The 62,279-nt window shown below is 38.1% G+C and overlaps 3 protein-coding genes and 2 pseudogenes across 6 annotated transcripts in view; 3 read left to right on the top strand and 2 right to left on the bottom strand.

Annotated features, from left to right (window-relative positions):
- Positions 1–5,505, bottom strand: part of LOC137717636 (uncharacterized) — an 8,215-nt gene extending 2,710 nt beyond the window's left edge. Inside the window, exons 1-7 of one of the 2 annotated variants that reach the window (XM_068457057.2) lie at positions 3,983–5,505; positions 2,974–3,447; positions 2,579–2,880; positions 994–1,716; positions 636–914; positions 292–453; positions 1–177 (exon numbers count right to left, since the gene is read on the bottom strand). The exon at positions 1–177 is cut by the window's left edge and continues 762 nt beyond it. In XM_068457057.2, the coding sequence (XP_068313158.2) occupies positions 1–177; positions 292–453; positions 636–914; positions 994–1,716; positions 2,579–2,880; positions 2,974–3,447; positions 3,983–5,369 (3,504 nt within the window). In that variant the 5' untranslated portion in view covers positions 5,370–5,505. Of the gene's footprint in view, positions 178–291; positions 454–635; positions 915–993; positions 1,717–2,578; positions 3,448–3,982 lie in introns of both variants that reach the window. The other variant, XM_068457056.2, reaches the window with a different exon arrangement.
- Positions 5,506–19,875: 14,370 nt separating this feature from the next.
- Positions 19,876–21,720, top strand: LOC137718538 (large ribosomal subunit protein uL14x/uL14z/uL14y-like). Its single transcript, XM_088698181.1, has 4 exons — positions 19,876–20,090; positions 20,270–20,553; positions 21,196–21,237; positions 21,530–21,720. Exons 2-4 carry the CDS (start codon positions 20,433–20,435, stop codon positions 21,610–21,612), a joined length of 246 nt encoding a protein of 81 aa, XP_088554307.1. The 5' UTR covers positions 19,876–20,090; positions 20,270–20,432; the 3' UTR covers positions 21,613–21,720.
- Positions 21,721–29,728: 8,008 nt separating this feature from the next.
- Positions 29,729–32,058, top strand: LOC137718285 (protein FAR1-RELATED SEQUENCE 6 pseudogene; annotated as a pseudogene). Its single transcript, XR_015964974.1, has 2 exons — positions 29,729–29,791; positions 29,891–32,058. The product of XR_015964974.1 is annotated as a protein FAR1-RELATED SEQUENCE 6 pseudogene (transcript).
- On the bottom strand, positions 31,813–33,749 carry LOC137718284 (vesicle-associated membrane protein 711). Its single transcript, XM_068457804.2, has 4 exons — positions 33,339–33,749; positions 33,059–33,249; positions 32,772–32,935; positions 31,813–32,186 (listed from the first exon to the last, which is right to left on the bottom strand). The coding sequence occupies exons 1-4, from the start codon at positions 33,553–33,555 to the stop codon at positions 32,096–32,098; spliced, it is 663 nt and encodes a 220-aa protein (XP_068313905.2). The 5' UTR covers positions 33,556–33,749; the 3' UTR covers positions 31,813–32,095.
- Positions 33,750–35,865: 2,116 nt separating this feature from the next.
- Positions 35,866–36,560, top strand: LOC137717063 (putative lipid-binding protein AIR1 pseudogene; annotated as a pseudogene). The gene has a single exon (XR_015965643.1). The product of XR_015965643.1 is annotated as a putative lipid-binding protein AIR1 pseudogene (transcript).
- The last annotated feature ends 25,719 nt before the right edge of the window (positions 36,561–62,279 follow it).

Raw genomic sequence — 62,279 nt, forward strand, 5'->3', positions numbered from 1 at the left:
GAAAAGACCAGAATGCAATGTCGAGCAAGTGTCACCAAAATCATCATCACAATCAATATCTCTAAGTATAGTTTCAGCAACATCTCCCCAGCTATTTACAGTTCTACTCAAAAATTCAAGAACACAAGGAGAAACTTCGGCACCCAAATTCTTTAGCCTAACACGAACCGATCTGACCTATAATAGAGAACAATGATGGTTACAAATGTGAAGAGAAAGGAATGCCAAAAGTAATACAATAATATAAGTGGCCTTTTTAATTTTGAATTAAGAATTACATCATACGCATACCGCTTCAGGGAGGTGTTGGCACTGAGATGCAGCTTTAAATATAAAATCTATGGTTGCAGCAAGAGGTTCATCATTTGAATCTGGCAAAAACTCAAAAGATTGAGATAAAACTCGTTCCCACACTTCACTGCCACAGTCCAGTTGACTAAGAGCATCAAAAACCTGAGAAACAAGATAAAGATACCTTAACAGAAGAACAATGTAGCAATAGGCTAAGCTGTGCAAAGTTGCACATGCTAGCTAGATTCCATAGTATATGTAAGATGCTCTGTATTAAAGAGATATAAATACACATCTGGAGAAAGCAAATTATCTTTGAACAACAAAAAGTAAATAAATCTTACAGGTGTCCGCAAAGCAGGTTCTGCATCTGGTTTTTGAAGTCGTTCTATAAGTGCAAAAGCAGCAAGTGGATGCTCTGAGTGCTCAACCAACTTGGGCACCAAAGCAACAAGATCGGGCTGCAAATGCTTCGGCGCTTTATCCAGTACAAGAGCGATCTTTTGTGCAGACTGAGGCCGACGTCTTGGTTCAGGGCATCCTTGTGGAACAGCTCCATCTAGAGCTCTCAATGAGTTTACAATCAATCCTAAGAGCTCCTCTGATTGCTCAGGCCACTTAGTCTAAAATTCAATTTGTTAAAACAGGTCAGTACTATCACTTAAGCTACATATTAAATACTAGAGCAACAATGTACTGTACCTTTGAGCGAAGGGTGACATTTTCTGACACCCTGGCAGATGTTTCTGGTAGACAAATTGGTTTCCCAGGAAGAGTTTTTCCAGGTACACCAATCCCATTCACGTCAGAGCTCTGAACAGCCGAAGTGCTGCTGCTAGTTTCATCAGCGCTAGTATCCAATCTTTCACACACAGGACAATCCGAAGATTCTGTAGCTCCATTTTCTCTATCGGATTGCAGCAGACTAGCAGCTCCACTTCCATCTGGAGACTTTGAGTTTGCATCAGACAAGTCACCATTAGAAGTCCCTTCTGTAGGTTGGCAACACTCAACCATAATGTCCAGAAGTAAATCCATGATAGCCTGCTGCAGAACTTTGACTCCCATTAGCAAATTCATCAAACTAGGGGAAGATTCATCATTCTTTACGACCTTCATTCCATCGCCGCTACTAGAAAGCTTGGTTGGGAGAAGCAGGCGTTTTACTTTAGCAGGGTCATCAAGATAAACACGGAGCCCAGTCAGAAAACCAGCAATAGCACCAGCATCCATCAGAAGCTTTTCTCGTAAAGTGACCTGTGGCTGTGAAGGATTATCTCCGTATGTGAGGTGAAATCCAGCTCTAGAAAGTAGGTTTCTAAAGATATCTTCTTCATCACCACCAACTCCTTCACTATCTTCAGAATCAACTAGCTCATCAGGATCTGTTGTTAATGCATCCTGATCATCATCCGAAGCAAAAACCTGACAGGCAAAATGCATATCAATAGGCAACCACTATAAAAGAGTAGAAGGGAAAACCACTCCTAGTCAAATTCAGTGTTCTGAAAAATGAGCCTTGAGACACGCCTAGGCAGCCTTTGACGCAGGGTGGTGAGGAAAACACCTCTGTGCAGGGTGAGTATGCGCAGGCATGGTCAAGGCGCGCGTCAGCTGGGGCTTTTTTATTTTTTTATTTTTTTTTTAAGGTTAGGTTTTCCCACCTACAGAGAAGAAATTTTTTACTTGATTGTTGATTATTCTTCTATAATGTTTGATTTCGACTCTATTGTCGATTATATTATATATATAACATATATTAATAATTTAACGTCCCGTAAGGCTTCACTTCACACCTCAAGGTTTTCGCTTAGCCGGGGCAATCCACAAAATGCCTTGGCCTAACCTTTGCATTTTAAAACATTGGACAAACTGCTTTGCTACAGTGGCAAGCTAAAAGATATTGAAACGTATAGACTGCTTGAAGTTAAACAGAAATTTTATTGCTCAAGGCAGAGGCAATAACAGTTAAAAATAAATAATGTACCCTTGTTCTAAATTAAATGTTACACATTTCTATTATTTATTGTTTTTCTTCAAAAAAAATTAAATGTTACAGAGACAGATGAAGTAGGCAAACTGACATCATATATCTCAAACCATGTTAGAGAAGAAGAGTAAAAATTAAAGAACCACATAAAACTTCCCAGAAAATTATAAATTCCTTATCATAAGCTCAAGATGGGTGAGCATTAAGAATCAAGAAACTTGAACATCAGACAGACAATATAAATACAACCATGATTAGCAGGCAGAGTGTAACTGAAACAGGCATGTAAACACTAACCTCTAGATCTGAAAACTCAAACCAAGGACAGCAGTCCAATATTTCGCAGACAAAAACAACAGTATCACGAACAAGAAACCCTGCATCTGCTTCCAACATATCTGACACCTTCATGAATTGCAAAACAGAATTGTTCCAAGTCTTTGTACATATAGATGATTCCTTCCACACAGTTTTAGCAGGGTTCTTTTGATTCACAACAGCCATCCTGTATCTAACCCAAAAGTTTTTATCCAGATCAGTACCAACTGACTGGTCACTCTCCAAATAAATACATATGGTGTCAAAGGACTCATATATACCTGCATCAAGGAAAACACATGTCAGTAAGATTATGATATGCAAACAAATGCGACCACCCTTTTTAGTGGAGAAAGTGTGTGACTGCTGCTTACCAATTCGAAGTTCACATCCACCAGCTTGGAAGAATTTGCTAAAGATTTTTCGAGTCTCCATTATTTCCTTAAAAGACAGGAAGTTCTCCACCTTCCATGTGAAGGAACTTCTTTTCCCGTTCTTATCAATCTGCAAACCAGCATTGCTTGACTCAGTATCCTGATCAGTAAACTCCTGCATTATTGATGTCTCTTTCAATATAAGGACCTCCGCGGAGAATACAACAGTGTCCTGAACTAGAAACCCTGAATCTTGATCAAATAAACTAGTAAGCGTCACAAATTCACGCCAGCCCCAGTCCTTTGCAGCTTTGGAGTAGCGGTTCTGAGACTCCTTTGTGACAGACTTCTCCTCCATCCTCTGGTTAACAACCGACAAACGATGGTTCACAAAACAACTCCAGTCACTGGAAGTATTCCGTGAATCAGTAACTTCAAGAAACACTGAAAGGTGGCATGGTGGCTGAGACTGCCCTGATACCACCAAAGATATGGAAATTTTTCATCAGTTCACTCTCTAAAACACAAGCTGAATAGTTGTCATGTTGTCTAACACATTTATAAAACTGTATCATTCCACCATATGGAATTTCAAACTGTTTATGACATACACAATCCTAAGAAAAAATGAGCACGCCTAAGCATAGATCAAGTAACATCGAGCACAAAGAGAAGATTATAAACAATATATGCAAATCATGGTGGCTTACGGTATCTTGGCTAGCATTAATACATACCACATTTGCAGTGGCCCATGATGCCAAGTAACTACAGATGCAGCTCCCCTACGTTCAAGTGGTGGGATTGTAGGGAAGGACAAGTAAAACCATTTTCAAATAGGATGATAAAGGTACAACTAGTCCTCAAATATCTGTATGAGAATGGTGTATCGCAAGGTTTCATAGCCTTGTAACACATTAAATTCACAAAAGAAAGAGTTATTAATGGTTACAACCGATTATTGAGAATAAAACAACAGAGAATCCTCTTGTGCAATAACAAAGCATACCTCGGGGATAAACTATGAGCCGACAGTCTCGATTTCCAATCTGAAACCTCCTGCTCTTGATGCAAAGACCTGTTATCTTCCTCTTCTTTAAAAGATCCTTCAACCTAGTGAAGTTTTCAATCCTCCAATTGAATTTCCCAATGTGACCATCCAACTTCCTTGCCCCACTACCACTCCTCCCAGTAATTAATCCTCCATTCTTCGAAAAGCTACTAAATTCCTTTATCACATGAAATGATGTACTAAACACTGCAGTATCATCCAATAAAAACCCCGACTCAGTCCCAACAAAATCCGACATCTTCATATAATCATTCCACCCCAAACTAGTGTTATCCCCACTCTTATTATCGGCAGCAAACCTCCCATACGAGTCCCTATGCATGTGATTCGTCGCAGGCTTCTGGTTCAACACCGACATTCGAAACAAACACCAACAACTCCTATCAGACAACACAACCGTCTTGTCCGTGTCCTTGCTCTCCAAACACATTGACAAATACTCCACGCCATTCACCGAGCTCTGGTACACACTAATCCTCAAATTACACTCTCCAGCAGGAAACACCGGGCTCATTATCTTCTGAGTCTTAATCATCTCCTTAAACAAACTAAAGTTATGAACTTTCCACGTGAACTTGCCACTCAACACATCCGAAACCGGTCCGGCCACGGCGGAACCAGACATCACCGAGCCGGCGGACGATTGGAGCTCATTGTTATTGTTATTACTATCTCGCGTAAAATTAACGGACTCATTCAATATCAAGATATCGGCGGTAATCAAAACGGAGTCGGTATTGAACAAATAACCTAATTTCGAATCAAAGACAGTTGAAGAAGGCGTAAAATCGCACCAACCGTGAGATTTCTTCTTGCTCGAGAACCGATGCCAAGAATCGCGATGAATGGTCTTGGAATCGTCGGCGAGGTTAACGATGGCGAGCCGGTAACTCGCGAAGCAGTCCCATTTGGACGACGACGTGCCCCGCGGGTCCATGATTTGGAGGTATATCGAGATGTACCCCGGCAGCGCCTGTGAGTCACCCTTAGGGTATATTAGCAACCGGCAATCGTATCCCCCTACCTCAAAGTAATTGCTCCACAGTGCCCTAGCCTTGATTCTCGGAAAATTCGAGACCGTCCATCGGCAGACCGCCGAGTACTCGACCCGCCGATCGACGGTCACGCTCTCCTGTGCCCCGCTGCCGTCCCTGGACCCCACAGCGAGGTCCTCCGGTGCCGCCGCCGGTATCGACGAAAACTTTTCGGAGGCTCCCGAATTCGGCGATGACGGCAGCGAATGGTCAGCTGAAGTGGATACGGCGGAGGAGGAGGACGACAACGACGACACCGCCTCAGACGATGATGAGGTCTGCTGCTTCATTAGGGGTTTCGTTTCGTTTCGTTCGCGTTTCTCTTCTCCTCTCTCTCTCTATCTTTCTCTCTCCTCACTCTCTGGTTTTTATATTCAATTCTTTTTTCTTTTTTTTTTTTTTTTTTGATCAATTTTTTGGGAGAACAAAGAAGAAGATGAAGGGAGGGCTTTTTGGACAATAAGCGACGCATCGTAGTTAACCTGCGCTGTCGCTCTGCCTTCCCTTTCCTTTTTTTTTTTTGTCTTTTTTCCTAATTTTGCGTCTCTAAAGGTTTGGCTAGTTCTGATCGTCTACATTCAGGTGTCATTTCGTTACGTGTAAGGCCGTTGATCTGATGACGTATTTGCACGTGCGATGGGGCCCACGCGGGCAGTAGGTCCAATCAGGGGTTATTACAGCACGTGCTGCGGAAGATCCGATACGGCCAGTGCTGTTTTCTTCCTGCTGCTATAGGGCAGTTCTAAAAGCTTCTTTTTTTTTTTTTGAGAGAAAAGTAATTTCATTACAAACGGGAAAGGGATATTTCCGAATCTCTTCCACTAAATCTTAGCAATCAATAAATTTGGGTTTTGAAATTTGATCCAACGATTAAAAATAAAGAGCTTTTTCAAAAGTTATAATAATTTTAACCGTTTGATCAAATTTCAAAGACCTGAATTTGTTGATTAGTAAGAATTGGTGGAAGGGATCCAGAGAGGATTCTTCCCCTACCAACACATCAAATATATAAGGAGGATGGCAAAAATCATGATAAGCATAAAAGAAAAAAGAAAAGGAAAACTAACAAAAAATGACAAATAAAGCTATAATGAATAATATCAGGAAAAAATAAAAATGTGATTTTTTTATTAAAAATGAATAATACGAGAAGTATTTCGTTAAAATTCTTTGAAAAAAAAAAATGGACCTCCAGCAAAACAAAGTAAAAGCCTAAAACAGACATTTGAGCCCAACAGAACAACCAAAACAAACCCTAACAGTCTGCACATAGCACCACGGTCAATGCACTGTAGTCTCTTTTGAATGAGATTAAAATTTCAAGGCATATTAAAAGTACCAAAACCATAACACATTATAACTCTATGGTAATGAACAAGTGTGAAAAATGTTAAAAAAAAATTATGTAAACGCTCGTAATTGCATCCTTTAAGCTTTGAATAGGTGTTTGGATTTTTAAAACCCAATAAACCTCATGAACAGTTTTTTTTTTTTTGGAGTTCAAAATAAAGAAAATTTCATAATAATTAATGTATAGGTGTGAAAAATGTGAAAAGAAATGCAAACCCACATAATTGCATTCTCTACGCTTAGACAATAGTTATATAATCGTTTAGATTTTTAAAACCCTCCAAACCCTCATGAATGGTGTTATTTGTTTTAGTACAAAATTAATAAAAATTCAAAGTAATTAATGTAAAAGTATGAAAAATGTAAAAAAAAAAAAAATTCAATTATTCGTAATGACACGCTTTACAAATTTGTGAACAAGTCAACCCTAAAATTCAACACCATAATCCATAAACTCTAGATTTTTATTTAACCCCTACGCTCTATTTTTCTCATCGGATTTTGTTTTTCAGATTTTGTTTTTTGAAAATGAGATCTTTTAGCAGATGCATAAAAATAAAGGGTTCATATTGTTGATATCACATTTCAATGTTTACAATTAAGTGAAATATGAGTCAATGTTATATAGTTTCTAAAGACTTATAAACTCCAAGGAATATTTTCAATAACTGTAAAAATCTGAACGTGATATTAATGATCCAAACAATTCTTCTTTTTGCATTTGCTAAAAAAATCATGTTTTCAAAACGAAAATTTGAAAAAAAAAAAAAAAAAAAACGAAATTCAATGAGTGATCACGCAAAGCTCCATAAACTCTATTTACATGCATGTCACTTAATTGGATGATCCATATGCTTGCAATCTTCCTCTTCATGATTGATCACATGAAACTCCCCAAATGTTCACCCTAAAACGTAGCCACTCACCCAGGAATAATTCCTGCTCAGATCTCAATCCTAGACTTTTTCTCTTCTACGCCGTCCTTAGGCAAGCTTGGTTGTAAAGGGAAAGGCTCCAGGATTACAAGCCACCAACAGGCACTGAAAGTGTGCAACTCATCCAATAATTTCTTTCTCCAATCATTAGGCACATATAATCTATCTTTGTAAAGTGTATCTATACTAATAAATCTGGCAACGAATGATGGAGTGATAAAGTTGATGTGCTAGCCCCTTGGATCAATATAGAATGCTTAAAGTTTTTCTCTCTTTTCTCTAGTGGATAAAACTGAACAACCTTTGTATTCTCTTTTTGAGAGGAAACACACGAAGTATTTAAAGACTCCTTGCTGCACCCCATTTAGCCGCACCTCCCTAGGGTTAGGTGACATGGACTTATCATATAAACAGTGTCTGCATTATACGTCAGTCCCACTTTTCTTGTATTCCACGTAGAGCTACCTAGAGAACTGATTGATATACTTCAAAAACAACCACCTGAACAATAAGCACAAATGGATCCAAATCAAAAGAAACAACAATGCACGAAACACCGTGAACAGCTTGTAGCTTGGTGTTGTTTTTTTTTTTTTTTGAAAAAAAGCTTGTAGCTTAGTTAGTCAAGAGAAAATCATTGCTCTAAATATGAAATCCAAATTCGAAAGAAACCCATCATAAAAAACCAATAAATTTCAAGAACTTTCATTCGCAAATTTCAGAAATAATGACTTGCCTGATAAAAGAATAGCTTTAGGCTGTTGTGGAAACGCAACAAAGTTGATGTGAGTTATAGGAGAGAGTAATCTGAAATCTTACTTTGTCAAATGCTTAGAGAATTACACATTCAACAGACCATAAAAAATTTAAAACTCTAACCTATAAATAAATAAAACAATCTATAACCAAAATATGGGATAAAGTGTAGATGGCTCTTCGAGTTTTTACAATATTTTTTACGGTTGAATCAGAATATTCAAAAGAGAAAAAACAATACAATTAGTTTTACATTAGTTTAAGCTAGCTTAGATACAATTGTAAGATTTGAATTGAAAAAAATAAGAGACAAATCAAGAATAGGTTTTGCAATTAAAAGTTGAAATAATATCAAGGGTAATTCTCTATTTGCTACCCTGCTACCCCGAAATATAGTGATTTTCAAACTTTCATACATTAAGTTTTTTTTATCCCAATTTTATACCTACAGTGAGAATGTGGAACACTTTCATACTTTTGTTAAGACTTTCCGTAAAAAAACTCCGTTAATGTGTAACGTTGCATCTATATGAACAAAAATGAGTGCCACGTCTCCCCTCCCGTCTCCCCCACTATCACATCTCTCTCACCCACCGCAAACTGCAAACCACATCAGTCACACCATTTTCAACCCCAATTCAGCCCCACCCTCATTCCCAAACAAATTTCTCTATAACAAACAACCAAACCCATAGAACTCCACCTCAGAACTTCAAAAATTCAAAACTCAGAACGAAAAACTTCCAAACCCTAGTAGAGCGTCATCGAACGTCGTCGCCTACGCACCTCTAACACAACAAGAAGCGGGAGGAGCTCCAGCACTACAAAGAATTGAAGAAATGAGGCTTCGCGGCTGACCCCTCCGAAGATTCAGACTCAGAATCAGATTTTGAATCCGATGACGACTACGTCAATGTGGCGAATTCCCAGAAGAAAGAATTGGAGTTTTTGGATGGTTTGCTCATGGTAAAGAAGCAAGACCGTTTTTATTTTTTTGGAGATTGTGTCTGAGGACAAGATGGAGATCGAAAGGTAAGAGGGGTATGAGCACAGGTTTCAGGAGAATGCAGGTGATTTTAATTTTCAACACAGGTTCCAGGGTGAGATATTGTTCCTATTTATTTATTTTTTTCTTTGTTTGATTTATAAATTTTTTTTTGTTTTTTAATTTTTAATTTTTTAATGTCCACATGGAGCAACAGTGACACGTGGTGACCAGTCATTTTTAAAGTGGATGCCACGTCACGTATTAAAGGAGCATCTAACAAAAGCGTAACAAAAGTATGAAAGTGTCCCACAATCCTCACTTTAAGTATAAAGTTGTAAGAAAAAATTTGATGTATTTAAAGTTTAAAAATCACGATATTTCAAAATAGTGAAGTAAAAATTACCTTAAATTCAAATCCATGCAAAAAAGAAAAGAAAGCAAGTGAAAAAAATATTAGAAAATATTGTTTCGTTTAGATTGATAAAAGATGACAAAAATTATTCACTGGAACTGACACACCCCGACCGAGATCAGGGCGTGCTGGCCGTCACACGAAGGTGACGTAGCCATGTGCGCGTGCGGAAGCGATTAATAAGGTAATATAAAAGTACGAATAATTAAAAACCTACTAGCATACAAAGTACTAAAACAAGTGCTAGCGTATGTGAGACACAATTTCAGAGCAAGTCTACAACAGTCGGAAAGGAAAGATACGACATATATACACCCGAAGGTGACCCTACAATGGTGAGTGTCTGTCAGAAATGCTGGGACGCCCTCTGGGATAAACCACCGAACTTGCTAGACCACTAGAACCTGGAGGGGCGCAAAAACAAAAGCGTGAGTGGGCAAAAACAAAGTTCTTTGAAAACTCTTTAGCAAAATACATTCTAACCCCTCGCCGTAAAACCTGTATACTTCCCAGAAAATGAACATATATACGTATGTATAGATATGTCAATCATGCTCCATGATATGCCATTCATGCTCGAGAATATGCCACAACAGAATCTCATAATAAATGTAAGTGCTCAAGCGTAAATCACATCAATAACACATAATCTAGCAGCCGGGAGTCACCTAACGTGACCTGTACGGCTGCATATAGAGCTCCACTCTCAACTCAATATCTGAATCTGCACACGAGTCGGAACCACCTAACGTGGTCTGTACGACAGGCTGGGTGTAATATATATATATATATGCTCTAGTGCTACGATCACGTGAAGCTGGGCGATAAATCGCGGGTCACCTACAAGTCGGAACCACCTAATGTGGTCTGTACGACAGGCTTGCACCTAACTTGGATCCAAGGCGAGCATGCGGTACTGGTGAACATACACGTGAAGGCTGTGCCCTGGCCTCGGGCGGGAGCACTAACACCGGGGGTGCAAATTATGAGCTCTCTAAACATCTCAAACTACTGTTGCATAACAACATGAATACCACTTACCTGGCACTTACCTGTGCGTCCACAGCACCAAATACACATATATATATATGTATGCCACTACTAATACATGCGATGATGTGTAAACAACATTCATATGATGCATGGCATAAAACAAATAACCTTTTCTATTTAATTTCTGGGAATTAATATGTATATAGGTATATACGGAAAACAAAAGCCCACTCACGGATAATTGGAAGGGTCGTAGCCCCCCTGCCTCGAGTGTGTACGCTCGTCCTAGGAAAATGAATCACCTATACACGCAAAAGCTACAAAAACGTTAATTTAAAAGCACCTAAGCAACTTCTTGTAATAACTTCTCATACATTGCTCAAATTGGACAATTGAATATACCAACGGGCTCTACACAACCTCAGGATCACACCCATATTTTTAAAATAATTTTTGGACCCCGCACGCGCCCCCACGCGCCTGAATAGGCACGGACCTACGCGCCCCCCACGCGCGGCCACGTGCCATGCACACTGACGGCGTCAACTGACGCCGTCAGGAATCTTCCGTTAAACTGACAGAATATTCCGTTAAATCTAACTGACGTCGTCACTGCCGTTAGGAATATTCCGTTAGACTTAACGGAATATTCCCCTTTCTTCTCCGGCGAGACTCCGGCGCCGGCGACGGCGCCGGAAAACTGGGAAAAATTCAAACTTAGTTTTCTCCTTCGTTTTTCAACCATTTTTCATGATTTTTGAACCAAAATGAAGCTTAGAACTAGTAGAACAACGTTAGACTAGTTTTAAGGCCTAAAAATTACGGAATCTCACCTGCAACAACAATCCAAGTTCGGCCAACTTCGAACCTAGCCTTCCCGACGTCCAATTTCACCCAACGAACCACTCCGAGGCTCCTTGGGACCTCACAAACACAACTACAAGCTTCAAAATTGCAAAAACAAGCTAGTTTAAGGGTTGCATGAACAGTACATAATTCGGCCATTGTTGAAACGACGTGAAAACGTTCGAATTCTTACCTGGAATTGGTATGGTTGTGCTCCTCACAACCTCACGAGTTCAATGGTGTAATTGGTTTCTTGATTGGTGAAAGTTTGGGTATGTTTGTGTGTGGTCCGTATGTTGAGAAGAGAAGAAGAAGAGAGGAACTCGGGGAGAGAGAGAGAGAGAGACAGAGTGACAGAAAGTGAGGGAAAGAGGGAGGGAATCCCGGGAGAGTGAGGGTGATGTGTGAGTGTGTGTGGTCCTACAACACCACACTACACAAAACTAAGCGTACACGAATAGATTAGGGGTAAAATTGTAATTTTAAATGTACGTCTCGTTAGTTTCGGGACAAGATGTTACAACCTACCCTCTTTAATAGAATTTCGTCCCGAAATTCAAAATAACTAATTACACCCCTAACGGTCAAAGAATAATCTAGGATACAAATCCCTCATCCTATTTTCTGTCTCCCATGTCGCTTCTTCAACCGAGTGATTCCTCCACAAGACTTTCACCAAATTCACCGTTTTGTTCCTCAGAACCTTCTCTTTCCAATCTAAGATCGTTAACGGTTCCTCGTCATACGTCAAATCTGGATTTATCTCTAACGGTTGAGGAGGTATCACATGCGACGAATCAGCAACATAATGTCGGAGCATAGATACGTGAAAAACGTTATGCACTTTAGCCAACTCCGGAGGCAACTCCAACCTGTAAGCTACCTCACCAACTCTTTCTGTGACTATGTACGGTCCGATGTACCTGGGACTCAACTTCCCTTTCTTTCCAAACCGCACAACACCTCTCCACGGTGAAAGCTTCAAAAATACCCAATCTCCGACCTCATACGTTCTGTCCGTAGCATGCCGATCTGCTAAACTTTTCTGTCTGTCCTGAGCTGCTTTCAGGTTAGACCTAATTACCTGAACATTTTGAGTAGTCTCCTCGACAATCTCCGGACCTACTAAGACTCTTTCGCCAACCTCTGACCAACATAACGGAGTGCGACAAGATCTACCATACAAGGCTTCAAATGGCGCCATGCCAATACTCGAATGGAAACTGTTGTTGTAAGCAAATTCCATCAAATCTAATTGCTGGTGCCAAGCATCACTGAACTGTAACACTGATGCTCGCAGCATATCTTCCAAGGTCTGAATAGTTCTCTCTGACTGTCCGTCCGTCTGTGGATGATACGCCGTACTGTAAAGTAGTCTCGTACCCAAAGCTTCCTGAAAAGCTACCCAAAACTTCGATGTGAATCGTGGATCACGATCCGAGACAATACTTACAGGGACACCATGGTACTTCACAACCTTTGAGATAAACAACTCCGCTAACCGGCTCAAAGAATACTTCTCTCTTACTGGAATAAAATGTGCCGACTTAGTGAGCCGATCAACGATCACCCAAATGCCATCAAAGCCATTATGTGTACGCGGCAACTTGTACACAAAATCCATAGTGATATTTTCCCATTTCCACTCTGGAACGGGAAGCGGCTGCAACAATCCAAACGGCTTCTTTCTTTCTGCTTTAACCTGCTGACAAACAGCACAACTGCTCACATACTCGGCTATCTCCCTTTTTATACCCGGCCAATAGTAAAATGGTCGAATGGTATGATACATTTTAGTTGCCCCTGGGTGCATGGCATAAGCCGAGATATGTGCTTCATCGAGAATTTCTTTCTTCAAATCCGCATTACTAGGCACGAAAATTCTACCTTCTAACATCAACATGCCATCAGAATCACGAACTCTGAGATCTCGCCTCCTTCCTTGATCTCGAGCTCGAATTAGTTCTTGAATCTGTTCATCAGCTACCTGAGCTTCAAGCACCCGATCAACCAAGATTGGCCTAACTTGAAAATTAGCAAGTAACGCCACTTCTCGATCTTCTGCTTCTAACCTTACTCCCGTAGTACGTAGGTCCACCAAAAGAGGAATACGACTAGCGTACAACGCATTGATACGGCCCTGTGACTTCCTGCTAAGTGCATCGGCTACCACGTTCGCACGACCAGGGTGATAATCAATCGTGCAATCGTAATCGCTGAGCAACTCCAACCACCTCCGTTGACGAAGATTAAGTTCCTTTTGGGTGAAGAGATACTGAAGACTCTTGTGATCTGTGAAGATCCTACACTTCTCTCCGTAAAGATAATGTCTCCACAACTTCAACGCAAAGATGATAGCAGCCAACTCCAAATCATGTGTAGGGTAATTCATCTCATGGGGTTTCAACTGCCGCGAAGCATAAGCAATCACCCTACCATGCTGCATCAATACACATCCCAGACCATTCAAGGAAGCATCGTTATAAACCTCGAAATCACCACTATCGTCCGGGAGTGCCAAAACAGGTGCATGAGTGAGACAATGCTTCAATTGCTGGAAACTCTGCTCACACTTATCATTCCACTCAAACTTAACATCTTTCCTTGTTAACCTCGTCAGTGGCAAGGCAATTACCGAAAAATCCTTAACGAATCTTCGATAATATCCCGCCAAACCAATGAAACTTCTCACCTCAGTGACGGTTCGTGGTTGCTCCCAACTCTCCACAGCTGCAACCTTCTGAGGATCAACCAGAATACCTTGAGCAGAAATGATGTGCCCCAAAAACGCAACTTGATCTAACCAGAACTGGCACTTGCTAAACTTAGCATACAATTGGTGTTCCCTCAACCTCTTCAACACCAAAGTAAGATGTCGAACATGCTCCGCTTTGGACTTAGAGTACACCAGAATATCGTCAATGAAGACAATAACAAATCTATCCAAGTAAGGCTGGAATACTCGGTTCATTAAATCCATAAAAGCTGCTGGTGCATTCGTCAACCCAAACGGCATAACCAGAAACTCGTAATGACCGTAACGAGTCCTGAACGCCGTCTTAGGAACATCATCCCTACTAATCTTCAGCTGATAGTACCCAGACCTCAAGTCTATCTTAGAAAATACATAAGCACCTCTCAGCTGATCAAACAAATCGTCGATACGAGGCAATGGATAACGGTTTTTAATCGTCACCCGATTCAATTGTCTGTAGTCGATACACAGCCTCAAAGTCCTATCTTTCTTTTTCACAAACAACACTGGAGCGCCCCAAGGTGAAGTACTAGGCTGAATAAATCCCTTATCCACTAATTCCTGTAACTGCACTTTCAATTCCCTTAACTCAGCGGGAGCCATACGATAAGGAGTTAAAGAAATAGGATTAGTACCTGGAAGTAACTCAATAGTGAACTCCACGTCTCGATCTGGGGGTAAACCAGGTAAATCCTCAGGAAAAACATCAGGGAAGTGTCTGACCACTCTCACATCCTCAATTCTGCTAGGAACGGCCTCCTCTAGCACCACATGAGCTAGATACCCCTGACAACCTTTAGACAACAACTTCTTCGCTCGCAAAGCCGAAATAACACCATGTCTTACCCTACTCTGCTCACCCACAAAAGTAACCTCAGGTAATCCAGGACGGTGAAACGTAACTACTTTCCCGTAACAATCAATGTTGGCACGATATAAGTGCAACCAATCGTTGCCCAAAATCACATCAAAATCGATAATATCTAACGGGATAAGATCAGCGGGCATAACAACACCCTCTACTATCACTGGACATCCTGGGTACATACAATCTACAACACATCTCTCTCCTCTAGGCATAGCGAACTCTAAATCGTACCCTAGAGGTGTGGGGCGAGGTTGCGTTACTTGAGCAAATGTATGAGAAATAACGGAATGTGTAGCTCCACAATCAATTAAGACTCTAGCAAAATAACCAAGAATGTTTAATGTACCCATAATCAAGTCCGGGTTGTTCTGAGCATCCTGCAGGGAAATATTGTGAATACGCCCCTGGCCCTGCTGTCGTCCGCCGCGACCTCTGCTCGCTTGAACACCGCGACCTTGAGCTCCACGCCCCTGACTGGGCTGACCCAACTGTCTCGAAGACCCTGCACTACTAGTGGCAATCTCACCCTGCTGATACTGTCATCCTTGGTACCACTGAGAACCACCCGTTGGAGCTGGAGGATACGGCATGTAATTGCTGGGATACGGGGGATAACCACCTTGTGAATACGGGTCCTGGGGGTACTGATATTGTCCCGGAGCATAGGGAACAGCATCACCCTGATAGTGGTAAGCACCACCTCTACCTGCTTGACCATAATTACTCGGACCCTGGATTTGCCGAATCGGTGCAGGTGGCGGCATAAAGGTCTGCTGCGGCTTCTGCTGCTGACCCTGGGGACAATTCACCGCTCTATGTCCCACCTGTCCACATGTGAAACAACTACCGCTAATCTGCCTGCACTCGCCGAAGTGTCGGTTATTACACCTACGGCAAAATGGAACTCGGCTTCGGCCACCATCACCTTGTCTCTGGCCTCGAGCACTTCCATAAAACCTACCTCCACGTCCTTGTCCAGAGGCATTGAAACCACCACTAGACGAACTCGAACTAGTACCACCCCTTTTAAAGTTCTGAGTTTGGCGAGGCCCAAGCGACACTTGACTTTTCCCTTTGTCATCTTTCTTTTCATCACTGTCACTAGACATATTCTCAGAGTCCTCTATCCTCAACAATATTTCATAGAACTCCTAGTAGGACTCACAGTGAGTAGTAGTCGCCATAGAACGCCATCTCTTCCTAGTGCCTAAGCGGAAACGACGAAGCATCTCCGCCGGATTACCAGCGACATCAGGATAGTAACGAGACAAATCAGTGAACTTACGATAATACTCGTTAGCCGTCATCTTTCGCTGTTTCAACTCGGTGAATTCCTGTTTCTTACGATCAATATACTCAGGGGGTACAAATCTCCTTTGAAACACATCCTTGAAAACATTCCAATCAGTCCTCTGAGCTGGAGTCAACCTACGAAGTTCTTGCTCCCACCAAGCTGCGGACTCCATCTCCAGAAACCAAGAGGTTGTCTCGACCCACTTTTCCATAGGAAGGTTCCCCTGGTTATGCAACACACGGAAAGTCTTCTCTATGTGTTCCAACCAACGTTCTGCGCCTTCGTGACCCTCGTTACCTTTAAACTTCTCCAACTTCAGATTATACATAGTCTCCAGAGGAGTCCTCTGGGGAGGGCGCATCACGGTTTGAAGGGCTGTAGCAATAACTTCCCCCAACTGAGTAAGATCAGGGAAACTAGGCTCATCAGAGCGACGTGGTTCCCGACGAGGCGGCATGATTCTGACAGAAGACACCAACTATTAGAATACTCACAAAGACACATGACTGCCAAACCTAGGCTCTGATACCAAGCTGACACACCCCGACCGAGATCAGGGCGTGCTGGCCGTCACACGAAGGTGACGTAGCCATGTGCGCGTGCGGAAGCGATTAATAAGGTAATATAAAAGTACGAATAATTAAAAACCTACTAGCATACAAAGTACTAAAACAAGTGCTAGCGTATGTGAGACACAATTTCAGAGCAAGTCTACAGCAGTCGGAAAGGAAATATACGACATATATACACCCGAAGGTGACCCTACAATGGTGAGTGTCTGTCAGAAATGCCGGGACGCCCTCTGGGATAAACCACCGAACTTGCTAGACCACTAGAACCTGAAGGGGCGCAAAAACAAAAGCGTGAGTGGGCAAAAACAAAGTTCTTTGAAAACTCTTTAGCAAAATACATTCTAACCCCTCGCCGTAAAACCTGTATACTTCCCAGAAAATGAACATATATACGTATGTATAGATATGTCAATCATGCTCCATGATATGCCATTCATGCTCGAGAATATGCCACAACAAAATCTCATAATAAATGTAAGTGCTCAAGCGTAAATCACATCAATAACACATAATCTAGCAGCCGGGAGTCACCTAACGTGACCTGTACGGCTGCATATAGAGCTCCACTCTCAACTCAATATCTGAATCTGCACACAAGTCGGAACCACCTAACGTGGTCTGTACGACAGGCTGGGTGTAATATATATATATATATATGCTCTAGTGCTACGATCACGTGAAGCTGGGCGATAAATCGCGGGTCACCAACAAGTCGGAACCACCTAATGTGGTTTGTACGACAGGCTTGCACCTAACTTGGATCCAAGGCGAGCATGCGGTGCTGGTGAACATACACGTGAAGGTTGTGCCCTGGCCTCGGGCGGGAGCACTAACACCGGGGGTGCAGATTATGAGCTCTCTAAACATCTCAAACTACTGTTGCATAACAACATGAATACCACTTACCTGGCACTTACCTGTGCGTCCACAGCACCAAATACACATATATATATATATGTATGCCACTACTAATACATGCGATGATGTGTAAACAACATTCATATGATGCATGGCATAAAACAAATAACCTTTTCTATTTAATTTCTGGGAATTAATATGTATATAGGTATATACGGAAAACAAAAGCCCACTCACGGATAATTGGAAGGGTCGTAGCCCCCCTGCCTCGAGTGTGTACGCTCGTCCTCTGAAAATGAATCACCTATACGCGCAAAAGCTACAAAAACGTTAATTTAAAAGCACCTAAGCAACTTCTTGTAATAACTTCTCATACATTGCTCAAATTGGACAATTGAATATACCAACGGGCTCTACACAACCTCAGGATCACACCCATATTTTTAAAATAATTTTTGGACCCCGCACGCGCCCCCACGCGCCTGAATAGGCACGGACCTACGCGCCCCCCACGCGCGGCCACGTGCCATGCACACTGACGGCGTCAACTGACGCCGTCAGGAATATTCCGTTAAATCTAATTGACGCCGTCACTGCCGTTAGGAATATTCCGTTAGACTTAACGGAATATTCCCCTTTCTTCTCCGGCGAGACTCCGGCGCCGGCGACGGCGCCGGAAAACTGGGAAAAATTCAAACTTAGTTTTCTCCTTCGTTTTTCAACCATTTTTCATGATTTTTGAACCAAAATGAAGCTTAGAACTAGTAGAACAACGTTAGACTAGTTTTAAGGCCTAAAAATTACGGAATCTCACCTGCAACAACAATCCAAGTTCGGCCAACTTCGAACCTAGCCTTCCCGACGTCCAATTTCACCCAACGAACCACTCCGAGGCTCCTTGGGACCTCACAAACACAACTACAAGCTTCAAAATTGCAAAAACAAGCTAGTTTAAGGGTTGCATGAACAGTACATAATTCGGCCATTGTTGAAACGACGTGAAAACGTTCGAATTCTTACCTGGAATTGGTATGGTTGTGCTCCTCACAACCTCACGAGTTCAATGGTGTAATTGGTTTCTTGATTGGTGAAAGTTTGGGTATGTTTGTGTGTGGTCCGTATGTTGAGAAGAGAAGAAGAAGAGAGGAACTCGGGGAGAGAGAGAGAGAGACAGAGTGACAGAAAGTGAGGGAAAGAGGGAGGGAATCCCGGGAGAGTGAGGGTGATGTGTGAGTGTGTGTGGTCCTACAACACCACACTACACAAAACTAAGCGTACACGAATAGATTAGGGGTAAAATTGTAATTTTAAATGTACGTCTCGTTAGTTTCGGGACAGGATGTTACAGGAACACCAAAAGAAGAAAAAAAAGAAAAAGGTGTCATCCATCTACTTGGACAACAAATAAAAGAATGAAAAAAAGAGATTAAGAAAAGATGATAACTAATCACGTGGGATTAATGTTTTGACTTTACCTCACTTCATTCTTCTTCGTCCTGGTTTGGTATTTAGGGGAAAAAGCTAAAAAAGGAAAGTCGCCAAAGTCTCAATGTGCAGCCAATTGCCTTGGTTTCAACCTGATGATGAGGCTATCCAAATCTGTGCAGTGGTCTCTATCAGCAGTGGCGCATCCTTCCATCAGAAGGTGCTGCCTTGTGTGACTTCCTTCTCGGAATATTTTGTTTACTACTGAGTCGCCATTGTGCACCGTGGTGGCGCTGTTTGTTTTGGTCAAATTGGTCTTCGCCTTTGTGCGTTGCAGTTTGTTAGTCTTGTCAGCTAAGTTGCTATCGATGACTTGATGTGATCTCACTTTTTAGCGATGATTTTTTGTAACCTTGCATTTCAACGATGTCCATTGTGGCTATTTGTATTTTTCTGTTGCTGATATGGTTTATTGTAATAGATCTATATTGGTAGCTCTTGTGCACCTGACGTTTGTATGTTTGATCTTCAGGGGTTTATTTGTCTATTTGTGTAATTTACTCCAGATCAATTTATTAATCATTAGAATTATGTACACAATGATATCCTTGTAATGATTCGTGTTGATTAATGAAATTCACCATCATTTCTTGTCTCAAAAAAAAAAAAAAAAAAAAAAAAAAGCAGCTTAATATGAAAAATACGGAGCTACAGTAATTTTATTAATGAAATTTTCAATTTGCCAACGTTGCCCTCCTTTCTCCTCCCTTCCTCACACTCTCAGACTGTCTCTCGCACGCCCTCTTCAAGCTTCCACCAGAAACCCTAGCGATTCTCGTTCCTTTTCGACGAACCCGAATCGAAATCAGGATCTGTTAAGCCCTAATCGCAGCAATCTCACGGCACACTTCTCACTCTTGAGATCTGAAGCCTATCTGGTGCAGCTATGTCGAAACGAGGTCTCTCTCTCTCTCTCTCTCTCTCTCACGTTTTAGTATTTCTGGGTCTTTCAAGGATTCAAACTTTCCTCCTTTCTGATCCAAAATTTTCTCAGCAACCAATCAGAACTTGATGGGTTTTTCTGTTCGATGTTAAAAGTTAATTAATTTGTTTAATTTTCGATTCGTTTAAATTGCAGGGCGTGGAGGGTCCGCCGGAAACAAGTTCCGGATGTCGCTGGGTCTGCCTGTGGCCGCCACCGTGAACTGCGCTGAAACACCGGTGTCAAGAACCTTTACATCATCTCGGTGAAGGGAATCAAGGGTCGCCTCAACCGCCTTCCTTCTGCGTGTGTTGGCGACATGGTCATGGCTACTGTCAAGAAGGGCAAGCCCGACCTCCGAAAGAAGGTCTTGTCGGCCGTCATTGTCCTCCAGTGCAAGCCGTGGTGCCGAAAGGACGGTGTTTTCATGTACTTTGAAGGTAATTAATTGTGTTTATATTGGATAAATTATGTTCTTGATATGAATATGTTTGGAGGAAACAAAAAACCCGAAAGGATGGTGCTTTCGTGTAATTTGAAGGTTGTTAATTGTGTTTAATATATTATGTTCCTCTGTGATGATATGAACATGTTTAGAGGAAGCAAAATTGTTTGATTGGTTTTGAGTTAGATTGAAACCAATGCTTGTAGCAAATGTGGAAGTTTTCGGGATGTCGGGTTCTAGAGTTAATTTGATTTTGGTAGTTGGACTTTGTAGTTCCAGGTTCTCCTGCATCACCTTGTTTTTGTTAATATTGTTTGGGGACTAGTTGTGGGCAATTGGGGATTTTGGAATTTGAATGGTTGTTTAGGATGGCTACTCTGATTGATTATATACTTTTTGTTAACATACGGTGCGTTTTATTTCCGTATGAATTTGACATTATGTTGACCATTTTTGGTTCGGACAGTGTAGAGAATTTAGGAAGAAGGTTGTAAATATTATGCGTTGCAGTATTAGTTTAGCTCATTTTTTGAAAATTGAAGTATCTCGGAGTGCTTTTAGGTTAAGATCTGCTCTTATGGTGATAAAATGGTTCTGCTTCTCAAGGTTTCTGACCATGATTGTTCTTGTTATGCAGATAATGCTGGTGTTATTGTGAATCCGAAGGGAGAAATGAAAGGTGTGTAGCGATTCTATAACATCTTCGCCTATTAATAACTTCAATATGATAATATACTATTCTGTGGTTTCAGAGCTTTATAGAGCCTTGAAAATACTGTCATAAGTCCAAAGTAAGGTTGTCTTAGTTTCACAGCTGATTTGAAATTACTTGTCTGCCTGAAATGCAATTACGTCATCCGACATTACTTTTGTTAATTTTTAACGGTGTAGGACCATCATCTTAATAATGTTCTTCATTTCACTTGCACTTGTACTGAATACTAACTCATATTTTCTTGGTATTGTTGTAGGGTCTGCAATCACCGGACCTATCGGAAAGGAATGTGCAGATCTGTGGCCTAGAATTGCGAGTGCTACCAATGGCATCGTCTAAGTTCTCCACTTTCCTGTCTTTAGGATGTTTTTGCTGGTTTTCTGGATATTAGATTCACTATCATGTAGACTCTGTTATGATTATGAAATGGATCCTCTTTCGTTTAAATGTCTGCGGGTTTTCGGGATATTAAATTTTCACTATCTTGTCTGCGTCCATTTCTTTCTCCTCTTTCTTCCCGACCCTTTTTTATCTGTCATAGATCTTTTTCGGTTGCGCCATTTTTGCGTGATTGCGTTGCCAAATCGAACTATTGCATTAAGGTATGATAGACTGGTTTGAGTTGATTATGGTATGCTTTATCTCGACCCTAAACCCCCTGCACATGTTCTTCTCAGAGCAATATGATGACGCCACAAAAAACTTTCGCGTCCTTTATTTCATTGTCATTGCTACAATGACTCTTCATAACTACATACAAAGGTATTTTGAACGTGATCGTCATTTTGATGACCCCAGGGATTTTTGTGAAGAGAGCGATAGTAGTGATGATGATGAAGAAGAATATCAAAATTATTAAGTTAAAGGGTAACATGAGATAGAAGCATTAAGAAATATATTAGCGGCAAGTTTGATAAATGCATCTAATTAGACTATTTTCAAGTACATTAACAATGTTGTATTAATGAATCCTAGATATTCAGTCTAAAATATTTCAATTGAAGTAGTTTATCATACTAATTAATATTTAAGATAAAGTTTATAAATAATTTTCTTTTAGAAATAAAGTATATTTAGTAATTCACATTTATTTGTTAAGAAAATTAAATTAATAGCATATCTAGTATTATACCATTTTTTATCATTCCACATAATCATAGCTGTTTTACATAAAAATTTACCAAGCACTATAATGCTACTTTTTCTTCCAAAAGCACTTTTACCAAACACTATGTTGTTTTATTTCACAGCTGCTTATTCTCATAGCACAGCAAAAATATTTTTTTTCAAAGCACAGCAATACCAAACCAGCCATTCGTCTCGTTTGATAATTGATAGAAAAACATAGAGCTGTCATTCTCTCATCCATACTGGAAATAAGAGAAAATTTGAAATTCTCTCCATACTCAACTGAATTTGGTCTACAAATTCATGGGGAAGAGTAGTATACACGAAGGTAAATTAATCTTGGTTTTGGTCCAGTTTCAAATTATGCTCAATTTCGAATTAAGACGGCCCAGTTTCGAAAAAGAAAGATGCTTTAGCCTTTAGAAATCTGAAAGCCTCCAACTAATTGGGGGTCTACTGCACCGACACTTCTCGATTTGCACATAAATTTGAATTTCGAATCATTTAGGATTCAAAATAATTGCACAGAAATCCGAAAAAAAAAAAGGATGAACAAATTGAAGCAAAATTGGGGGTCTACTAAGTAATTGCCTCTGATTATCCTCGAAAAACCGCACAAAATCAAAATATTTTAATCATAACCCACAACCAACTAACCTAAAAATGCACAAAATCAAAATAATAATCCAAGAAAAAAAAAAAAAGGAACAAATCGCAAAGAAAACCCAGTAAGAAACAAAACAATCTAACAAATCCCACACAAAAAATCCAAATTAAAAACCTAAAACAACAAATAATTCACTAATTATTCATACAAAGTTGGACAAAGCTATTTAACATAGCTCGAATGTTGAAAGAAATGTCGAGGATCGTGGTTGTTTTAGAAAGAAGAACGGCGGCGATGGCTTAGTTTTGTGAGAGAAGAAGTTGGAGGAGCAGCTTTGTGAATGCACTGTTGGTGAATAGTGTTTTTCAACTGAGTTTTAGTATAGGTATAACTAGGAAGTGGTGCCCGCGCGTTGCTGCGGAATGAGAAAGTTCGTAGGTTATAACAACTAAAAAATTATTAAAAATAAATTGAGCATAATTTGTAAGTTGTTTAGTTTTGACTAATGTAGTATTAATTTATAATAACAAATGCATTGAAAAATAAAGAGTAAATGAGATTGGATAAATAGCTGGGTTGAGAATTTGAATAACGTCTCAGAAAAGATAAGTTTTAGGCAGTTTAGTACAACAAAGATGAAAATTGATGTCTTATGCAATAAAATATAAAATAAAACTTGACGCACGGTAAAGACCGAAACAACTCAATTAAACCCAAAAATTAACCGATTCTGAACAATTCAATCTACCTCCCTCACTTGTCAAACAAACTAATAACCGATTCTGAACTTATCAAATCTAATAAGTGCAGAAAATTATAATCAAAACCAAATAAAAATCTAAACCCAAGCTCTGATTTCAATATAATCGACAACAAAAAAGCAAATTCAAGTCCAATATAACCAAAAACCAAACAAAACTCTAAATCAGAACCCTAAAATCTTGAAATCGCTCACCTCAAATACACAGGGCTCCGAAGGCTGCAAACAAAAGTCCCAAATCCAAAAAACCACGATATCCTAAAGCCAAAAACAAAACAAAATCATGATACCCGAAATCACAATAACAAAAGCCCCAAATTTTAACAAAAGAAAATAGATGCACAACCCGATGAGCTCACCAAGAAACCCTAGCTCTTCTGCACAAGAAATTCCGTCAAATCAAACTGAAAAACTGAACATGGCTACCTGAATTCAATAAAAATAAAAATACAACCAATTTACTGCTAACCATCTTTTTTCACCAATGAAAAAAAATCCAAATCAGTCATATTGTCTCCTCAATATGATACACAGTTTTTGTCATGATCTATTATTAGTCATGTTGTCTCCTCAAATTTTAACCTATAACATGTAATCCTCTGGATAACCTTTCTAGCTCTTAAGAGATAATGGTTAAGCTAGTCTATGCCGCAATGAAACTGTGAAAGGAATTTTATGTGAACTCACATAGACTACATTTTTTAACTCTCTCTCTCTCTCTCTCTCTCTCTCTCTCTCTCTCTCTCTCTCTCTCTCTCTTCTAGACCTGGCATTTGCGTTGTGTTTCTCATATTCGTGTCGGTTTCGTGTCATACCTGATAGCTTAACGGGTCATCTTGTGTAATACCCGTTAAAGTAAACGGGTAATACAACCTGATCCAAAATCAACCCGTTAATATTATCAGATAATATAACCCGACCAGTTACCCATTATGAAAAATATATTTTAAATCAATAAAAATGAAAATAAAAAACATAATTGGACCCAAAAAAAATGTAAAATATAATACTAAATTAGTATATACATACTAAATTTCGGAGTTGACCCCTTCATGAAAGTTGTAAAACTTTTCATTATGAGTGATTACATTTTTCACACTTCTACAATAATTATTATTAATTTTGCACTCAAATAAAAAACACTGTTCATGAGATTTGGAGGGTTTTAAAAATCTAAACGACTATGTAACCATGGTCTAAGCGTTGAAAATGCAATTATGAATGTTTATTATGCTTTCACATCTTTCAAACTTATACATTAATGATTATGAATTTTGTTTATTTTGAACTCCCTTAAAAATACTATTCATGAGAATTTGTATGGTTTTAAAAATTCAAACGATCATATACTCATCCTTAAAGTGTAGAGGATGCGACTATGACTACGAGCGTTTGCATATTTTTTTCATATTTTTTGCACATGTGAATTAATTATTATAATTTTTTTAATGTGTTTGGTATTTTTAAATTACTTGATATTTTTATTTTTAATGTGTTTTATGATTTTTAATCTCAATCTTTGCCTATAATATACTATAAAAATAAATAAATAAATAAATAAAACTTAAATTTTAAAATTTATATGGAATAATAATTAATAAACAATATATACATATTCATTATATCTATTGTATTTTATAGTAAGTTATTTTTAGTAGTTTAAAAAAATTAAAATCATCAAAATAACTTTTTTCTTATCGTGTCAAAATAGGTTATCCGCGTGTCACTCTCGTGTGAACATGTTAAGAATCCGTTATTGACGGGTTATTATCGTGTGACCCAATAATGACTCGATTAGTTATCATGTTGATAACGAATGCGATGGTGACCTAAGTTTAAACCACCTATTATTATGTTAAAACCGGAATCACTACACATATGATTATGTCTTATTTCCTTAAAGAAATTTCTGAACTAATTAAGCACTATTATGGCCTTGTGCTTCATCCTGGTTTCATAAACATTTACAAGAGAAAACCCAATTCTTGGCAGTAGCGGTACCACTTCTTATGTTCATATAGGTAAGGTTCCTTCCTATGTCCCTGCTACTATAGACATAACTACAAATAACCTCATTAAGAGATAAAACTCATCCTCCTAAACGCAGCAGTCTTGCACCGATCATCTTGGAATGAGCTATTTATTAATTTTCAGTGCTTTCACAACCACTTAACAATAACTTGTTATTACCCATTAAACTTTTAAACTAGTGATGTTCTAGACAAAGTCGAGTTACCATTATTGGTGGCTAATTGACAGTAAAGGGTTTTAGGCCCATTCCACTAGATGTATTAACTACCAAAGCTCTTGAAAGTGCTTTCGTTAATGGATCCGCCAAGTTATTAAGTAGCCTCACTATCACAGTATAAAGAAATGAATGGCATTGGTTGTGGCCACAACTCTATTTCCAATAACAAATTTCTAATCCATTCCGCTTCTTTACCTGCTGCCACTAATGCTATAAATTCAGATTCCATAGTTGAATGTGCTATACATGTTTGCTTATTCGAAGCCCAAGATATTGCTCATCCGGCAATTGTAAAAATTCACCCCGATGTAGACTTATTATCATTAGCACTTGCTATCCAACTTGCATCTGAATATCCTTCAAGTACTGCTGGAAACTCAAAGTAAGTTAAACTCAGGTTAATAGTTCTTATAAGATAACCAAAAATTCTATTTATTGCTTTCTAATGAGCAATACATGGATGACTGGTGTATCTAGAAAGTTGCTTACTGCAAATGCGATATCTGGCCTGGTACAATGCGTGGCATACATTAAACTTCTGATTACACTAGCATACTCAAGCTGTGCAACGGACCTACCAGAATTATTAGGCAAAGTTTCACTAGGGTCATAAGGGGTATTTGCTTCTTTTATTTGTAGGTGCTTAAACTTAAGGAGCAATTTTTCTATATAATGTGACTGACACAAAGCGTAACCTCTACTATACTTCTTTACTTTAATTCCTAAGATAGTATCTACTTCATTCAAGTCCTTCATCTTAAATTTTGAATTTAGATACTCTTTATTTCAGATATACCTTTCATGTTTGTACTAAAAATTAGCAAGTCATCGACATATAAACATATAACAACACCATAATCATTTGTGAATTTAGAGTATATGCATTTATCAGCATTGTTATGTCTAAATCCATATGATAAAATGACAAAATCAAACTTTTCATGCCATTGTTTTGGTGCTTGCTTCAATTCTTATAACGACTTTACTAATTTACAAACCTTCTTTTCATTCTCAGGGAGAACAAACCCTTCTGGTTGTTTCATATGGACTTCTTCATCTAAATCACCATTTAAAAAAAAGCCATGTTCACATTCATTTGATGCACATGCAAATTATATAAAGATGCAAATGCAAACAATATTCTAATTGATGTGTGTCTAGCTACTGATGCATATGTATCGAAATAGTCTATTCCCTTTTTTTGCTTAAAACCTTTGGTAACCAGCCTGGCTTTAAATGTCTGAATAGACCCATCTGTATTGTATTTTCTTCTAAATATCCACTTACAACCTATTGTTTTTGATCCTTGAGGCAAGTCTACTAAAACCCATGTCTGATTAGATATCAATTATTCAAATTCATCATCTATAGCCTTTTTCCAAAAGGCTGCATCTCTTGAAGTCATTGCTTTGCTTAGACTTTTAGGATCATCCTCAACATTCAACAATATGGGTATTTTTTTAAGAACCTTTGTTTTATTTCCTTCGACTAAAAATACAATAGATTGAGATGAAATAAAATCAGAGCCTAAAGTCTTTTCTTTTCTTACTCTTTGGCTTTTCCTTGCTTCATTAACAGTTTCAGACCGTTTTCTTTTCTCAGCTTGAGAATGACTACAAGTTGGATTAGAGAAAAGTGTTTGATCATTCTCTTTTCCAGATATTGAGTAGCAAATGTGAGTATCATATAGAAATTGCAAGTAGGAGTAAGTCTCACCAAAACATGCTATAATACAACCAAATGGGACAAAACCTATAGTCTAAGTAGGAAAATGTGCGTTAATGCAACATGTCGATGCTTAACATCTTTAGGACATAAGTACTAGAAAAAGCATACAAGGGTATGACCATCCTAGAATGGTGTCTCGCCAAAACCTCTTTGGGTTAGCAAAAACCCAGTGGTAAAAGCTCATGATCTAAGGGAAAAAAATGTATTAAGTTCAAGTAAGTATACTTCCGGATACTCCCCTTGAGAACTATAAGTATTGAAAATGAGATAGTTACGCATGCCAATTCCTCGAACAAGCTTCTGAAAGGTTGATTCCAGCAGTGACTTCATGAAGAGGTCAACAATATTGTCTCCGTTACAAATCTGCTTGACTTCAATCTTCTGATGGTTTGTTGATGTGATGTAGATGCAATAAGCTAGGTGTTAACTTTGCTGATGCATCATTTCTTGATCTTGTTGATACATGTGACATTGTCTTCATGAATTGTAGTTAGGACTTAAAGATGGATGAAAATACGTAAGTGCTTCGAATATGCTGAATGACGGCTAATATCCACTCATGTGTGGCGTTGTGAGGAAACCTATTTCGTCAACAGCGGAATAATTTGGACGTCGTGATCGGGGAGCCATGTACTACACCTGCATGTGTAATGATGGTGGTGCTCGAGGTCTATACCTATCTTGAAGCCTCGAATTCGGTTGAGGGAGATGGCAACGAACGAAAAAAAAAAAAAAAAGCACAGATGAAACATTGATTCAAAGCATTGCAACTAAGGTCTATTTCATGGACCTCCAAAATATTGCTACGTTCGTAATAGTAAATACATAAACCAGTTGGGAACGTGCCTTGTGCTGGTTAGACAAGTAACTGGCGTCAACAAACTAACAAGACAAACATCATTTTGAAGACCAAGAGGGTGTGGTATATTGTGAGATGCAGAGGGATAGAATAAGCCTAAATCTGTAGTAAAGGAAGAACATCTTTAACACCAATTCAATGGTTTCATATGGAACTTCGGGCCTCATAACCTCTTCAAAAGTTTCATTTACATCTAGCGTACGAACATCAATGGATGTACTCGAAGACGACACCTATTAGGTGTAGTTCACAAATGTTAGACAAAAAGGACAAACTTCAAGTGGAAAAATGAAAACATACCCAAAGCAAACAAACTTTGAAATGAATAACTGAAGATCAATGGACAAAAATTAACAAGATGTGTGAATAGCACTGCCCACAGAAGCTATCACCATTGGAAGAGAGAATATAATGAGGTTTTAGCCCACGTGTCAGCGCACAGGGTTGATAGATTTGTGGAAGCTCTGTAATCCCTAGTGTGATTCGCACTTTTCCTTCACCAGCAGCTAACTCGGAGCGCCCCGACTCAGCCCCAATCCTCCGAGTCTCTGACAGTTGGTTTCCCGCCCCGGCGACTTCGACCCGGTAAATCGCGGTAAGATCGCCTAAATTCTCACTCTATTACCCTAATTTTCCGTGTTTAAGCATTTAGTTATGAGATTTAGTGGATCGTTTTGACCTTGGACTTGGATTATTAGCAACTGTTTGGATGCCGAGAAAAGGTGGGAAAGTGAAAGAAAGTTAAATTGTGTGTTTAATCTGTATTTTAGGTTTAGAATAAGCAAATTCAACGGTAAATAACGGCATTCAAGTTCTTTAATCCTTAATTATGGGGTTATCGATTGTGCATTTGTCTGTGAAATTGTAAATATTTTTAAAATTTTTTGGTTGTATATGTTACTGTAATGTTTTTACTGCTGCTGTGGATTGAAAGAATTGTTTGAGTGGATAAAAACTTTTACCCTTTGTTACTTTGGAGTTTTCTGACAAATGCATGCTCAAAGTGATGAGATTTTCACCCTTTTACTACTGATGTACAAAAATGGATGTTTTGTATAGGGTTACTTTTATTGATACCGTCGTGCCTTAGCCTGAAAAGGGAGGAGGGTTCGTTAGGCACGGCGGAATCACATTCCTGTTCCGTCGTGCCATGTGCAGCTGGGCGCTCAACTGTCTTTGCAATTCATTGTAAATCGTGAAACTTTGAAATTCAAGGTTGCATTTGTCATTCAAACTTTTGGTTTAATGGTGTCCGAAAAGATTTTTCTTGTATGATTGTTACTTCAGATGGAACAAGTTTCTCTCAACACCGAGCCTGTATTTGACGAAGGGGATGACTATGAATTGGAGGGAGATTGTACCGAGCATGATAATGGAACTGGGGAAACACACAGAAAAAAGGACCCCCGAGAACCTACGGTGGGTTTGGAGTTCGATTCATTTGATGAAGCCTATGATTTTTACAATATCTATGGGAAAGAGCAAGGATTTGGCATCAGAGTAAGCAATTCATGGTTCAGATCAAAGAGAAAAGAGCGGTATCGAGCAAAGTTAAGTTGCAGCAGTGCAGGTTTCAAGAAAAAGAGCGAAGCCAATAATCCAAGACCCGAAACAAGAACTGGTTGTCCTGCAATGGTAGTTATCAGGCTGGTGGCTCCAAACGGTGGAGAATAGTCGAATTAGAGCTTGAACACAATCATCAGGTGAGTCCCCAAATCAAAAGGTTTTACAAGTCACATAAGAAAATGATCTTTGCTGCCAAGAGTGCACAACCGCAACCGGAGCCTGTTACAGAAGTTCACACTATCAAGCTGTATCGAACACCTGTTATGGACGTTGGGTGCAGTGGATACTCAAAGTTTAGCGAAACTGAAGGTTTGAATTCGACTGATCTCTCTAAACACTTGGAACTTAAAGAAGGAGACGCTCATGCAGTTTACAAGTACTTCTGTCGCAAGAAATTGACGAACCCTAATTTCTATTATCTAATGGATCTTGATGACGGCAGATGCCTGAGGAATGTGTTTTGGGCTGATGCTAGGTCCAGGGCTTCATTTGGCTACTTTTGTGACGCAGTTGCAATCGACACAACATGCTTGGCAAACAAATTTGAAATCCCCCTGCTTTCATTTGTTGGCATAAATCACCATGGAAAATCAGTTTTGTTGGGCTGCGGCTTCCTTGGGCAAGAGTTAGTGGAAAATTTTGTTTGGATGCTCAGGGCGTGGCTCAAATGCATGCTTGGGGGCCCTCCAAAAGTCTTCATTACCGATCAATGTAAGCCCCTGCAAAATGCAGTGTCTGAGGTTATCCCGAATGCTCGCCATTGCTAATGTACGTAAAAGACACATTTTTCGCAGGAATGATCGCTATCCGAGAAAACGAGAGCTTGACTCCATTTTTTGATGGTTATGTACATAAGTATACGTCGTTTAGGGAATTTGTTGATAAGTACGATCTAGCGCTGCATAGGAAGCGCATCAAAGAGGTGGCAACGGATGTGGAGTCGAGAAGTTCAATCATTGAACTAAAAACGAGATGTAATTTTGAAGAACAGCTACGGAAGGTGTATACGAAGGAAATTTTCCGGAGGTTCCAGTTGGAGGTTGAGGGCATGAACTCCTGTTTCAACACAACGCGGGTGAATGTGAACGGGCCTATACTGACCCACATAGTCAAGGAACGGGTTGAAGTTGAAGGAAACGAGAAGGAAGTCAGATGCTATAAGGTTTTGTACGAAACAACACAGGTCGATATCCGATGCATCTGCAGTTTGTTCAACTACAAAGGTTATCTATGCAGGCATACGTTGAACGTTCTTAATTATAACGGCGTGGAAGAAGTCCCATCGTGCTACATTCTGCCGCGTTGGAGTAAAGATTTCCAAGTGCAGGTATCTTCTCCATCACGGCTCCAGTAATATCGATATGTATAACCCAGTGTACTGGTATAATCATCTCTATAAACTTGCCCTTCCCGTTGCAGAAGAAGGGGCACAATCGGAAGAACATTATAAGACTACCTTACAAGCATTGGTGGAGTTATTAAACGAGCTTCATCTTGTAGAGGATAACCAAGTGTAACATACAACGGTATGTAGAAATATCCTCTTTAAAGATGACTGCTGTTTCTTTTGAATTGCATTCATGCACTCACTCACGAACAAAGCTCTTCGGTCTATTAATCGAATTCATAATGCACGAAAGAACTAGATAAATAAGACCAGCCATAAATATAATAAGCTCATCAAGCTATGGTTTTCAAGAAACATACAACCTTGCGGCCAAAAGATAAAAAAGAAAATACAAGCCCAACCAGCTCAAAACTCCCATGGACTACACACGCAAATGAGCGATTTGAAATCACATAAACACAAGAATCTGACAACTTACGTCAGTGGAAGTTTAAATAGAAGAATCTCATATACCCAGAAGAGGAAGAAAACGAAGAGAAAGCACATTCCAATCTCAATTGTTTGTTGTTTGTCATTCACTACTTCAAGCAGAAGGGTAGTGCGAGGCCATGGCAAACGAAAGCCAGCACAACATAAATTACTACTAGCACAAGGAATATCAATGCAACCCTGCAAAATTCAAAGCACTTGGTAACCGGGGGGGGCAGACAACTAATGCAATTACATGAATTTAAAATTCTCTTGCCAGAAAATTTACGATAAACTGAAGTTTGAATACGTAGTTGAATTGACTTGACAGTCAAGCAATCTAATATGCCAGAGTGTCAGATATAAAACAATACCCATTACACAAAAGTATAAAACGCTCTTGCCAGACAATCTAACACAAGCTGTGGTTTGTATACATAGCCGAATTCATAACATTCCATACCGGCTGACATAAAAGCATCACGGTTGCATAAAACACTCGTGCCAGACAATAGCACAAACTGTGGGTTGAATACATAGTTGAATTGACAGTCTAGCAACGTAACAATTACATAAAACACTCTTGCATGATAATCAAACACAAACTGTGGTTTGAATATGTAGATGAATTGACAGTATAGTAATGTGACCGTCTCACATGAAAATGTAACCATTGCACAAAGTACACACAACTCTTTCAAAGCATAAGATGAAAAGACACAAAAAAATTGATAATTTCGAAGTTTCTGTAGCTATTGAATTGAGCTTTAAGCTTAGAAAACATACGTGAGCTTAACATTTCTCCACCACACAGTGCTTCTGAAACGGCGAGCTTGCTTTCTGAACCGGAAGGTATTGCCTTGCATATTAGCAGTTTTATCAACCAGCAACTCCAAGCGATCCCCTCTTTCCAAAACTTTGTCAATGTTCTCAATCATCACATTTCGCACCTACAAATCCGAAAACTCAATAAGAAATCAAACCGCAATCAATACGAAAAAGAGCAAACAAATTGGAACCAAAGTCCACAATTGAACTTGATCAGTTGGTGACAAAATTGACATTTTTTTTACCTGGCTCATTTCGCCTTTGAATCGATTGATCCTATCGGCATTAGGATCATTGGAGTAATACTCCATCTGCTGGCTCAAAACCCTAGAAAACTCATCGTTCATGCCGTAAGCCTGAGCTGAATGAACAGCGCGGCCGTAGGTCCTCACGAACCTCTGATGAATGTCTTCAAGAAAAGCGAATGGCATTCTCCCTGCATAAAAACATCGAACAAAATAAAAAAAAAAAATAGAAATTTGGGGAGGGGAATTGAGAATTGGGTCAAACAAAACGACGACGTACGGGCGGCGGTCTCGTCGGCCATACAGAGGACGGTGAGGCCATCGGTGCGCTTGACGTGGAAGATGTAGCGATCTTGAGAGTAGGAGACGTGGGTGTCGCTGTCGCCGGGGATTTTCTCGAGAATTTGCCTGGAGATTGTGCTCGCGTTCGTCGACGTGCCGCTGAACTCCGCCAGCACCACCGATCCTCGTGCTACCAGCGCGTACAGTATCGCCATCTCCCCACCACCACAACCACCGCCAAGATCAGCTCAAATCTCTCTCCAAGGAATTATGGTGAGCTCGCGACGTCGGCCGATTTTCTCTTAACTGAATCAGCGATCTTTGAGAACGAAAGTCGAGAGCTTTCACGCACACGCACTCTCTGTAAACTCTGTTTTATTTTATTTATTTTTATTTTTCAGCGGAAATCGGTGAAATTGTGGTTGTTTGTAGGGTCGGTATCAAATCCCTTGTACCAATTACTCTATTAAATTTTTGGTTTGGCAAAATCTATTATCATTACTATACCAAATTTTCGGTATATTGAAGTTTAGTATTGTCAAATAATTCGGTTGACATGATATGTTAATAGTAATTGCCACTTTATTTTGAGACAAAATCTGTTTTTGTTTTTTTAACCCAATTCAAGGGCAAAACTTTTTTTTGTTTGTACCTTTATCTCATACATTGTAACCTAAATTCATCTATTATTCATCATTCACAATTCACACACACAATAATTCAAATGATGCATCAAGATTGATGATGAAAATTAAGCTTACAATCCAAATAGAAGTTACGAACCAAAACAAATAGAAGTTGACAATCCAAATAGAAGTTAAAGTTTCAAACCAAATGAAATTGAAACTAAACTTCAAAAAGTAAAATTCATTAATCAATTCTTCAAGCTTGAGATGTTGAAGTTTTTGGAGGAGGCATTGAACTTGTAGAAGATTGAGCTTGTGTCAAGCCTACATTACAAACAAAGAAAACATATTAGTAGCAAGAAGAAGTAAAGTTGAAAACCATTTAATAAATAATTTACTAAAAAAATAAAAGCATATCTTACTTGTTTTCACTTCTTTCATTTCCTTGTAAAATTGAAGCATATCTTCCGTTGGTTCTCTGTAGAAGTTTACTTCATCCGCCCTAAGTCAATAACTAGTACACATTGCCTCACCATTTTAGGAGTCAAGGATGCCCTAAAAGGGTCCACAACACTCCTCTCTAAGCTAAATGCATTTTCACTAACCACGGTAGAAGTGGGGATTCCAAAGATATCCTTGGCTATTTGTGAAAGAATTGGGAACTCTTTTGTATTTAATTTCCACCAACTCAAAAGATCAAAGTCACCAACAACAATGCTAATATAAGTAGAGTTTCATTTTCTAATTACAGAAAGTTTGGAGTGCAAAATGAGATTTTTGGAATGCCAATAATAATTTCTTATTATAAATATGTGTTATATAATTATATATTATATTATATTTTTGGTACGGTATGGTAATACTATGGTAATGGTATCCATTACTAATATCGTACCATGAAATTTTGGTACGGTACAATACCGTACCATTACCGATTAGCACAAAATCGGTATGGCACGATTGACAATTCGGTTGGCACGACAATTTGGTAAAAAAATCCACCCCTAGTTGTTTGTAATGTTTGGCTAATAATTGGAATAATAAAATAGAAGATGCAACGAATGATATGTGGACTATTAACACATTTTTTTTTTAACAAACGATATTATCTACACTAAAAGAGTGAAGAATGAACTAAGCTTCATAACGGGCTAGGAATAATGTGGTTCAATTCTCCTTTGACGAGAATCGACTTACCTACGTACAAAGAAAAATATCACTAGATTGTAGTATTAGGTGATGACTATCAAAGATTTAAATTAATGAATTTGATACTTGCTGTATCTTAGTATCTGAAGCCTAAGCACAAGGACATTTGGGTCCTTAGCTTGTGTGAGAAAAATTAGAGCTCTTGGTTTGTATGAGGTGGACCAGCAGAAGTTAATGAAATATGTGAATTCAATTTGAGTGATCTAAATTGCACGATCCTTAAGCTCCGAACAGTGAGATTTATGATGAATCTTTGTCCTCAAATCATCTTAAAAGACTTGCTAAACATAGCGGTTGTCCAACATTATGCGGATGAATGTGTACTGTTGATTGAGCGAGTCAATACAAATGCCTAGAAATTTCCATCGGCCATGCCTTTTGGAGGTTTGGTCCTACCTCACAATGAGTACTTGTTTGGCAATCATGACTAATGCTAATAACATTTCAGATAACCAAATTACTTGCCGCTTCGAACTATAGTTAATGGTATTTTTCTTTATTTAATAAATGAGAGGTCACAAATTCAAATGTCGTGAACGATAAATTAGACTTCTCATCCCCCCACCCCCACAAACATACAAAATCTTCGCTGTACTTTATCATCCATTTTCAATTCTCTTCCACTTAATCGGATTCTGAAACAGCAACCTCACCTCACAATCTGCCTTTAAAATGGAGGGCACCCCCTCCCTTCAATGAGGCACCCCAAATTTTTATAACTCTAAAAAAACCACTCCATCCATGGCTTCTACCAAGCATCTCTCAGCAACCCTTCTCATCTTCTCAATCCTTTTCTACTCATCCACATTCTCCATTGCTTGCGGCACATGCAAGCCCAGCCCCAAGCCTGGTCCAACCCCAGTGGCGCCCGCACCTGAGGCGGAAACCTGCCCTAAAGACACATTGAAGCTAGGGGCTTGTGTGGACCTTCTAGGACTTGTCAACCTCAAAATCGGAACACCGCCAACGAGCGGTTGTTGCGCGTTGCTTGAAGGGTTGTTCGATTTGGAGTCTACCATTTGTCTCTGCACTGTGATTAAGGCCAATGCTATAGGGCTTGTCAACTTGGAAGTGCCGGTTGCTTTGAGCTTGCTTGTTAGTGCATGCCAGAAAACAGTCCCTCCTGGCTTCAAATGTGAATAAGATTTGGGGGCTAATTACAAGCTCTTTATAGTACTAATTAAGTACTAATTAAGATTGTTATGAATAAATTTGTTAGGATGTGTGGAGTACAATGTTGTTCTTGTGTGGTGGTAATGTTGGCCATTTACTTAAATAAACAGGCAAGCCTGTTTGCCTGTTTAAATTATGAATTATTCTTATGCACTTGCTGTTGTTGATGTAATTTGGTGCCATGAATTAATGGATTTAGCTCATGCTTTAAATCTCTTTGTACAGTGGAATGTTTTTTATTTTTCAAATTAATTAGTTTTGCTTTTTACAATTTAGATTAATTAGTTCATTTGATGAACGTTGATCTAATTTTATAGTCAATTTTGGAGCATTACTTCCTGCCACGTTTACCGGAAAACTAATTTTGTTGCGGGTGCCTTAATTTCTCTGGGTCATTAATTCATCTTTCAATCGGCGAGTTTGGATACATACTTTTCCTCCAAAAAATCGATTAGCTTGGTTTTGGGATTTTGTTAAATTTTTTTATTTTTAAGGTATGGATGCATCAAAGGCTTCTCTTTGTACCTTATGTTTTCTTATAAGAACGAAACTAACTATTGTAATTTACAAGGAGACGGACTTGAATTACAATGCACAGAGATACGTACTCTATTATGATTAACTGATCTAATTCATATATGTAAGAATTAAAAATTTGACTAGAAAAAGAAATCTCAACACAATATCCTATATACTAAAACTCAGTTTTGGGGTACTGTTGATGACCAATGGCCGGACGTTTTTGCCCTCAGCTTTTCCTCTATTTCTCTTGGTGTTTCTTCTTTCCTGTAGCGAAAAGTTAGTTTTGCCCATTCTATCCATGTGTCGATCATCACATGCGTCGATCATCACATGCATCAGCTTAGGGGTGGGCACGAGCCGAATTTTGAAGAGACTAGACCGGACCCGGGTTTAAAGGAAACGGGTCGGGTCGGGCCGGGGATAACATTTTCTAAGATAGGAACCGAACCTTACCCGGCCCCGTAGAAATGGGCCGGTTTGGACCAGGTCCATGGGTAACTCCGCAAAGGCCACGCTGTTGCTGTCATTTCCTTCGACCCTGAAGTCCCATTCCCAGGAATCTTGACCCCTCAACTCCTTAAGCCCGTGCCCAGCCCTAAATCAACCCACTCACACTTTACTTCTACCCAGTCTTCTATCTCAGACTACCTCCCTCCCACGCACAGACGCTGAGTTGAAAATTTTGTCACATAAAATCAAGGACCAGCTACGAAGCAACGAAACTTGATCTCTCCGCTCACCCGGACTCGATCGCAAGGAGGTGAGAAAGGGAGGAGGAACGGTCCACAGGTGGTGATGGTGCTCATCGAAGTGTGCACCACGGTGGTGTGTGGGTGTGGTGTGTCTGCGCTCTAGGAAAGGGAGTTGCAGAGATGAAGGGAGAAGAAACAAGGAGAGGAATGAGGGACATGAGAGAAGGGAGAAGGTTTGAGAGATTGAGGGATGGGGAAACACAAGGAAGTGGGGGGGTGTGTGTGTGTGTGAGATGAAAATATGGAAATCAATGGTGGAGAGTGAAATTTGACAAACATTAAACCCCATCCAATTTTCTTAAACTAGAAACGGGCTAGAAACGGGTCGGGCCGGGGGCCCGCTCCTTCCTATTTTTGAACCCGCCCCGCCACGTCCCGTTTTGTGTTTTGAAATTTTGTACCCCCCTTGTACCCGCGCCAAACTAAGGGTACCTGCCCCAACCCGCGGGTACAGAACCCGTTTGCCCACCCCTACATCAGATGCTTCTTGACTTTTCTACTTTTCTTTCTCACAATTCTCTGCTTCTTTCTTTCTCACAAACTTTCTTGCGGAAAACACCACCCAACTAGTAGAAGTTTCTTCAGTTTTTCAGTTGGATTTGGAGTAATTTTTTACCTAGAAAAACTGGGGTTTCCTGGTGAGTTTTACGGCTTTCTCAATATAGGTGTTTCAATTGCTTTTCTATGATTTTGGATTTGCATATGGGTTTTCTGTTCAAATTCCTCTTTTGTGATTTTGGAGGTTTTGTTTGTACCTGCTTGTTGGTGTTCAATTCAGCTGCATGTGGGTGTTTAATTTGGTTTTGTTTTCAATTTCAGGGGCTTGATTTTTTTGCCTTTTTGGGGCTATTGTAAGCAGCCTTGGAAGTTGGAAGCCCTATGTGCTCAAGGTGAGCAGTTTTAGCTTCTCCCTTTAGAGCTTTTGTAGAACCAACTTTTTATGTTTGTAAATTTTCTTAGGAAAGTTTGTTTTTAGAACCCAGAATGTGTGTCTTTCAATGTGATTAAATTTTGTTAACAAGAAATTTGGTCAGATTTTTTATATTGAAATTCTTGTGGTGATAATTTCAACCGTTGTCTTTGTTTCTATACTTCTCCCAGTTGTAGTAAATTCAATGAATTGTGAAATTTTTGGTGTATATGAATTCAATCAATTGGTCAAACGGACTGATAGTTAACAATAATAATAGTTGATTTTGATAGGAGCATATTTAGGCGACTTAGTTAGCTTGTTTTCGTACATTTATGTTGTTAGTTCATAGTTATTTTAGTAGTTTAAGCTATTTTTGTGTGTTTTTAGGTTCATATGGTTAAGGAAGCAAAAAGGTGCATTTTGGAGCAAAATTGGACTTGGAATGGATAACATATGCTTGGAGCAAAAGGAATGGACGAAATTGAAGACCTAAAGGTGTGAGGATTCCTAATCACAAGAGGATTCCTAATCAAAAGAGGAATCCTAGTCAAAGAAGGTTTCCTACTTGAAGTAGGAAAGTTAAGCCAAGGTTTCCTATTTTGGGTTTAACCTTTCTTAATCCTTAAAGACTCCATGTTTCAGCGACATTGAAGACTTCTATGCATTCTAGGACACAAATCAAGTCTTCCTTGCAACCTAGCATTCCTTGCTGTGCAACCCATTGACCTAGCATTCCTTGCCGTGCAAGGGAGGCTCTTGTTTCCTATTCTATGTCATAAAACCACATTCCCTTTTCACTCCCATCTCAGCCGCACCTCACATACCTTTTCTATCTCAAATTCTTGCCTAATTTCAGCATTTAAACACATTCCCTTTTCCTATTCTTTATTGGCCGCAAGTTTCCTTCCTTTTCCCTTTTAATTTCTGACTTTATGACTCTTTTTCCTGATGGATTTGGGGTCTAAATCCTTTCCTAAACTATGTAATAAACTCTAGGGATTCTTTCTCTAAAATAAATACCCAAGCCGCACCCTTCATTCAACCCTAATCACTCTTACACACAATCTGCCATCATTCACAGAACCAAAGTCCTTTGCCGCAGCCTTTAACCCATCCTTCCACCATTCATACACTTCCATACCTCAATCCAAGCATCCATACACCATCCCCAACCTTTGCCGCACCACCCTACCATCCTAAACCCATTCACAACCCAGAAATCCATCCACAAATCACCCTAGACCTCTTGTGCCGCAACTTTGCAAGGAAGAAGAGAAGAAGAGGAAGCCTTGGACGTTTGTGCATTCAAGTTGGAGTGTTGAAGCGTTTTTAGGTGTAATCTATCTTTTGTTTTCAATGTTTAACTTAATTTTCCATTGTTTTGTTGTGAACATGAGAGGCTAAACTCGTTTTAGCTAGGGGAGGCTTTGAAACCATGATTATGTTTATGATATGAATTGATTAAGTCCAGTTGTGATTTCATAAATTGTGAATGCAATTTACTTAACTGTTTGATGGATAACTTATTCTTGTATGTTGATTAGGGAGGCCTACTTAATTTGCATGCTTGAATTTGGTGCTAGAATATAAGGGAGTTTTACATAATCGTCACAAACTTATATTCACAAGTAGTTAAGGTTGTTTTCACAATCATGTTAAGTAAATTCCTAGCATGAGTATCATGATGTCATAGTTACGAGTGCTTTGTCACTACTTATGATTTTCATTGAACGTAATGATCTTTGATTGTATCTCTATTATGATGTCATGTAGGGAACTTTTGAAGAATGCTTTGGGTTGTCGTATGATGTCATCCAATCCAATAACTTAAGGAAAATCTGAGGGTTAATTAGTGATGTCACGGTTAATCTAGGGTGTTGAGGTTCATGGTCTATCGAAAAAGCAACTGGAAATCAATTTATGTTTGAATATGTCATCTGTGGAAAAGCGTTCCCTAGCTATCTAATCATCCATTGGTTTTCCCAAATTCGTTCAAATGTCTTTTAAGTCTTTTATTTACTTGTTTTTCTCTTAAATTCGTCCAAAACCCAATCCCCTTTACTTACTTGTTTCAAATCTGTCCAAAAGTGTGTTTTTAGTCTTTTAAGTTTGTTTTGAGTCATATAAGTTTAGTTAAGAGTCTTTGAGTTTGTTTAAGTGTTTTTAAGCATATTTTTGTATCTTTGAGTTAATTTTTATTAGATTAGCAATCCCTCCTAATCCCCGGCCTAGAACGATCCTTACTTATATCTATACTACAATAGTCAAAAAGAGGATTTAATTTGTGTGCTATTATTTATCACATCAGATTTCACTTTGGAAAACTATTGCTGGCCAAAGAGAGGTTAAGATATGCCATTTTGTATGAACTATATGTCAATGGTGATAGATTATAAGGTGATTGAGGTTTGTGCAGGCAATTACTATAAATACAAATGGATTGTGCATGCAAATTACTAAAACTTCAACAAAAAAAAAAAAAACAAAAGAAGACCAGATCCCAATTCACTTCAATCCTCAAACACCTTGATCTGTTCCAGCTTTTACTCTTCCTTGGTGTGCATTATTCCTGCCTCTCTCTCTTAATTTTTTTTTTCGTTTAATTATTTATAGGATGTTGGAAGCTGAATTTCCATAATCGTAGTGATGGTGCAACCTTAATTTGGGATGTATGTAAACTGAAAGTCTTATACATTTGGATGATTTTCTCCCTTTTTTGTTTCTTTGATGTGCATGATTGGGGCAAAGTTGGAAAGACCTACTGACATAGATGATGTCACCACCGTCCTCAAGCACCCTGGTTAGAATGGTTATTCATCGCTCCAATTGATTCTTTTTTATTCTCTCCAACCTTTTGTTTGAAATTTTTTTTCATTTTTTTTTTTTTTTTGTGACTTACTGCAGAAGTTAGAATGAGCTTTTCACATAATGTGGATGATGAGTACGAGAAACTCATCCAGAGAATGAATCCACCAAGGTATATGCAAAAATCATACATTGGGTTCATATAGAAATATGAATTTTCTTTTAGGATACAACTTTGATGCAGTAATTTAGATTATAGTTTGTAAGATATCGTATGGATTTTACCTACCTGGCGGTCAACGACTGATGTCACTTCAGCATACGGCATGTCACATCAGTATATTTTTCACAAGCAAATGTTGAAACTGTACACATAACATTAGGCAAGTTTCAATCTTTTTCGCTTCCATTTCAGGGCTTTTCTAATTAATATTTCATGCTGCAATTTGATTGAACTTTATTTGGGTGTTGATTATAGGATTTCTCAAGTTGGATTGCCACTTGTGTAATCAGGAAAAAATGGATTTGGTCTTTGGTCACAAGGTGACTTCACCTCTCTCTCTCTCCAAAACTTAGTTTTGAAGTTATCGTGCATATTTAATTTTTACGATGCAATTTATTGCAAAATAATGTCAATTTTTTCTTTTTTAGAAACAGCTCGAGCTAGGAGCAAGTTTGGTGAATACCTAAGACCAAGACTCATGATAAACCTTTTCTCTTCAGGTTACTATTACATCTTTTTCTTATAAGTCTAATAATGTTGAGAAGAATATTTAATTTAGTTTATCTTTCATGTAATTACAAATTTGATATATCCTTTTTTTCTGTTTTTTTAATCTCATTTTTTTCTTTTGTCTCACAAGATTATTCAGAGTCGTCATAGTCCAAATGAACACCCAAGAGCAAGTTTCACGATAAAATTTTTCTTACCTCTTTTTTTCCTACAAGTCTAATAATGTTGAGAACAATGTTTAATTTAGTTTAAATCGTCTTATTTTGATAATTCACTTTTGCACTACTTTCTCAAACTTGGGAGTTCGTTTGATAGCATTTGGGCTTTAAACATTCGTATAAAGTTATCTCATTCCACTCATCGAGTCATCGAGTCATTGATCTATTAATTCTTATTTTGTTAAGAGTTTAATACTAAAATCTAGGAGTTACAAGTATCTTATTCTATTGATCAAGTTATTCATATACTAACTCTTATTCTCTAGAGGATTGACATTTTAACTCTTCTCATCTTTGGTACGGTTATCCACTTACAAGAATAAACATTTTCCAAGACTCCCCCTACTTCTATGAACAAATTGAAACCCACGACATTAACAAATCATTGCTGTGATTTCCCCCATTTATCAAAAAATTGGGAAAAATACCTTCATACCATCTCACAGCATACGATCTCATAGCATCGCAGGGCAGAAATATAGGTTTTGATTCTCTCTCTCCCTTATTGCTCATTCTTTGTTTAGTTTTCCTCATTTTAATTCATCTTATGTGTATGTAATCCCTTGGTCTATTGAAAATTCGGGTTATTCAAGAATTAAAGATTATTATGTGAGATTTTTGGCTATTGACTTTTCATTGCTTAATTATTAAACTTAGTTTAAGAAAGAATAAACGAAAGATTTGTCTTGTGGGATGAAATCAATCAAATGGCCCAGGCTGTATAGTTCAATTCTCTCCGTATACGTTGTGGACATTATTCAAGAAATTGATATAGATTTTGACGAACTTCTTGCACAGAAATGGTCTTTACTTTTGCTGGAGAAACACAAACAATAGATAAAATATCGAGTATATGAAATTAATATTGCTTTTGGTTTTTTTTTTCTTTTTCTCTTTTTCTCAAACATTTTAAATTTGAAATTCATATATCTTTACAAAAAAAAAAAAAAAAAAAGAAGATAAATATGTGTATACAAAGCTAAAGAAAATATTGGCAACACTTCAAGTAGCTTCATAAGCTTTATGTAATTAGCAACAATTCCAGATAAATAACTCACTCTGGAGAAATTCTTTATGTAATTAGCAACAATTACATAAGGAATTTCTCTTATTATGTACCTATAAATCTTGTTTCCGTGTTTTCCTGAGCCAGGTAAGCTTGCAACAGTACAATAGTAAACTGCACAATAACTTCTTAAGAGTTGAGGAAGAATTTAAATGTGTGGAGAAGGAAAAAGTTAATATGGTGGAGAACCTGAGCATGTTAAGGGGCCAACTTTCAGTCTCCAGAGTGAGCTTCTCATCTAGAATTGTTTCTAATTGCATAAGGAATTTCTTTTATTATGTATCTATAAATCTGACTTATGTGTTCTCTTGAGTAGACATGTATTGAAGGTTCTAAATAGGATGGTACTGATAATATTTTGTATGACTCACATTCAGATCAAATATACTTAAAATGTTCATGCCACGTTCTGTAGTCCTGACTTTTGTTTATTCTGTGCATTTTAAATGGGTAAAGAGTGGGCCAAATAGTATGAAATTTTAAAGTTTGTTTCCCCTTCATATGCTCTTTCATATTTTTGTTTCTGAAAATGAATTGCTTCAAAACTTTCATTGGTAAAGTTCATTTGAGCTTTTTTGGGTTAACCGCTCACTTTTTTGTTTCTCATTTGAACTTTTATTGGCAAAGTTCACTAGAATGTCCAAAAAAAAAAAAAAAAAAAAATAATCATTCATTTCAGTGCTCAAGATGATAGTTTATATCAACATGATCATTAGGCAGTCAGAGAACCTAATTTGGGAAGTGGGTTTTAAAGTTTCAATAGTTTGTTGCGTGTAATTTTCTTGCTTTGCCTGCCAAGAATCTAATAACCAAAGGCTTAGTTATTTTCCCCAAATGGTTTTCAATTTGTTGTAGGTAAACGAGAGCTACTGTACTGTTATGCAGCAGGGGAGTGGAAGGAAAATAAAAATTCAAGCTTTTAATTAAAGATAGAAATGGAGCGACACTAAACAAAAGATAGGTAAAACTGACACTACTTTCTTTTCATTCAAAGATAAATCAATTGATTAAGTTTGTGTTTAAAATGAAGTTTCAATTGTTTCCGAATTATGACAACGATCTCCTACGCGTTAAGATAATATTTAGAGTTTTGATCCACTTTTGATTATGCACAATTTCAATTTTTTTTTCTATATAGAGTTTCCATTTTTCTTTTGAGTGAGAGAAGAAACTTTAAGGGTTCACAATTTTTCCCTATGTAGATTTTCGAAGTAGGACTGAGCTTTCAAAAGGCACTTCAGGCTGTGGAATTTTTTTTTTGTTATGCTTTTGTTGTATCAGGTTCTAAATTGCGCAAACCATTTCTTTAATTAGAGAAAATTAAGCACAATCCTGCTTATATATGCATATTGTTATTTTAAAAACAATTTTGTTAGTCTTTTCTAAGAAAGATGATTATTAGAAACTGCAATTTACTTTTGAGTTTCATTCTTCACTGATTTCTGAGTTTAAGCCTAAGTCATAATCTATTCCAAATACAGGCTGAGCAACGGGAGGAAATGTTTAAGGAGGTATGTGTACTATGTGCTTTCATCAGTACTTTTAGTAGCCATTTTGTTTTCCATGTATAATTGTGCAGTATCGAAAACTCACAAACGTGAAATGGGTTTTAGGTTGTTTATTGAAATGGGTATTCTGTGCTATTTTTCTCTGCCTAAAAAATTGAAATAAATATGATCTTTTCACTATTGCTTCTTCTTCCAAGCTTTTTTCACAGAATATAAAATAAAAGTAAATATTTGGTTTCCCTTTTTATACTTTGTTCTTTTGCAGCAAAAAAAGCATGATTTTGTTGGTACTGCTTGATTAGTGAAGCAACGGTTTGATATTGTGAACTGTCTTTGTGTGTTTATCACTTTATTCTTTATGGTTTTCAGTTTCCTAAATGAAGTTTGACATGTATGGAATTTGACAATTTATAACCATAAGCTTCATTCCGCCCATGGACACCTATTTTGTTCCTTATTGTTGATAGAGTTGTAAATAAATTTGCACATGTACGTAAACAATGTTGTCTACTGTATATACATATGTATAATAGTTTTAGAACTTCTACATCTGTTGTACAATTTTCAATCCTGCAGCAAAAAGCGGACACCCTTGCTAGTCTTTCCTAAATCCCAATAAATAATTGGACATAAAGATTGATTCCAATACATTGCAGCCAATAAAAGAAAATTCAATTTAGCTATAAACGGCACTAACTTCCATGGCTGTCAAGCCACAAAAGAACCATCGACAATTTATATCTGAAAAAAGAGCAAAACATAAGAAAAGAAAATCTCCGAAGCTTTTCTTCTGTGCTTTCTTTTTTGGTAAAATTTTCTCTTTGGGATTTTAAATTACTCCCTTCAGCTTAATAAAGAATAAAAACATTCAAAATGTTGATCACACTCCACAGCCACAAATCATGTTAGATATATAATCATGCATTTTTGCATTATAAAGGAATATTAGTACATAAATGCATGAATAACATGTTTATACATCTAACATGGTTAAATCGGTGATGATTTTGGCACTCCAAAATCACATTCAATAGCCTCATGGTATCTCATGTACACGGGTGAATTTCGGAATGCCAAAATCATCCTCGGTCATAGTTCCTCTTCAAGGGGGTCTTTCGCTTTGCCAGATCTAGAGAGATACTCAACCACCGAGGACTTTATCGCACCCTTATGTCTCCATCTCTCGAGTCGAGCCCTTAATTTTCTTTTTAAACTCTTTGGTTTTACAAAAAAACATGTAATACATGAGACCCACATGGGAAGCATTCTTGAAATGACCCTAGAAATATCGTGATTCACGTTGAACGCATGATCAAACCACTTATCTATGTCTGAATAAATTTATGCACTAATCGGTGTGAATAACGAGTTTGTTATCAAATTGATCAAGCAAAAGCGAAATCCACTAGCTTTTGTGGAAATTTTGCATGAAACTTGGGGCAAAAAAGGATATTGCATTTAGTGCTAAAGTTTTAGGTATGCCACTTTCATGCATCCTTTTATAGCTGATAGCACATAGAAATAGAGTTATAGAGAGATCTGGTACTAAAAACTCAACCTGCAAAGGTGATCAAATTTCACCCTAAACCCAGCTTTGATTCAGCAATGGCCAAAATGGCAATGCCAAGTGGTGGGTCCAAATTGTGTGCTGGTGCTGATGTACTGAAATTTGATTGGTTGATCATCAGAAAATGCTGACCATCTTGTTCTATAAATATCATCTCAATTCATCAAATCTCCCACACGCCTCATCAGTTTCTTTCCCTTACAAAAAAAATCAGTACACATAGAGATGATCCTCCTTGTGATTTTCCACGGCTTTCTTGAACCGTGCAGTGTGCAGAAGAGTTAAACTGGCAGAAATTTTTCATGCAGTTACATAAACAGTTCAAGAAAGCCGTGAAAAACCACCGGCAGGATTTGAATTGTTCATAAAAAAGATTCTGATCGTCTCCTTCAAACTTCTACGCCCTCCAATGGCTACTGGTTTTCTTCAGCAGTCTTTCTGCAGGAACATCCTCACTGCAGCTCTATACACATATGCTTTGTGTTTATGATGTGTTTTAGCCTATTTGTTCTTTATCTTTGTAGGGTTGTGATTTTCGCATTTTTCTATGTGTTCATAGTGTTTGGATTGAATAAGTCCAAGGAGAACGGAGGCGTGCAGAAGGAGAAAAGGTGAATGTGAAAATTAATGACCACCTTTTTCTTCTTTTCATGCAGGTGGGCTAAATTGCAAGGTCTTCAGAAGTTGGCCGCATAGTTATATGAATGATCAGGCTTTCTGTACAAAGTTTATGTATTTTTTTCTTCTTAAGGTTGGTAAATTTCACGAAGATGCATGACTAAAAGCTTGCAATTCTTGTATTATTCCTACTGATTAAATCACAACTTGATGCAGTCTGCACAATTATTGACAAGAAGTCTTGAATTCGACTGGCACCCGAATTAAACGGCGTACATTAATTACGGGAATAGGCGGTTGGGTCATGAGCAAAATTCTTTTCCCTATCTGCAGATTAATCAGTAACTTTTTCTAAACAAAATTAGGATGTAGGGGTTGAAATTCATGACCATATGTAACCGTACTGCAAAAGAAAAAATATGTGGAAAGAAGAAAAAAAAAACTAATGAAAAGGGTTCGAAAACTTTGAGTATTAACGATAATGACAAAATAAATGGTAACGTGATTGACTTTTTAATGTAAAAATATGGTTTTTCGTTAAAGTGAGCGAGAGATTTTCGTTAAAGTTCCAAAGAAAAATTTACCTTTTTACATGTTTGTTGGCTTATTACTTTTGTTTTCTTTTCGGAGCGTGGGTTGATGCTCTTCAAGCACTATTGCATGTCATGTACGCTTTGTAAGTGCGAAAGTTAAAGTACAGAAGTGGAAAGGACATTTTCCTTTTTATCCAGATAATTACATACGTGAATAACACTTTATTTTCAAACTATCCTAAACCTTAACGTCCGAGAGTGAAGTTTGCAAGTCGTAACTTGATTATATATTCATATGGGCAAAGTGAAGTGTTATTCACACTCCTCCCAAAAGCACATTTGTTTCACAGTGCAAGGAATGCGTGTGAGTTAGGTTGTAGACAACTGAACACACCACAGAAGGGTGTGAAGTCCTTTTGCTGAGGCTCATGAGACATGGGGTCTTTTCTTGCCTCCTCTCTCTTTTTCAGAGATTAGTGATGAGTCCATCATGACTCAGAGGCACCTCACATTGCTTTCGATTAACATGAACATGAAAAAGTTTGCATGATCAGTGCCTATAGTGACACTCAACCTATCTTCACTTAGTTGAAAAATGTCTCATATTCGACAATTACTATTGCTTAATAATGAGTATGAAATGACCAATCCATCTAGTGACATCAATCTCTACTTGTTTGACTAATGTTACAGATTCGACTCACATGATAGTGAAAACGATGTGAAAAATTCAAACTTTCCATCAAAACCACTCAAATTCATCCACCCAAAAAAGCCAAGCCTCTGAAATTTTTTTTCGAATCTTTGGTTTATAAATCTCTTTTAATGAAAGAAAGGTGAGTCACATAATCAAGAAAGGGCGGTCACTTTTTGCCATAAATAGTTGACAAGAAAAGAGGAAAGTATATACAATCTTTTGGGATTTTGATTTGTCTCTTTGACAACGTTATTTTAATTTGTAATATTGTTGTACTTTTCAATTTTGTTACTTATGAAAAATAGAAAATTTCATTAGGGCATTAATATTAATAATCTCACAATTATTTAGATAACAAATGTCCAAACCAAAACAACTCTTACCTTTCCTTGCTAGCATGACAAACAAGCGATTGGTTCAATGATTTAGAGCGCCCACTTAATTATTTAGAAAACTTAGTAGCTCACAACAAACTTAATGAGATTTGGAAATGCAACAATCATAATAAGTGGTTTCGCTTTTTCATCGTTTAGCTTATTGTAGATTGGATAAAAAGAGACAAGTTTTCTTCATGTCCCTTCTAATCTTCTAAAAAATAAAAAATAAAAAAATAAAAAATCATTCATCTTTACCTTCACGCATACGCTGAGGACATGTGGCTACATTAGGATTTTTTTTTTTGTCAAAAGGTAAATTTTATTAAATTCTAATAGAAACGGTTACAACTTTTGCAAGAATATTAAATAAAAATTCAGGACTATAGGCATCCCATAAGAAAGAGCCACCATGCGAGATAGCATATAAAGCCACGGCATGGGCAACGAGATTACCACTCAACTAAACAAACGTGAACTTCACTTTCCTAATCTAAAATGCCAAGGCTTTAATATCAAATAGCAAACACTCGAAACTTACATCAATAAAGCATTCTCCATTCAACATTTGGATAATAGAAAGGGCATCAGACTCTACTTCCACCTTGTCGCTACGAATAGCCCCCGCCTCCGCCATCTTTAATAATCCCACCAGCCATCTTTAATAATCCTGCAACGTCACGCATTACCCATCCATACCCACCCAACATAGATTTCTCATTCCATGACCCATCACAATATCTTTTAAAGTTCCAAAACATGGACGTCTCCAGCGCACCGGTTTCCCAGCAAATACTGCAGTCGCAGGTCTCCCGCATTGCGCTTTCTTCTCCGGTTTTTTGGGTTAATAAGCTTCCCTAAACTCTTGAACGTGTCGTCGCAATAAATCATAGATCCATCGGAGATTTCATTAACCCTTGGAAAATCAATTCATTTCGACATTTCCATATCCTGCCCAAATACTACTTCCTGAAGAAGTTCCTCTCTTTGCACCTCCTCTTTGAATCGAGCTCCAATCTTTCCCCTACATTCAGGGAAATCCGCTTCCTCGAACGCATTCACATCTAGTTGTAAGGGGCTGCAATACCAAAATACCCGACTAAACTCACACCCAAAAACCAGATGCTTCTCAATTTATCCTCCTACTTGCTAAGTCCATCCGCACCGCCAGCGAATTGTTACAACACCTCCAGATAAAAAAACTTCAGTTTATTTGGCACCTTTAACCTCCACACCTCCTGCCATACATGGTCAGCCCCCCTATTGCCACTGTTCATTCCTGTGCCCTTCCGTCCCAATTCCCCATTTGCTTGAAGCTCCATCGCCCTACCCCATACCCACTTCTCACCGTATAATCACCATTTCTAGAATAGTGCCAAATAATCCTATCCTGGCATCCGTACGTATAGACTAATTGGCAACCACAAGATGAGTCTCGCTTCCTCCACGTCTTTAAGTAGTTACGCACCAAATTCCTCTTCCAAAAGCCCGTAGAATGATCGATTAAATCCCCCACCATCACCGGCATATTCTCACGTCGTGACTGCACATGGAAGGTGCCTAGTTTTGGGATCCAAGGCTCGTTTCTAATCCTAATGTTTCGTCCATCTCCGACCCTCCATCTCAATCCACTCTTGAGAACATTCGTATACCTTTCCAACCCCACGATGATCGCCATCCTTTTTTTGCCTCCAGAAAGGAGCGCTCCGGATGGTATTTTTCCTTGAGAACTCTAGCCAGTAGGGAGTCCGGGTTCCTCATCGCCCTTCATCCAATTTTAGCTAAGAATGCCAGATTGAAACATATAATATCCCGAAACCCCAAGCCATTCACTTTTGCATCGTTTTCATTTTCTACCATGAAATCCGATGCATGCCTTGATTGCCCTTGTTCCCCCGCCACCAGTAGCTTGCAACCACACTCTCTAGTTCTTTGCACAACCTCACCGGTAATTTAAACAAGACATTGCATAGTTAGGTAGAGCCATAGCCACTGCCTTAATTCAAACCTCCTTCCCCTCCAAGGAAAGAAATTGTTCAGCCCATCCATTGATTCGCCCATTTAAGACCTCGCGCACCTCCTCAAAAACTGCAGTTTTAGAATGGCCAAAATCAACAGTTAAGCCCAAGTATTTACCGAAGTTATCACTGCCTCTAATATTAGTACATCCCATAATCTTCTTTTTCCTCTTCTTGGGGTAATGAGCACCGAAAAATAGTGAATTTTTTTCTCTATTGAGGATTTGCCCGGAACCTTCAGCGTAACATTGTAGCACACTCATAACCTCCCTAGCTTCATCTTCCGTAGCCTTACAAAAGATTACAACGTCATCCGCCAAAAAAAAAAAAAAAAAAAAAAAAGAGAGAGATAAGCAACTCCCCTCAGACAAGCTAATGCCGTGAAGGGCGCCCGCCTCCTCCCTCCTCCGTAATAAAGCCAAAGGGCCCTCCGCACAAATCAGAAATAAAAATGGTGACATAGGATCTCCTTGTTGCAGCTCCTGTTGTGGTTTTGTAAATCCAGCAGACAACCCATTAATCAAAATACTATACGACACCGTAGAAATACATTCCTCAATTCGTCGACATAGAAACTCCGAGAATCCAAACGCTTGCATCATGGCTAAAAGGAAGGGCCATTCAACACGGTCATACGCCTTAGCCATGTCCAATTTCATCGCCATATAGGACTAATTGGTATCTTCTTGCTGCTTAAGCGAATGTAAAATCTCATGCACCACTAGTATATTACCCTGAATTTGTCTTCCCGCAACGGAAGCCGATTGATTCACACTAGTAATGTGGGCCATAACCCTCCTCAATCGATTGTTATTAGCTTCACAATCACTTTGTAGATTACATTACATAAGAATATAGGTCGCAACTGAGTCATCTTTCTAGGACTAACCACCTTTAGAATAAGTACAAGATGAGTGTAGTTCACTTTCTTCAGTAATTTGCCCGAATATCAGAAAGATTTAACCATATCAACAATATCATTACCCACCACATCCCAATGCTTCTGGAAAAAACTTCCCGAAAAACCTTCCAGACTCCGGTGCTTAGAGCCAGAATTTGAAACATGTTTTCCGAATCTCCATAACGGAAAGTGGTGTTTGTTGGAGTTGGTATGAAATCAGGTTTGTATTCCTAACTAAGATAGGAATTCGAGTTGTAATGTGTGTAGGAGGCTTGGATGCAAGCTTCAAATTGTTTTTGGATTCTGATTTAGTTTAGGATTAGGTTTGTGGCTAGGTTATCTAGTATATCTATAGGTAAGCCTTAGCGTTAGTGTGTATGAATTTTGAGAGACTTGAGGCAAAAGAACTATTGAGAGAGAGTTTGTGAGTTATTTTGTAATTCTTTATTAATTAATAAAGCAAGCTTCCGTTGTTCATATCTGTGTGATTGTTCTTGGTTTAATCATCTTGGTTGTGTTCTAACAAGTGGTATCAAGAGAAAGGTTTGGTGATTAAGCCAAAACAATGACAAAGCTTGAAGACTTCAGCAAGAGTGGAGATGATGGGGGCATTGAGGTAACCAAAACCTCAGTGCAAAGTGCTAGGTTCGAGATTGAGAAGTTCGTCAGGACTATTAACTTCGCTATGTGGCAGTGCGAAGTTAAGGATGTGCTGATACAATAAGAACTACTTGTGCTTGGAGATATGCCTATGTCGATGAAGAAGGACGAATAGAGGCGGCTGAATGCGCATGCATGTTCCACGATTTGTTATGTCTTGGCAAAAGCACAAAAGTATGGTGTGATGAATATTTCATCGGCCAAGGAACTATGGGATACATTGGAGTCCAAGTATTTGAAAAAGAGTGCAGAAAATAAGCTTTACCTTAAGAGTAAGCTTTATCATTTCCAGTATAAGGAAGGAACAAAGATTATTGATCATCTCGAAGAGTTTAACAAGATGATTGCTGAATAGTTGAACTTAGAAGAGATGATTAAGTATGAAGACAAAGTTTTGATCTTGATGAATTATTTGCCTGAATCCTATGAATCATTTGTTACGACATGAATTTATGGTAGAGAAACTATTAAACTTGATGAGACCTCAACTGCTGTTATGAATCATGAAGTTTGAAATCTTGATAAACAAGAGAGGAACAATTCTGAAGCTTTAATGGTGAGAGAAAGATCAAAGGAAAGAAAGTATGCAAATAGGAAGAAAAGCAAGTCTCGCACAAGAGGTAACTCAAACAATAGAAAATTCTTGGATAAGGATGAGTGCGCCTTTTTCCATGAGAAAGGACACTAAAAGAAGGATTGTCCTAAAATCAAGGCTAAAAACAAGGAAAAGAAACAAGAAAGATTCAGAGGCGAACATTGTTGAAGCCGATGATGAGGATTCTGTATGTGCCCTAACATCAATGGAAAGCATAGATTACATGAATAAATGGGTGCTTCACATTGGATTCACTCACCATATGACTTCCCATTGTCATTGGTTCTCATCTTTCAAAAGTCTCACTGGAATTGTGTATATGGGTGATGATAATCCATGTTCAATGCAAGGAATTGGAAGCGTTATGATAGAGCATCATGATGGTGTAATTAGAGAGCTACAAGGAGTAAGGTATGTCCTAAGCCTCAAGAAGAATTTAATTTCTTTAGGCACCCTTGAATCTCAAGGTTGCAAATTTTATTCTGAGAATAATATACTTAAAAGGTTTGCTTTAGTGATGATGAAGGCTCCTAGAAAAGCTTTGTTTTATTTGTTGGAGGGCAAGACCTTGAAAAAGCAGGTGGCTATGGTGGCAGATGGTGATTAAGCTGATTCATCTTTTCTATAGCATATAAGGTTGGGGCATGTGGGAAACAAAGGGTTGCAAGGGTTGATTAAACAAGGGGTTCTAAAGGGAGCCTAAAGTGGAAAAATAGATTTTTGTGAACACTGCATTCTTGGCAAACAAACAAAGGTAAAATTTGGCACTGCAATACATCAAACTAAGGGGATATTGGATTATGTACACTCAGATGTCTAGGGACCTGCAAAGAATGAATCTCTAGGAGGGAAAAGATGGTTTGTGTCATTCATTTATGATTACCCATGAAGATCATGGATTTATATGATGAAGCATAAACATGAGGTGTTGAATATTTTCTTGGAATGGAAAAATATGGTTGAAAAGAAGACTGGCAAGAAGTTGAAAGTCCTAAGAAGTGATAATGATGGGAAATATACTTTTTATCCTTTCTTCGAATATGCAAAAGGGAAGGTATTACTCGTCACTTTAGTGTTAATGAAAACCCTACAACAAAATGGCATTGCAGAACGGTTAAATCGAACATTATTGGAAAATGTGAGATGTATGCTTTCACGAACAAAATTGCATAAAAGATTTTGGGTTGAGGCATTGAATTATGCATACCATATTTTGAATCGTCTACCTTCTGCAACTCTAAGTGGTAAGACTCCAATGGAATTATGGTCAAGAAAAATAGCTCAAGATTATGAAAGACTAAGGGTTTTTGGGTGCGATGCTTACTACCACGTGAAAGAAAACAAACTGGATCCAAGAGCAAGGAAAGCTATCTTTTTGGTTTCCATAATGGTGTTAAGGGATTCAGGTTGTAGAGCACAGAACTCAAGAAGGTAGTAGTGAGCAAATACGTGACGTTCAATGAATCCCATATGAAACTTAGAGAGGATATGAATGTTGTCCATGAGGTGGAGCTATCAAGAAATAATTCTAAAATTTCAAGCACCAAGAATGACGTTCACAGTGAAGAACCAGATTTTGCTAACCAAGAAGAAGGACAAGATGAATGTTCAAACACAAGATGAGTGCATTGCCAAGAGGAAAGGAAAAAGAATGAGTATGCTTCTTGCTAGATTCAAAGATTGCATTACATGTATGGCATACACGTTACCAGTGATCGAGGTTGACATTCCTACAAGTTTTATTGAAGCAGCGAGTAGTGGAGAAGCAAAGCTATGGCATGAAGCTATGGATGACGAGATGTCACTCAAGAAGAATAAAACCTGGAAATTAGTGGAGTTGCCTAAGGGAAGAAAGGCTATTGGATGCAAATGGGTATATGCAAAGAAGGATGGAATAGATGATGCAAGTCTAGTGAGGTTCAAAGCCAGACTAGTGGCCAAAGGACATGCTTAGAAAGAAAGAATAGATTATAACGAAATTTTTTCTCCTGTAGTGAGACACTCTTTTGTTTGATCTCTGCTTGTGCTAGTGGCACAGTTTGATCTGGAATAGATAGTAAATGGGTCGGTTTGAAAATAAATGAATTGCTAGTTGTAGAATATTACTCTCGTCAGACTTAACCCCAACTAAAATAACAAGGGTTCGGACAATTTTGACCTCTCCATTTTGGCTTAAGTAAAGGGACCTGGGGTAAGTAAGGTAAGGGGTTTGATCTGGGGATTTTGATCTCATTCATGTATCATAGATCGGTAGGCTCTTGGTCTTCCGGTTGAAAAACAACGTCGATGAAGGCGTGTAGGTGCACTATTACGTGGTGGGGATTGTAACTTTCCATGAATTTCCCATTTCTCGCTCAACGACGGAACTTTGCTTATTTCTTTTTTTGAGGATCGACGAATCAAATGATATTTTTTTTCCAATTTTTGTCTCTTCTTCTCCCGCTGAATCAAACTTTTTCTTGCCATAATGGTTCAATTCCTATTAGTATCAATGATACAAGTCAGATCGTCCTCCGAATATTATGTTCTTGGATTAGTGATCAGTTTATATATTTTCGAATATGAATATAGAAGAGAAGATAGGCTCATTACATTTTACATTAAAAAAGAATATGTGAATTCTCAAAAGGAATTCAATAAATTGAGCGTGAGAGCCAAATGAATCGAAAGATTCATGTTTGGTTCGGGAAGGGATCGTGGTTTGGCACCTCGATGTCGGCTCTTCGCCACCTGGGGCTGTAGTATGTTCCAAGGGTTGGGCTGTTCGCCCATTAAAGCGGTACGTGAGCTGGGTTCAGAATGTCGTGAGACAGTTCGGTCCATATCCGGTGTGGGCGTTAGAGCATTGCGAGGACCTTTCCCTAGTACGAGAGGACCGGGAAGGACGCACCTCTGGTGTACCAGTTATCGTGCCCACGGTAAACGCTGGGTAGCTGTCACATCCCGGTCCGGAGAGGATCACTTCCCGGGCCCGCTCCACCACCGTAGCACGATATTGTTCGCTTTAGGCTTACCATTCCCTCACGGTTTTGTTTTTGGGAACTCACGAGCAACTTTCCAGTGGGTCGCCCATCATGGGATTGCTCTAGCCCCCTTCTCGCTTAACTTCGGAGTTCCTACGGAACCCGAAGCCAGTGAGCTCCCAAAAGGCCTCGTGCTAGGTAGAGATGTGAATATACATTTAAGGATCACTCCCCTGCACGATGTGGGATGTCACAGAAACCATCTATCATAAAAATTAAAAAATTAAAAAAATTAAAAAAACTTTTAAAAATCACAAGTCAAATAAGAAACAGAAATACATAATAAACCCTAAGAATCCATTTTATGCTATAAGAGTCAACTTACAAATCCTAAGAAATCCATAGAAATCTGTAATACAAATCTACTTAAATATGTCAAAATTCATATAAAATTGTAGAATCCATTAAAATTCTCTGAAATTGTCACTGAAAAAAAAATTCATTAAACTCTTGTAAAACCCAAATTGTCTACTCCAACCTTTGGAGTAAAACTCAAATTTTAGGTTCTAAACTTACCTCAACTTACTCCAAACCTTGAGGCAAATATGAGTTAAAATTCAAAACTCATTTCTAGGGAAAATTTAGCTCAGGATTCCCACTGGGTCAGTGGAACTAACCCACCATATATGTATATATATTTTTTTAATTTTATATTTATAAATTCATTGAATCCAACGGTTAAATCTAATTTGATTAAATCCAATGGTAAAAATAAAATAAAATTAATGGTCTAAATTTAAATCTAATGGCTATAGTAATTAAAAAAAATATTTTATGTGTTTCATATTCTTTCGTGGTATCTCAGGAGTTTCATGGTGTCATTTTTATGATTTTTAAATATTTATCAAAATCTAAATATTTTGAGGTTAAAATGTTCATAAAATTGAATTAGGATAGTGTACATTTTTTTAAATAGTTACTTTAAGAAAAAAATTATCCTAAATTCATTCTTTAATCATCTCCGGCTAAAAATTTAACTTGGAAAAGTTGGATGAGAAAAACTGTTTCTGGGTTAAAACCTAAATTTTAAGTTCTAGCCCAAAAACAACGTTTTTTGCTCCAACCTTTCTGGCCTAAATTTTTTAGCCTGAATAAATTTAGGCTAATTTTTCTTTTAAATTAATTTTAAAAAAAATTATGTATATTATCATAATTTAATTATGTCACATCCCCGCCCCGGCCCCCCCCACTACAACACCGGCTCGACTCCACCGTAGCATGATATTGTCCAATTTGGGCCCCGACCATGCCCTCACGGTTTTGTTTCTGGGAACTCACATAAGAACTTAACGGTGGGTCACCCATCCTGGGAATGCTCTCACCCCGTACTCGCTTAACTTTGGAGTTCCCATGAAACCCAAAACCAGTGAGTTCCCAAAAGGTCTCGTGCTAGGTAGAGATGAGAATATACATATAAGGCTTATAGAATCCACTCCCCTAGGCAATGTAGGATGTTACAATCCACCCCCCCTTAGGGGCCCGACGTCTTCGTCGGCACACTTTCGGCCAGGGATTGACTCTTATACCAAATTGTCATATCCCGGCCTAGGCCCCCACCACATCCGGGGCTCGACTCCGTCGTAACACGATATTGTCCTCTTTGGGCCCCAACCACGCCCTCATGGTTTTGTTTCTGGGAACTCACACGAGAACTTCCCAATAGGTCACCCATCCTGGGAATGCTCTCGCCCCGTACTCGCTTAACTTCGGAGTTCTCATGGAACCCGAAACTAGTGAGCTCCCAAAAGGCCTCGTGCTAGGTAGAGATGAGAATATACATATAAGGCTTACATGATCCACTCCCCTGGGCAATATGGGATGTTACAGAGGGGAGAGGAAATAAAACCTAAAAAATAGCATTTAGCCCAGGGTTGGGTTTGGCCTAAAGATGATCTTAGTACTAGTTTGGTACTGCTTAATTTTTTTTTAAAGCACGGGTGAAAAAAGTTGACCTCAAAATTGGAGTAAGATTATTTCCCCTCCAATTCTCATCCCCTTCTCTCTCTTCCTCTCACACATTGCTTTTGGTGTTATTGTCTCTATGAAAAACTTAATATAAAATATTGACGTGACTTAACTGTGACCATTCAAATAAGAATGAAGGAAAAAGCTGACAACTGGAAGCAACTATTTGCTGCTTTGAAAAACCGACTTTTTTTCTTTCTTTTCTTTAACACATAGGTGAACGGTGTGTTTATTGAAAGTTTGTAAATGCCATCCTACTCTCTCTTTTTTCTCTCCATCACACTGAGATACATCACACCGACAAAAGATTTCATCTTTCTTGCTCTAGTCGGCAACTCCAGTTTTAGCAATTGTTCAGAACCAGCTAAGGGGGGTGTAGTCAAATTAGGATTTGATAGGATTTTAATAGACTTTAAAATCTGAGTGTAGTCAATTAAAATTTTAAAAAGGATTTTAAAGGACTTTGAAATCAGGATGCAGTCAAGTTAGGATTTAGCAGGATTTTAAAGAATACATTCAAATCTAGATGTAGTCAATTACGTTTTATAAAAATCCATCCAAATCTAGATGTAGTGAGAATAATAAAGATTTATTAGGATTTTAAGGAATGAGGGATTTTGATGGATTTGAAGGTGGGTAATATAAATACCAAATACCATCAACAATCCAACCCTCCCCTTCTGATTTCTTTCACGCCAGACAACAGAAGAGGAAAAGTCATGCTCGCAAATTGAAGACATTGAAGGAGGGTGAAAGGGCATCTACATCATCCTGAATCCACACCTGCGAGTACGTTTTTCTTACCCATTTCTCATCTACTTGGATTATTCTTTGCATTCTGTTTGTTTGCCGAGAAAGTTCAAGAACCCATATAGAATATTGAAATTTCAACAATAACAAGAAACCAATTGGAATTCAGCGCTAATAAAGCAGAAATTTCCAACCCTCCCCCCTTGAATGTTTGTGTAGAAAATGTAGTGCAGAGATAAAGGAACAATGTTATCAAAATGAGAATTTGTGGAAGACTTTCTTTCTTCACTGATACTCACGGTATATGTAGATTTCAAAGGATGAGTCCCAGACAAAGTGATACATATCTAAACTGAATTATCTATAATTACATTTAAATGCAAAGCTGTTAAGTAATTGAATAGGACTTTCATGTTGACTTGGTTTCTTGTTTAACAGTATGATCTACTTGGATTATTCTTCGCTTTATGTTTGGTTGCCGAGAAAATTCAAGATATAATAATGGTCATGGTTGAATTGGTTTGCCTGAAATAGCTCGCAGGCCTTGGCGGTGGTATTGAGTTTCTGCATTATTTGCTACCAAATTAGATCATGTTTTCGATATGATAATTCATGGTTGAATTGGTCTTTGGTGTTTTATGAATTTGGTTATTATGATTAGCATTTTTTCATGAATACAAAATGACGTGTTTTTAGCTGTTAAAAATTGATAATTGGTTTAATTGTGGTGTGTATTTTTAGATGGTAAGGATAATGGGAAGGAAGAATTACTAGGGCTTACTGTATTTATGGTTGGCTGGTGAGGTTTCTTACTGTTCTTAATTTTTTTTGTGTCTTTGACGTTATCTATATTTCTTTATTTCTCTTATAGTTGATATTATATATATGGTTTTTCGTTTGTTAACTTGTTTATGGTTTTGTTTATTTGATTGGGTAGTTTATGTAATGTCTCAAACAAGCACGGAAACGGAAGGTGGGGAAGAAATAGAAGTGGACGAAGTGGATGAAGAAATGGAAGTGGAGCAAATGGTGGAAGAACACATTGAAGAAGAAGAAGAAACTGATGAAGAAGAAATTGAGGAAGAAGAACTTTATGAAACCATTAAATATTCATTGATGGCAATTCAAGTTGTAGTCCACGTGCTAAAAGAGTTTATAATTACATTTGGACAACCTATTGAAAAGACACTGATGTGTTTGTGAAGTTATGCACTATTATTAGGGAAAAAACACTCTTATGAGATAGAAGATTCATTTGCATAGAAGAAATGCTTGCAACATTTTTGCTTATTGTTGGACACAATAGTAGATATTGTCTACTACGTGATACGTTTGGCCGATCACATTGGACTGTCAGTAGAAATTTTAACAAAGTTTTGAAGGCCTTGAACACAATAGCACAGGAGATGATGGCCAAACATGGATTAGCAGTGCCATCTAAAATAAGGGAAAGTACGAGATTTTACCCTTACTTGAAGGTACGCATAGTGTGTCTTTTTTTATTTTTTATTTTGTATCATTCTAATTTATTTCAAATGATAAACTTAACACTCTTTTAAGATTGTATTGGAGCTATTGACGACACGCATATCACAACATTAGTGCCCGAATGCGATGTAAGCAGTTATCGTAACCGTAATGGTGTCATATAACAAAATGTATTAACTGCTTGTAACTTTGATTTGGAATTCATGTACGTCCTTAGTGAGTAGGAAGGACCGGCTCATGATTCAAGAGTACTAAATGATGCTTTGACAAGAAGGAATGGACTTAAAGTGCCACAAGGTATCAAATTATTATTTATCATTTTTATTATTATTTAACTACTCATTAATCCATTGAGTTGCATACTAAAATATATATTATCAGGTAAATTTTTTATAGTAGATTGTGGATTTCCAAATAAACGTTAGTTTTTAACTCCTTATCAAGGAATCCGATATCATCTCCAAGAGTATAGTGGTTCAGGTTATGAGCCTAGAAACGAAAAAGAGTTGTTCAATCTTCGTCATGCTTCTTTAAGAAATGTCGTCAAAAGGATATTTGGTATTTTAAAATCATGATTCCTGATTTTAAGGATTGCATCTCCATTTTCATATGCAACACAAGCAAAGATAATATTAGCTTGTGCAGCAGCGCACAATTTTATTGTTAATTGATCTCCTTTGATTCAAAAGGTTTATGTTTCTTGTGCATTATTTCATTTTATGTTATAAGATTCAATTAATAAATCCTAAGAAATTCACGAAAGAAATCCATACAAATCCGTAGAAATCTATAATAGAAATCCATATAAATATATCGAACTCCATATAGAATTGAGAATCTTTTAAAATCCTTTAAAATCTGTCACTTAAAAACAATCTATTAAAATTCCATGACATCCAAATTGACCACACCCCTTAAATCTACCAAATTCTGCACCCATCAATTAAAATTTCAAGACAAACACTCAAAGAGGAAGTAAATAATTAAGATATTGTAACGCATAAGGCAACAAATCTTTTGGAACTGTTCTCACACCTTTGATAGAGAATGGCAGGAGAGAAGGATTCGAGAGTCCAACCCATTTTCGAACCCCAACCTACCCTCTTCACCTAATTTCCTCCCTCACCATGAACTCCCCATCCCACCTAAGCCCCTTCCCCCCGATGCAACCATACCCAAAACCCAATATTAATATTCTGGGTGCAAAAATTAATGGGTATTGGAAATGCTAGCTTTTCTGGAGGTTACAGGTGGGGATGGTGTAGATATTGAGAACGATGCTACTTTTTTTTAGGCAAATGAAGACAGAGAAGATAAGTTGAAGAACACGAAGACGACAGAAGAACAAGAAAAAAAAAAAAAGGCCGGAGAAATGAGGGAGAGGACGGTTGAGTTATAAATAATAATTTTATTGTATTATCTATACCATCATATCATTTTCGATCATTTAACCTACAACAATTTTATATAAAAGTTTACCAAATACTCAGATACTACTTTTTTTTTTTAATTTTTAATTTTTATTAAAAACACTTTTACAAAAAAGTTTACTAAACAATAACTGCATTATTTTACAGTTACTTAAACTTATAACATAGTATAATCAGCTTTAATAAATAATTTAAACACAGTAATACCAAACTAACCTATGCCCATATCAATATAAAACTAACTAAATCAACAAAAACAATAAACTATAGGGTAATGCTAGGGAGACTAAATTTGCAAACTATATGATGTGTTACCAATATGAATAAACATGTTTATCAACGTTTAAGTAATGAACCAATCATCAACTTTTATGTCCTTTAGTTTTCACAATTTTGTTTACAAATTTAATCTTCATAGCATTACTCTAAACCATATATTAGATTGGGTTGGTTCTAAACACTATCAACTCAAGCTGGTTGGGTTGATGAGCTGAACTTCAACCCAAAGATTTAAACTGGTGTTAATCTTAAATGATTCACAAAATCTACGTGTTGGTTCTTAACGCTAATGAAGTTTCAAGTTCAAAATCTATTTTTAATCAAAATAACTTCTCCACAATGTTGTAGGCTTTAGCAAGACCTTGCAACGCATGATGTTTTCACAACTTTATGTTGTGTCGTGTTCATCTAGGTAAAAATTGGATCAATTTGAACATGGTGAATTAAGTCAATGTACGGAAAATTCCAAACACAACACGACTTGCCTTCAACCTTCTAAAACGCATCATTAACAAC

This window comes from Pyrus communis, chromosome 8 (assembly GCF_041283825.1).
Source record: "Pyrus communis isolate YQ-2024b chromosome 8, ASM4128382v1, whole genome shotgun sequence".
NCBI lineage: Eukaryota > Viridiplantae > Streptophyta > Magnoliopsida > Rosales > Rosaceae > Pyrus > Pyrus communis.

What these genes read in the sequence shown, in the direction of transcription:
- LOC137718538 (XM_088698181.1), top strand. Translation starts at nt 20,433, where the DNA reads ATGGTCATGGCTACTGTCAAGAAGGGCAAGCCCGACCTCCGAAAGAAG. An exon ending in TGTTTTCATGTACTTTGAAG is followed by an intron (nt 20,554 to 21,195) that starts GTAATTAATTGT and finishes CTTGTTATGCAG; the next exon opens with ATAATGCTGGTGTTATTGTG. An exon ending in TCCGAAGGGAGAAATGAAAG is followed by an intron (nt 21,238 to 21,529) that starts GTGTGTAGCGAT and finishes GTATTGTTGTAG; the next exon opens with GGTCTGCAATCACCGGACCT.
- LOC137718284 (XM_068457804.2), bottom strand. Translation starts at nt 33,555, where the DNA reads ATGGCGATACTGTACGCGCTGGTAGCACGAGGATCGGTGGTGCTGGCG. An exon ending in TCAAAGGCGAAATGAGCCAG is followed by an intron (nt 32,936 to 33,058) that starts GTAAAAAAAATG and finishes TCGGATTTGTAG; the next exon opens with GTGCGAAATGTGATGATTGA. An exon ending in TGGAGAAATGTTAAGCTCAC is followed by an intron (nt 32,187 to 32,771) that starts GTATGTTTTCTA and finishes TGAATTTTGCAG; the next exon opens with GGTTGCATTGATATTCCTTG.